Raw genomic sequence first — 72,089 nt, 5'->3', positions numbered from 1 at the left:
GCACACTCTAATGCTTCCTGCTTGTGGGGACAACGGTGAATTGGTTCAATCTTCCTCTTATTATATGCTTTTTGGCTCAGACTTGGGGCTGATTTACTATTATTATAGCAACACATATTCTCTTTGATTAGCAAACATAGTGGCAAGTGTTTCAAATGCAGGCAATGAATAGTGCTATATCTTCAACATAGAGAAGCTAGATGGCAATAACTTCCACTATTGGAAGATCCAAATTTGGCATATATTGGTGCAAAAGAAACAAGTTAGGCCATTGAAAACCAAGGTTATAAAGTCAAAAGATTGAAATAGAGATTATGGGAAGAGCTTGATGAGCTATGCTCTTTTTCTAAGCAGGTGTATTTCAATGTTATTCAGACTGAAGGTGGTGCTTATGATTTATGGGAAAAGATATATGATCTTTATGACAAGTAGAGTCATGATTCATAGTTGTATTGATTGAAGAAGCTTGTGGATCTTTGCATGAATGAGGTCACTCCCATGTCCACTCATTTGTATGAGTTCAACTCCATTTTCAACTAGCTTATCTTGCAAGGCATTCAACTTGAGGATGACATAAAGTCCTTATTCCTAGTTATCATACTATTTGAGTTTGGGATACATTCTTTACTACTCTAAGTGCTAATCCTCCCGAAGATGGCTTTAAATGCTCCGATGTAGAGAGCACATTGCTTATAGAAGAAGTGAATAAGAAGAACATTGATGTTGCCTGTACTTTGCATTCACTTATAGTTAGAGGCAAACATGATGGTAAAGAAAATGATTGTCATGGTAGAGACTCAGAATCGCGTGATGGGGGGATTTGCTTGAGCTGCTGCACCAAACACACACTATACAATGTACACAAAGTATAGATAAGATACAACATAAACAAAAGTGGCCCTCTAAGTCAAACAGTGCATAACCGACTACACTAATCGACTGGTGCTATATCTTTGCCAACTGTAGGTCCGTGTAACAAACTAAATATAATAAGTGATAAGTCAGTGGCTGTATGAGTGTCATAATGACCACCAACGTGCTAAGTGTAGACGTGAGGACCCATCTAGCCAGGCGGTCCATCATCAATGTCCGCACGTGTTGAGCTTGCCATCTCAACACTCCCCCTCAAGCTCAATTCTATCTCTGCAACTCCAAGTAAACTTCGAAACTTTCAAAGCTTCTCTGCACCCAATGCCTTTGTGAAAATGTCAGCTATCTGATCATGTGTGCTGACATATACCAAGTCAATCTCCCCTGCAAGTACCTTCTCTCTCACAAAGTGGTAGTGCACCTCAATGTGTTTTGTCCTAGCATGGAACACTGGATTCCTAGCTAGCTGTATGCTGCTCATGTTGTCACAATGAATGACAACTGAACCATCTCCCTGCACGTCCAAATCACCTAATAACTTTTGCACCCATACCACCTCACATGGTGCCATAGTAGCACCTCTATACTCAGCCTTTGTACTCGATAAAGCAATTGTAGGTTGCTTTTTGCTGCTCCATGTAACTGCTGCACTACCAAGGGAAAACATGAATCCACTTGTAGATCTTCTCTCTGACATGCTACCAGCCCAATCTGCATCTGTGTATCCAAAGACATGTACGTCCTTACTTGCCTCATAAAAAAGTCCATAATGTAAAGTGGACTTCACATACCTCAGTATATGTCTAACTACATCCAAATGAGGCTTTCTAGGCATCTGCATAAACTGACTGACAAGGCCAACATCATAGCTCAAGTCTGGCCTTGTGATAGTCATGTAAATCAAACTCTCTACTATCCTCCTAAACACAGTAGGGTCTTCTATCTCATCCCCAACGTCAGCACTCAACTTCACATTTTGCTCCAATGGTACTGAAAGAGGCTTACATGCTGTCATACCATACTTGGATAACATATCCAAGCCATACTACCTTTGAGATAGCCATATACCATCATCACATCTGATCACCTCAATACCAAGAAAGTATATCAGCTCACCCAAATATTTCATCTCAAACTTCTTCTTCAAGACGTCCTTAACTTCAGCAATCCCATTGTCACTGTCACTTGTAATAATCAAGTCATCCACATAGATGAGTATGCTGACCAAACCTGTATCTCCCTTTCTCACATAAAGTGAGTGATCAGCATCAAAAATACAAAATCCAATATTGACAAGATACTCTCCAATCTTGTCAGACCATGCTCTAGGTGCTTGCTTCAGTGCATAGAGCGCCTTCTTTAACCTGCACACATATGTGGGATGCTCTAAATCCTCATAAGCTGTCGATTGCTCCATATACTTCCTCTTGCAATTCACCATGCAAGAAGTCATTCTTAGCATCCATTGTCTACAAACTCCAACCTTTGGCTGCTACCAAGGCAATCATACATCTAACAGCAAAACTGGGCTGAATGTCTCTTCATAATCTATGTCATATGTTTGAGCATAGCCTTTTGCAACCATCCTAGCTTTATACTTGCTAACTGAACCATCTGCATTATGGTTGACTTTGTAAACCCACTTACAGCCAATAGCTTTCTTACCCTTAGGTAAGGGTACCAAATCCCAAGTCTTATTGGCTTCTAATACAGCCATCTCCTCATCCATTGCTGCATCCCAATGAGCATGACCAACAGCATCCTCAAAACAAGTGGGCTCAACATCCTCAACTAGTTTCACCATATAAGCATAATGGTGAGATGCATAACCTTCAAAACCAAATCTTTTAACAGGGTATCTGACCCTACTAGATCTACGTACCACTGGATCACTCAATGGAGCCTTTACATTACTATGAGTTCTCTATACACCTGGTGTCCTGATTGAAGGAATACCAAGCTCATCATCCAAACTCTCTAAACCACTGGAATCTCCGTCAAAACCCAAATGACTGGTAGATGCATCATTACCATCCAGCACTTTCTTCTTTCCTTTGTCCTTCCCTGCAACACTTATAGATCCACCTGAAGATGTGGGGCTACTCCTTAGTCTCCCAAACCAAGGGCTCACTGTAGATATGAAAGTATATGAGAGATTCGATGGGGATGCACAACGAAAGGTGGTTGAGACAAGGAGAGGCTCAAGCTTTCTTCATTCTCTTCTTCTTCAATATTCTCCCACCATATCTCAAAAATAGTCCACACATTAAAATGGTATCCTCAAAAGATAGATACCCCCAAACTTAAGGACACTTTACATACAACAATATGATAAGGCTTAGACTATGCCTTAGACTTTGGCTTATTTCTCAACACTCCCCCTCAAGCTCAGAATGAGCTTGCACATATAAGACTCCAAGTGCACTCCTGAAGTACTCAAATTTATCTTTACCTAATGCTTTGGTAAAGATTTCAACAACTTGGTCATTGGTCTTCACATGGACCAAGTCAATCTCTCCATCAATGACTTTTTCTCTAATGAAATGATAGTGCACTTCTATGTGTTTTGTCCTTGCATGGTAGACTGGGTTCTTTGCCAACATAATGCTGCTAACATTGTCAAAATACATAATAACTCCACCATCAATCTCTATCCCCATGTCATATAGGATCAATCTCAGCCATGTCTGCTCACATGCTGCCAATGCATTGCCTCTATATTCTGCTTCAGTGCTTGATAAAGCAACTGTAGGTTGCTTCTTACTGCTCCATCTTACCATGGCTGATCCAAATGAGAATGCATAGCCACTAGTAGATCTTCTATCCATAGAGCTACCTGCCTAGTCTGCATCTGAGTATCCAAACACTATAGGCTTGATTCCTTTTTCATAAAACAGCCCAAATCCAGCTGTTTTCTTCACATATCTAAGAACTCTTCTTACTACATCCAAATGTGATTTGCATGGTTTCTACATAAATTGACTTACCAATCCAACAGCGTAACTCAAGTCTGGTCTTGTAATGGTCAAGTAGATAAGACTACCAACCATCTTTCTGAACATAGTAACATTCTCAACATAAGATCCATCATCCATCAACTTAGCATTTTGATCCAATGGTGTATCAACCAGTTTGCATCCTGTCATGCCACATTTTTCCAACATCTCCAATGCATATTGCCTTTGTATCAGCCATATACCATGAGGTGTGTCAATAACCTCAATACCCAACAAGTATCTCAACAAACCAAGATTCTTTATATCAAACTATTTATGTAACCCATGCTTGACTTCAGTAATCTCCTTCTCAAGTGTACTTGTAATAATGAGATCATCAACATAGATGACCACAACAACCATACCATATTCTGTATGCCTCACATAAAGTGAATAATCAGCTTTTCTCTGTTGAAATTCCATACTGCATAAAAATTTGCTGATTCTATCACACCATGCTCTTGGTGCTTGCTTTAGTCCATATAAAGCCTTCTTCAACCCGCATACATAATGTGGGTATTTTGGATCCACATAGCCCTCAGCTTGATCCATGTACACTTCCTCTTCTAAGTTTCCATTCAAAAATGCATTTTTCACATCCATTTGATAAAGCCTCCAACCATAGATAGAAGCCAAAGCAATTACCGATCACTGTGGTCATTTTAGCTACTGGACTGAATGTTTCTTCATAGTCCAAACCATAAGTTTGTGCATATCCTTTTGCAACTAGCCTTGCTTTATACCTTTCAAGAGAACCATCCGACTTAAATTTGACCTTGTAAACCCATTTACATCCAGTGGACTTCTTGCCATGAGGTAGTTTCACCAAATCCCAAGTCTTGTAGCATTTGTATCCCTTCTTCTCATCAGGATATCCAAGGAAAATGCATTTTACAGCCTTAGGTTCCATCTTCTTTCTCAAATCATCCGGAACATGAACATAATAGACACATCCAAAGACTCTAAAGTATGCAACAGTGGGTTTCATGCCATACATTCTCTCATATGGTGACATATTATGAATCAAGGCTGTAGGTGTTCTATTCATAATGTGAACTGCAGTATGCATTGCTTTTGCCCAATATGACAATGGCATGTTCATTTGGTTCATCATTGCCCTTGCAACCTCTGCAATAATCCGATTCTTCCTTTCAACCACACCATTTTGTTGAGATGTATACCTGCACGTCAATTGCCTTTTGATACCATGATCTCTCAAGAAGTCACAAAACTCATATGACATGTACTCTCCACCATTACCTCACCTCAAACATTTTAGGTAGCATCCAAACTGCTTTTTAGCCATAGATTTAAATTCCAAGAACTTTTCGAATTCTTCACTTTTATGCTGCATAAAGTACACCCAAGTCATCCTGCTGAAATCATCAATGAAGGTGATATAGAATCTACATTTTCCACTCATGGAAACATTCTGACATGGGCCCCAAATATCTGAGTGTATTATTTCCAAAGGATAGCTGCTTATTCTCCCTCTCTTTGGAAATGGCAATCTGGACTGCTTGCCAAATTGACAAGCCTCACATACATGATCAAAATTCACATATCCTAAATGTGGTAAACCACGGACTATCTGTTTTGATTGCATTTGCTTCAATCTTTGCAAATTAACATGAACAATCCGTCTATGCCATAATTCCACATCCTTATCTTGCCCATATCCACTCTCAACATACATAGAGTTTTGAATTACTGGAGTACCTGCATCCAAAGCAAACAATCTCCCTTTCTTTCTACCATGAGCAATCACCCTGCCAATTCTCCCATTATGGAACTCTTCAATGAAACATCCAAACTCATTGAATCTCACCTGCAATCCTTGATCTGTCATTTGACCAACCGATGCTAGGTTCTTAGTTATTGTGGGCACATAAAGTACATCACCAAGCTTGTTCTCAATCCCATCTTTAGTAACAAGTGGCACACTACCAATATGAGTAATTTTGTGTAAAATATCATCACTAGTGGCAACATATTCATCATTCTACACTTGCTCCTTGCTATCAAACCACTCAGCATGATGATTCATGTGGTTTGTAGCTCCTGAATCCAAAAACCAATCATTCTCACAAGGAGGATGAGTCATGCTCCCAAGCACATGCTCCATAGCAAATAAATTACCTCTAGGTGATCCACCTCTAGGTCCATAACCTGTACCACCATTAAGTGCCTGCATAGTGGCCATATTGGGTCCTTCCACGACCCCTAGACATAGCATTCTGATTCTGATAACAATCCCTCTCAAAGTGACCAAACTGCCCACAATAATGACAAGTGCCATCTCTTTGTGAAGAAGGACTAGACCATCCTCTACCTCTAGGGAAAGATCTCCCCCTGCCTCTATGCATGAAGTCACCACGACCAAAGTTACCTCTTCCACGAGCAAAACCATAATTACTACAACCAGGTGAAGAGCCTCTAGCTCTAGATGAGCTGCCACGACCTCTCTGGTGATAGAAAACACTATCTCCACCTGCATTTTTGCCACTGCTAGATACATTCAATCCCAACTTGATTTCTTCTGTAAGTAGCAATCCAATAAGCTCCTCAAAGTCATGCATAGAGCCTTCCCTAACGGAAATAGAGGTATCCAAAGATTTAAAAACTGGTCCAAGCCCATTTAGTGTCACTGACACTAAATCATCATCATCAACAAGTGCATTAATGGATGCAAGGTCTTCTACAATTTGCTTGATTTCTGCCACATAGTCACTGATACTGTGATTGCCTCTCCATGCACCATGTAATCTCTGCTTAAGTTGTATCTTACGAGCCTCTGTACATGTTCCATACCTTTTTTCTATGATTTCCCATGCCTCCTTACAAGTACTTGCCTTTTTGATATGAGGAATCAATGTTTCTGAAATACATATAGAGATCCAATGCAAAACCTTCCTGTTCTTCCCAGTCCAATCCTTGTACGCTTTCTTTTGCTCTTCAGTTGAATGTTCTGGAACTTCTGGACATTCATCATCACCTGTTATGAGATCCCATAGACCTCTACCCATCAAAAAATTCTCCATCCAGTAGGACCAAACACTATAGTTGTCTTTGGTCAATTTGTCCTCCACGATCTGAGTGATCTGTGCCGTGTCAGACATTATGACTGCTACAAATTCAGAAGAAAACAATAATACAATCTGTCCAAAAATGGTATTCAGCAATATGACTATCATACATGTGTCCAAAAACTATCATATACATCCATCAATGATGCCAACATGTCATACATTCAGTTCCCAGCAAGAACCATCCAAATCGGATTCCACACGATGTTTGTATGACCCAAAATGCATTAAAACATGGGTCTAAAGTTGACCACTTTTCCTGCAATTTTTAAATTTCTTTTGGCTCAAAAGGAAGAGAGAGAAGTCTTCTCCCTAATTTGTGTTCTCCCAGCTCGACTAACATGAAGGAAGGATGGCGAATGCCGCTACTCTTGCTGGACATGTCTATCTCTCAGCTGCCCCAGCCTCTTAGAATCAACTCTCACAGGAACAGAGCACACCACAATCCTGCAAACGCTATGCCCAAACCACTGCTGTAAAGGCCTCTGTATCAGCCTGCACTCCTCTCAAACAGTGGCAATCAATTTCCAAGGCATCCTTGTTTGGTTCTTTTCCACGTGCTTGGTCTGGAGAAACATGGTGCTCCTTAAAGTGCCATTCACATGCCTACAAGCTGGTCATTTGTGAAGCTATAGTTGCTGAGAAGGAAGAAGTGGAAACTCCTTGGTAGGATGATGATGACGACAATGACTGTACTGGCCGCAAGAAGAAGGAGGCACTCTTGTCGTTTGAATCGGTGGCCTAAGAAGCTCTCGCAGCAGCAGGCAGCAACTCCTCTAACGCACGGAGCAGGGTCGATGGCGCAGTGAAGTTCCTGGATCAATGGCTTACACTTAGGAAGACTAGGATTTAGGAGCATCTCGCCTAAATAACCAGCCATAGTTCTTGTTTTAGCTCTCGGTGATCTGCACATCCCTCACAGGGCAGGTGATTTTCCGATCAAATTCAAGTTAATGCTTGTACCGGGCAAAATACAACATATCATGAGCCCTGGCAATCTTTGCGTCAAGGAAGTCCATGATTATTTGAAGAGTCTGTGCCCCGATGTTCATGTTGCAAGGGGTGAATATGATGAAGACTCAAGGGATCCTCGCCTCCGAGCTCGAGCAGCAGAAGCTCCAGGATGATCCACTGGTTGAGGACCATGATGACGATGATGACGATGCCCCTGAACTAGATGGGGAAGATGGTGGCCTTGCCAATAGGAAAGGGAACAGAGTCACAGTGAGAAGAAAAGCAGAAAAGCAATGCAAAAGCTTGGCATGAAACCTGTGTATTGTGTTTGGAGAAGCAAAAATTGAAGACCTCAGCACTCAATTACAGACACAAGCTGCTGAATAGTTTAAAGCCCCCATGCTTCTGGCATCCATACATGGACCAATTTTTTGCTACTATACATCATTTCCAGCCTCCTTTGGCTTCCCGAAAACCCTCAATGCGAGCTCAATAGCCCACAAATTTGGGCCCCAATAGCTCTTCCAATTGATGCACCTGCTTTGAGTGGTTTAGATAGGGATTTGTACCTCATTTAATGACGGACAGCAAGCTTTCAATCTAATGTAGACCTCGATTCGACGCGCTTCTCACGTCAATCCTTCATTCCTGCTCTAATACCAAATGAAAGTATATGAGAGATTCGATGGGGATGCACAACGAAAGGTGGTTGAGACAAGGAGAGGCTCATTCTCTTCTTCTTCAATATTCTCCCACCATATCTCAAAAACAGTCCACACACTAAAATGGTATCCTCAAAAGATAGATACCCCCAAACTTAAGGACACTTTACATACAACAATATGATAAGGCTTAGACTATGCCTTAGACTTTGGCTTATTTCTCAACAAGATATAGTACCAGATGATGTTTCTGGTCCACTAAGACTCTGTGATTCTTGTTTTTCTTTCTCCACATAACTGTCTTGATCATTATCATCATCTAATACATCACTAGCAGGTGCATACCACCTGCCCATCTCATCAAAGATAACATCCCTACTCACTCTAAACTCACCTATGACAGGGTTATAACAGTGATACCCTTTCTACTCTAAAGAGTACCCAATAAAAATACATTTTTCAGCCTTTGGATCAAGCTTCTTCTGGAACTCATCTGGCACATGAACATATGCAACACATCCAAATACCTTCAAGTGCGATACATCGGGCTTCTTGCCAGTAAAGCACTCTTCAGGAGTCATCCCATGAACTGGAGCTGTGGGAGTTCTCTTCATAACGTAGACAACAGTATGGATAGCCTCAGACCAAAAATGTTTGGGTATATTCTTTTCAGCCATTAATGCCCGTGCGACTTCTGCAATATGCCTATTTTTTCTTTCTGCAACCCCATTTTGCTGTGGGATATACGTGCAAGTAAATTGCCTCTTTATCCCATGAGTCCTCAAGAAGCCAGTAAACTCATTAGAGAGGTACTCTCCCCCTCCATCTGATCTCAAGCACTTCACTTTTAAGCATGTTTCTATTTCAATAGCCACCTTAAAATATTTGAAGTGCTCAAACACATCACTCTTTTTCTTCATGAAGTATACCCAAAACTTCATTGAACAGTCATCAATAAATGTGACAAAGTATTTGCTACTACCAAGAGATACATTCTGTGTAGGCCCCCAAACATCTGTATGCACTACATCAAGTATTTTTCTACTCACTTCTTTGTCATGCGAGAAGGGTTGTCTTGCATGCTTACCAAACTAGCATGCTTCACAGACTTTATGCAATTTTGCAACTCTAAAAGAAGGCAACCCTGTAACCAATCCTCTCAACTGCATTAATTTCAGCCTTTGCACATTTGCATGTCCAATATGTTTATGCCATATTTCAATATCCACAACTACTCCTTTTCCTTTAGCACACATAGCAACATCCATTGCAGGAATTCCAACATCTAAAGTAAACCAACTCTACTTCCTTTTGCGACCAACCTGCACTTATCATTAAAGTCTTCTACAAAACAATCTTTTTCATTGAATCAAACCTGCAACCCCTGCTCTACCATTTGGCCAACAGACACTAGATTCTTTGTAATTGATTGCACATGTAATACTTTTGTCAAACTCTTTGTCTGGCCATCATACAAGGACAAGGGAACCTTTCCAATGTGTGAAATTGGGTACTATAAATCATCACCCGTTTGCACATAATCTGAATTTGTAAGTCCTGCATCTCTCCAAACCATTCAACATGACTGGTCATATGATTAGATGCACCTGAATCGACATACCATACATCATCATGTGTCCCCTTTCTTGTAACTGCATTTATCATATGTTGCATAATAAACAGATGCTCATTTTTGTCTTCATTCTGTCGTGAAGACGATGCATAGTTTCCTTGCTGCAATTTACCACTGCGAATATCATCCTTCTTTGCATAGCAATGAGCTGCAATATGGCCTGTTTTGCCACAATAATGGCAAACAATAGTAGAATTTCTAGAACCTCTATTCTGCCATCCACCTCTTCCTCTAGAGCTCCCCCTACCTCTAAATTTTCCTCGACCTCCTGAAACCTGCATTTCACCAAGTTGCTGATTGAACCTGTTTTGCTAGTTATCACCAGCACGTCCCATACCACGGCCTCTCGAAGAGGATCTACCACGTCCCCTTCCTCAACTTGAGTAAAATGCTTGAACCTGTTCACCATTTTTTTCAGATGAGTCACCCTGCATATTGATCTCTTCGATAATCATGAGAGAGATCAACTCATCAAAATCTGGAAATGGCTTTCGTACATATACTGAAGTAACAAATGATTTCCATGCCTTCTCATTGTTAAGGCCACTAAAAGTGGATGAAACCAAATCATCATCATCAAGCATTGCATCAATCACTACTAAAGCATCTGCATTGCTCCTCACCTTCAACACATACTCATTGACAGACATTTTCCCTTTCTTCAAGGCATTCAACTCTTGCTTGAGTTGAATCTTTCATGCCTTTGTATTTACTGAAAACATGGTCTCAAATATTGTCCAAGCTGCATGTGAAGTTTCTGCATTCCTGATATGTTCCAACATCGTATTATCAATGACTGCAGATAACCAGTACATCACATTTTTGTCTTTCGCATTCCATTCTTTCCATGCTTTTAATTCATCTGCAGTTGGAGGGATACCTAGCTTTGGCTCCTTTTCTTCACCTGAAACAAACTCATAAAGGCCCTTTCCAATGAGGAAGTTCATCACACGGAACATCCATGAAGGGTAGTTGTTCTTGTCTAGCTTCTCAATAATGGGATTTCCACTGTTCTCTGCCATTATCACAAACAAGGATACAACACAACAAGCTAGTCTTCTGCAATCTTTCACAACACGTGCACAACACTACACCAAGCAATCTTTTTCACTGATTGCTTAGTAGTACATGTAATCTGCAACCTATTTGCAGATAAACCTTATGTTTACTTCCTGCAAACACCTCAAAAATTACAGATTCGCAATCTATAACCTGTGCACCCACTTTCGGTCAATACAGCTGAAATCACAATGTACCCTGAAACTGTTGTTTGCAACCTTGCGGCTCTAAAACGAGGCCTGAAATGGCCTTAGAGCCCAAAATAACTGGGGGCAAGCCCTAAAGGGCTTATCTACAAAATATACAATGCTCTGCTCGCACACCAAATCTCACAGCAATCTGAGATTTTTGCTCTACCCTGCTTCTGGTGCCTCCACAGGCACTATCCAAGAGCAAGAGTGGAAGAATGGGAGAGCTTCTTGCCCGTTGCTTGCTTGCTCAAACCTTGATTCTTCTCCTTCACTTCAGCCTTCAAAATCAGCCTCTCTCAGTGGCGATGTGGCTCTGATACCATGTCAAGAATCGCGTGATGGGGGGATTTGCTTGAGCTGTTGCGCCAAACACGCTTGTATACACAAGAGGAAGCTCACTCAAGAACACAAGAAGAGAGATGGAGGCCAAAACGTTTTCTTGCTGATTTTTCTTCTTCTTCCACACACTATACAATGTACACAAAGTATAGATAAGATACAACATAAAGGAAAGTGGCCCTCTAAGTCAAACAATGCATAACCGACTACACTAATTGATTGGTGCTATATCTTTGCCAACTGTAGGTCTGTGTAATAAACTAAATATAATAAGTGATAAGTCAGTGGTCGTGTGAGTGTCATAATGACCACCAACATGCTAAGTGTAGACATGCGGACCCATCTAGCCAGGCAGTCCATCATCAATGTCTGCACGTGTTGAGCTTGCCATCTCAACAGACTCATAGCCCAACAAGGGTAAGTCTAAGTCTTGTTGACATTCACATAGTAAGTCTCATGGTCCTAAGTCCTCTTTAATTTGTTATTATCACGAGAAGCAATGTCACATAAGGCCATAGTGCCATAAAGTGTATAATGATAGACATGAAAAATGGAAAGGGAAAGTGCAGGATAATGCCAAGTCTTTTGATGATCCTAGCAATGTCAAGTCCACTATTAAGATTGAGAGATAAATGCCCTTGAGTACATTTTAAATGATTACATACTTGCACCTTCTTTACTTAATGCTACTCAATTGCTTGATGTTTAGTCTAGCTACTCTCAATGTTGGCTTCTTGATTTGAGGGCTTTCTTTCATGTTACTTTGCATCATCATTGGTTTTATACATACCGTACTATTATAGGTTCGGTTAGATTGGGTAATGATCACATATGTGATCTTCTTAGCATAGCTAGTATGAGATTGTAGTTTGGTCCTAGTGCTCCATTTGTAATGTATGATGTGTGTCATGTTCTGGCTTTGTAAAAATCTTTCCCTCAAGTGGGCCATTGGATAATGATAGGTATCTTATATCTTTTGGTGGTTCTTCATGGAAGATTACATGTAGCAACCTCATTTTTGCTAGAGATGTCAAGTGTACAAAGAGAGGAAAAGAGATAGACAAAGGTATGGAGCTATAATAGAGAGTAGTGTACTCTCATTGTTTCCATTATTCTTCCATACTCAATTGAGTAACTCAACTAAGGTATAATTGTCAAGATTGTGGGAGAGAAGGAAGGAGTCTCACTTGTAGCTTTCTCACTTACACAATGGGGGAATACACACAAAGGTGGAGGCTGAAAACAGTTTTCCTCTTCTTAGTTGTGTAAGCCAAAAGAACTCCAGTACAGAGAAATAGAAGAACCCTATATATGGGTCTCAAACCAAACTCAACTAACTAAGGTGGCATACTAACTGAGCCACGAACTAGAGTAGATAGGGATAGCTGTCATCTAGCTATTATTCATGGGCGGTGTACCAACCGCATCTGCAGCTAACAAGTCGGTGACATAAATGCACAACGGTCACCCTAGCATATCACGAGTGGAGCTCGATATCTCAACACTCCCCCTCGAGCTCAATCCCAATTCCTGCACACCAAGCAGGTCTCTGAACTTGCGCAGCTTCTCTGCACCCAATGCCTTCGTGAATATGTCAGCTACCTGATCCTCTGTGCTAACATAAACTAGATCAATAAGACCTAGTAAAACCCTCTCCCACACATAGTAATAATGCACCTCAATGTGCTTTGTTCTAGCATGATAGACTAGGTTATTTGCCAAGTGTATACTACTCATGTTGTCACAATAAATGACAACTGGCCCATCTATAGGCTGATGCATATCATAAAGTAGCTTATGCAACCAAGCTACCACACATGTAGCCATTGCTGCACCCCTGTACTCAACCTCAGTGCTCGACAAGGCAACTGTAGGCTGTTTCTTGCTACTCCAAGTGACTGCAGCACTCCCAAAAGAAAACACATATCCACTGGTAGATCGTCTATCAGAAATACTACCAGCCCAATCAGCATCAGTGTATCCATGCAACTGTATCTGAATCCCAGTCTCATAAAATAGTCCATACTGCAATGTGGACTTCACATACCTGAGTATGCGTCTAGCCGCATCCAAATGCGGTTTCCTTGGAGCCTGCATAAACTAACTTACCAATCCAACAGCATAGCTCAAATTTGGCCTGGTAATAGTCATATAAATCAAACTTCCTACTATGCGTCGGTACATAGTAGGGTCTTCCAGAAGCTCACCTGCATCTGCGCTCAGCTTCACATTCTGCTCCAAAGGAACTGAAATAGGCTTACAGCCTGTCATCCCATATTTGGACAGCATGTCCAATCCATACTGCCTCTGCAAGAGCCATATCCCATTTGGTGATCTAATCACCTCAATGCCCAAGAAATAACGCAGCTCTCCCAAATCCTTCATCTCAAGCTTCTGCTTCAATAGCATTTTCACATGAAGGTTATCTTCATCACTATCACTTGTGATAATCAAATCATCAACATAAATGACGAGCAGCATAATACCTTTCTCTGTTTTTCTCACATAACGTGAGAAATCTCCCTTGGAAATCTGAAAGCCAATAGTGACAAGATACTGTCCTATCTTGTCAGACCATGCTCTAGGTTCTTGCTTCAAGCCATACAAGGCTTTCTTCAACCTGCAAACAAACTCAGGATGAACAGCATGCACATAACCTGGTGGCTGCTCCATATAGACCTCTTCTTGCAAATCACCATACGAGAAGGCATTCTTTACATCCATCTGATGTAAAGACCATCCCTTTGATATAGCCATAGCAAGACTGCTCTTACGGTTGCCATCCTTGCAACCGGACTGAATTTTTCTTCATAATCAATGCCATATGTTTGTGCATACCCCTTGACTACTAATCTTGCCTTGTATATGTTCACAGAACCATCTGCATTGTGCTTCACCTTATAAACCCACTTACAACCAATTGCATTCTTATCTTTAGGCAAAGGTACCAATTCCCATATAGCATTTGCTTCCAAGGCATCCATTTCTTCATCCGTGGCTTTCTCCCATTTTTCTTTTCCCATGGCTTGCTCAAAAGAAGTGGGTTCTGGTTCCTGTATTACTTTGACTATATAGGCATAGTGAATGGCTGTAAATCCATCATATTTCAACCTATCCACAGGATACCTAGCTGTGGTAGACCTACACAAAGTAGGCTCACTTCTAGGTGCTCTCAAAACATCCCTGGTCTTCCTTACTCCAGGTGTAACAACAAAAGGAATACCCAACTCATCATCAATGCTCTGTTCTGAACCACTGGATTCAAGAGTAACCTGCATTCACATCAAACATGGGCTGATCTACCTTCTCTTTTCCTTTTCGTTATATGTGCATACCACTATTTGCATTGCTTTGAAGAGATTCTCCTGATCTCAATCTGCATGTCCATAGCGAAGAATGTGAACCAACACTAGAGGACACTCCAGGTCCACTAATGTCTTGTGACTGCTACTGTGAATTCTGTGCAGCATTACCATTTTGTGCATCTACATTATCAATCACATTTACTGGTTTATCAATCACATTTACTTATGAGTAGAAGGGCTATAGCATCTATACCCTTTCTGTGCAGAGAGTAACCAATAAAGATGCACTTCTCGGCTTTTGGATCCAACTTGGATCTCAACTCATCTGGCACATGAACATAGGCAATGCAACCAAAAATTTTCAAATGAGAAATATCTGGTTTCCTACTAGTATACCTCTCCTCTAGAGTCGTGCCATATATTGCTGCAGTGGGACTCCTGTTCATTATGTAGACTGTTGTAGCAACTGCTTCAGCCCAATAAAAATCTGGCAGGTCTTTTTCATTGAGCATGGCATGAGATACCTCTCCAATATGCCTGTTTTTTCTTTCTGCAATTCCATTTTGCTATGGGGTATGACTACATGAATATTGCTGCTTTATGCCATGCTCCTGCAACCTTGCAAACTCATTTGAGAGGTACTCTCCCCCTCCATCTGACCTTAGGCATCTTATTTGTAGGCCTGTTTCTTTTTCAACCATAGCTTTAAGAGTTTTGAAATGCCCAAAAACTTCACTTTTCTTTTTTATAAAATACATCCAAACTTTTTTGCTATAGTCGTCAATAAAAGTGACAAAATAATGATAGCCTCCAATAGATGCAGCTTTAGTAGTCCACACATCAAAGTGGATTAATTCCAATGGCTTCTTACTCTCTTGAACATGTCTAGGAAATGGTTTTCTTGCCTGTTTTCCAAATTAACAGGCTTCACATACCTTATGCATTTCTGCAACCTTGAATTTAGGCAATCCTGCAACAATATTTTGGGCTTGCATTGATTTAAGTTGATGTATATTAACATGACCAATGCGTTTATGCCAGATATCAATATCTGCAACTACACCAGTCCCATGTGCAAACATTGTTGTACTCAATTCAGGCATGTCTGCATCCAACGTAAACATTCTACCCTTCTTCTTTCCTTTTGCTATCAAGCGACCATTATTTTTCATATCCTCAACAAAGCATCCATGAGGATTAAATCTAACCTGCAAGCCCTGCTCAACCATTTGACCAACAGAAACCAGGTTCTTGGTGATATTTGGGACATGAAATACATCCGACAGGTATTTCTTTTTCCCATCCTGCATAGACAAAGGAATTTTTCCAATCTACACAATAGGATGTGCAGTATCATCACTAGTCTCCACAAATCTTGGTTTTTCCATTTTCCTTGCATCCTGCATCTATTCTGCATGACCTGTCATGTGGTTTGATGCACCTAAGTCAACATACCACACATCGTTGCTTTCTTCTGCACTTGTCACAGAATTGGTCATGTGCTACACCATAAACAAATGCTCATTTATGTCATCACACTGTCTACTAGAAGATGCATAATTTCCTTATTGCAATTTTCCATTCATGATGTCATTCTGCTTTTTATAGCAGTCTTTAGCCATATGACCCATTTTACCACAGTAGTAGCATTCAACATTGCTGTTTGCATTTTGGCCTCTTTGCCATCCACCACGACCTCTTTGGCTCCCCCTGCCTCTAGAGTTACCACGTCCTCCTCCATAGGATTGGTTTTCTTGAGTTTGCTGCTTCCAGCATTTGAGTAGAAGACAGCTTCTTTTGAAGTTCCTCCTGAAGAAGATGCACCACCATTTCTCTACTCCTCAGAAATTAGAAGAGCAATCAACTCCTCAAATTTAGGAAATCTTTCACGGACGGAAATGGATGTTTGGAACTGTGCATAATCCTTTCCTAGACCATTCAAGGTCACAGAAACTAAATCATCATCTTCCACTGGCGACCCAATGGAAGCAAGTGCATCTGCAATTTTCTTCACCTTCATGTGGTAGTCATTGATGCTCATACTTTCTCTTTGCACATTGTGCAACTCTTGCTTGAGCTGCATTTTCTTAGCTTGCGTATTTGTGCTTTACAATTTTGACAAAGCATCCCATGCCTCTTTTGGCGTACTTGCATCCTGAATATGCACAATCATAGAGTCTGAAATATTGATAGACAGCCAGTACATAACTTTTCTGGCTCTCTCATGCCATCCTTTAAATGCTTGCATTTGCTGTTGATTGGGAACATCAGGAAGAACTGGTTCTTCTTCATTTCCTACAACGAATTCCCAATATCCTTTTTCCATAAGAAAATTCATCATTCTAAACTTCCATGCTTGGAAGTTGTTCTTGTCAAGCTTTTTAGTGACAATCTTTGAAAGAGAATCAGACGCCATTACAGAACACTACAAAAAATTCTGTCACTGCAAAAAACACAGCTTTAGCCTCACAAGGGCAAATCTGCAAAACAGACGAAAGTGGTATTTGACCACACAGTCACTTCCTAGTGACGATTTTGCATCAACAAGCAACAAGGATGATTCTGTAACTCCCAATGTCTCTGTGCACATGCATACGATGCAATTTCTACGGTAACTTTTCACCGACCTGTAGAACAATGGTCGCACAGTAAAAAACTGGGCCTTTTCCTGAGTGCATGCGGAAAACTTCCGCCTCCAAAACAGGCCCCGAAATGGCCTCGAATCAAAAAAACAGGGCAACCATGGGCTAAAAGCCCTTTCCCGCAGCATATACTCCCCTCTTGCTACACCGCGAAGGGCGTCTCAATCTGAGACAATGCAGTCTTGCACTTTTTGGCTGTGCTACTTGCAGAGACTTGCTCCCAAAATTTGAAACATGAAAGCAACACTGGTCCTCTTACCAGAACGTCGCGAACTTGGTTTGCTTTCTTGAGCTCCTTACCACGAACCAGGCTCTGATACCATGTCAAGATTGTGGGAGAGAAGGAAGGAGTCTCACTTGTAGCTTTCTCACTTACACAATGGGGGAATACACACAAAGGTGGAGGCTAAAAATAGTTTTCCTCTTCTTAGTTGTGTAAGCCAAAAGAACTCTAGTACAGAGAAATAGAAGAATCCTATATATGGGTCTCAAACCAAACTCAACTAACTAAGGTGGCATACTAACTGAGCCATGAACTAGAGTAGATAGGGATAGCTGTCATCTAGCTATTATTCATGGGCGGTGTACCAACCGCATCTGCAGCTAACAAGTCGGTGACATAAATGCACAACGGTCACCCTGGCATATCACGAGTGGAGCTCGATATCTCAACAATAATCACACATAACTGAATAAACTAGGTCAATAGTTGATCATACCACTAACTACGGTTGATTCTAACCAACTTAGTTATTACAACACACATTGATGGTGATAGCTAAGACTACATCTATCAAGATACAGTCAACATCGATGGCTAACTCAATAGAGCTTGAGTCTCAATACTCCCCCTCAAGCTCAAGCTAACTAATATACTCCATGTAGCTCTCTCAAGTGAACAAACTTATCTCTACCAAGTGATTTGGTACAGATGTCAGCTACTTGGTCTTTTGTCTTCACATGAAGTAAATCAATCTGTCCTACAAGTACCATTTTCTTGATAAAATGATAATGAACTTCTATGTGCTTGGACCTAGTATGATAGATTGGTTTGCTAGCCAATAGCACACTACTCATATCATCACAATGCAATGTGACCTTCCTATCCAATTGCATATCTAAGTCACGTAGTAGTTTCACAAGCCAAACTACTTCATATGCTGCTAAGGCTACACCTCTATATTCTACCTCTGTTCTAGAGAGAGCAATGGTCTATTGCTTTTTACTACTCCAATTGATCCCAAGGAGATCAGTCGTAAATATATGTATATATCAAGTGGGTTCAACATAAGGGATTTTTAAATATCATTTTTACACATTGTTATATACAAAAGGGTCCCATATAAAGGGATTACTTACCAATTGAATAAAAAAGGGTTATATTTTATTAGGAAAAAATTCACAATAAGGATATTTATAAATAGATATTGAATGCACATGATATAAAGGGTATACATATAGTGAATTCCCTAGAAGCTGACCATACTAGTGCCCAGGGTAAAAGCATAACCATTAGTTGACCTTCTGTCATAGTTACAACCAATCCAATTAGCATATGTATAACCTATCAAGTTAAGTGACTTTTCATGCTCATAAAGCAGTCCATAATCAACAATACCCTTCACATGCCGCATACTTTTCCTAAATGCATCCAAATGTAGCTTACAGGGCTTCTACATGAATTGACTAATCAACTCCATTACATAACTGAGGTCAAGACAAGTGATAGTGAGATAAATTAGGCTACCCACCATTTTTATTATACATAGTGATATTCTCTATTTCACTTCCAACATCAACTACAAGTTTGAGATTCTAATCCAATGGTATTTCCATGGGCTTACACTCCATCATCTCATATTTTAGCAACATATCTTGAACGTACTATTTTTGTAGCAGCCATATACCTTGAGGTGTAGACACAACCAAGGAAATATCTTAGCTCTCCTAGATCTTCTACCTTAATCTCAACCTATAACATGGATTTAATTTTAGCAATCCCATGCTCATCATCTCTAGTGGTGATGATCAAGTCATCCACATAAATCACCAAGAAAACATAACCATTCTCTATCTTTTTTGTAAATACACTATAGTTTGCATGTCCCATATTTGAAAACCAAACTACTATAAATACGTACTAATGTGAGCATTCCATGCTCTCGGTGCCTATTTCAATCTATACAAATCCTTTTTTATCCTACACACGAGTCAGGTAAACAGGGTGTACATAACCCTCAGGTTGTTCCATATACACCTCCTCAATAAAATATCCATTTAGAAATGCATTGTTGACATCCATCTTCCAAATCTTCCATCCCTTAGAAGTTGCTAATGCAATGACAGTTCTTATAATTGCCATCTTTGCAAACGGGCTGAAAGTCTCCTCATAGTCCACACCATATTTTTGTGCATATCCCTTAGTAACTAACTGGGATTTGTATCTTTCCAATGAGCCATTTGCCTTGCATTTCACTTTGTAAACCCATTTACAACCAATGGGTGTTTTTCCTTTAGGCAAACTAACCAAATCCCATGTGTCATGTTCAACCAATGTTGCATATTCCTCGTCCATGGCAGCACACCAATTTTTATCTCCAACCGCCTCATTGAACTTCATAGGCTCTTTGTGACCCATCACTTTAGTCATTTATGAAAAATATCTGGCTGAATACCCACTCTATGTCAACCTATCAATAGGTTTCCTAACCCTTTCTAACCTTCTCAATTGCGGTTCAGTATGCAATTGCCTCTCATGAGGCGGACTATATCCATGTTGATCAAAGTCTTGATCAAAGTCTCACAAGTAGATGGATTATAGCACTTATATGCCTTCCTATCTTGTGCATAGCCAAGAAAGACACTCTTTATAGCCTTTGAGTCTAACTTCCTTCTCTTTTCATCAGGCACATGTGCATAAGCAATGTAACCAAATACTTTAAGGTGGTTCATATTGGGCTTATGACCATACAATTTCTCATATGGTGTGAGGTCATGAATCCCAACTATAGGTTTTCTGTTCAATGCATAAACATCAGCGACAACTTCTTCGGCCTAATAATCATTTGGTAAGTTATTTTCATTAAGCATTGCCTTGGCAGCTTCCATGAGCACATGATTTTTTCTCTTTGCCACACCATTCTGCTATGGTATATAACTACATGTTAGCTACCTTTTAATGACATATTTTGCCAAGTACCTCATATTCTCCACCTCCATCAGATCTCAAACATGAGATATAACAACCAAACTCATTTTCAACATGTCTTAAAATGCTTGAAAACATCAAGCACTTCATATTTGTGCTTCAAGATATATAGCCATGTATACTTGCTTGAAAACATCAAGCACTTCATATTTGTGCTTGAAGATATGAAGTGATTGAAAACATCAAACACTTCATATGAAGGTCGAGAACTGTTTCTAACATGTCTCATAAATGGAAACTTTGCTTGTTTCCCAAACTAACAAGTCCTAAATTTGTATACTTAAACTTTGGCAAGCTAAGTACAATCTCCTTTTATTGCATACTTTTCAACCTCTAAATATTTACATGATCAGTGCGTCTCTGTCTAATTTCCACATCCCTAACTACTCCATTATCATGAGCTAAAATGGATGCTTTCAACTAGGGAGAGATGCATCCAAAGTGAACATCTTGCCATCTCTTTTGCCTTTAGCAATCAATTTGCAATCGTTTTCATATTCTTCAATTAAAAAACCATCTTTATTGAATCTAACTTTCAGATTATGCTCTTCCATCTAATCAACAGATAGTAAATTCTTGGTGATACATGGCACATGTAACACATCATACAGCTCTTCTTCCTACCATTATCCATAACCAATGGAACCACACTTGTATGTTGAATATTATGATGTGTGTCATCACCAATGCATACTTATCCATGAGAGCTTGTAGTCAACTCATCAAACCACTCACCATGTGGAGTCGTTTGATTGGATGCACCTAAGTCTATATACCACTTTTCATTAGTTGTCTGATTATCATGAGTGTTACTAAAAGATGCATAGTTGCCATGTTGTCTACCTTTTTTTTTAATGTTAGCCTACCTTTTATAAAAATCATTTGCTATGTGTCCATATCTACCAAAGTAATGACAATCTTTATTCCAATTTGGCTAATCATGTGACTGCCAAGAACCCCCTCTGCATCTAGGTAATCTCCTCCTGCCTTTAGAGGCTCCAGATCCTCTTTGGACTTGTGCATTCAAACTCTGCCATGCATTGTGTTTTGCTGCTATCCATAGGTATTCCAAGTGTCATCACGACCTCAAAAAGTTTCATGAGCTTTGCCACCTCTAACACATTGATTAAAATAAAAGATGGTGTCTCTACTCTAAGAGGTACTCAAACCTGTATTCAAGCCAAGCTTGACTCCCTCATGTAGCAACGATGCAAGTAATTCATCCTAGACAAGGGGGTATCTATTCTCATAGAAATCAATGTGCCAAAGGCTTTGTACTCCTTGCCCAAGACCTTCAATGTGACTACAATCATATCATCCTCTAAAACTTTAGAAAAAATAGTATCAAGCTAATCTACAATGGTTTTAATATCTGTCTTATAATCCTAGATGCTCTTTGCCATTTCTGGTCATATTATTAAACTACCACTTCAATTATATCTTTCATGCATGAGTAAAATTATCATAATTCTTCATGAGAGTGTCCCAAGCATCCTTTGCGAAATGACTACTAGTAATCTGCATAGCCATCGCATCCAAGATGCATAAAGAAAACCAATGTGACACTTTGCTCACTCTTTTCGACCCCACTGTCATTGTTGAGCCTTCCATTGATCGCTTTCAAGTAGTTCGGGTTTAGCTTCAGCTCTTGTACATAGATCCCAATAGCCTCTACCAATCAAGAAGTTTTACATCCTGAACTTCCATAGAGCAAAGTTCTTGTTGTCTAGCTTTTCTTCCACAATTTGAGGGATATTGTTAGTACCTATTTGCTATATTTGCAATTGAAAGTATCCACTGCAATATGAAACATGTCAATGCTTGACTCCCTGTAATCTAATGTGTATTTTCATTGCTTAAAATGCTTGCATAGCATTCAAGCAACTCATGTACATATATAGGTACCCTACATGCAATTCAATCTAGCTCAACTAACATGTAGTAGACATCAATTTTCAAATGAGACTCCCAAAAACTTCATTCAAGTTGCATAGATAGGTTACTAATTAAACATGAAAGTTTCAGTCCAAGAGTTTATGATAGTAAAAACTCTACATTAACAAATGATTTCTCATCTTAAAATCATGTCAAACATCTCCATACATTTGTCCTAACATCTGGGGATAGTAGCATTGCATGTAGATCTCATTGGCTACATACAATTCATGTAGTTATGTCTCAACATTTAGTGGTGGCAGACAATAGTGTAAAATAGCCAACAGTGAATTCTTTGCTAAAACAAAGGTATTCTTAGCTCAAAATACTCTCAAACCATAGTATGCATGTACCATAGTTTCTAGGAGTCAATACATGGCCATAGAAGCCATAAAAGCATCATTGTTTGTCTCATCTTCAAGTAACATTATCAAATATGCTTCTCATAGATTGTAAATAGCCACCACTATGTCATAACGAGCAAAATAAACCAATCCATATCTAAGCATTCAATGATCATTGCAATCCACAAACCATCTCACATTAATGGAACAATATCTAAGCATTTTCGGGTACCAACCAAGCTTCACTAAGAGCATCAAGAAGTCAAGTTTGAGCTATCATTATTTCGTGACAGCACCCCGTTTGAAAATTCATATTCAAATCTAAGTTTTAGCTCCTAATTATGCCCAAATGCATATTATTACAGCCATGCTCATTTTCAAACATCCCATGAAGTTGAGTACTCCAAATCCAAACATTTTATAACTGAAACGCGTTTGTCATTCACTTAAAAAGGTGCATTTTAAGGGTAGATCACACTAATCTAGGGCTAAAGTAAATTCTTTGCTACTTTTGTTATTAAAGCTAATTATTATTATGCTTGATAGACTCCACAACATAGGCCATTTACCCAACAATACAAAGGCTTACATGCTTGCCTTAATCATATTAGTGTTGCCCCTCCATTCTCCAAAAATAGGTGCGATCCTGGGAAACTCACACTAACAGGGTGACTATTGATGTTGGTCTTTATGAGCTCATTTAGAGCTTCAATACAAGCTAATAATCCCTCTTTACAAGCCTCAATAGGCTCTTATCAAATGTAGGCTTCAAAACACTGATACATACCATTTCAAGTTAAAGTTATGGATGTCAATGAACCTCTGCAGGGTTCCTTCTTCAAGCTCAGGTCAAGGTCACTCTTTAGCTTCCAGCTCCTTCAAGACCAAGCTCCTATGCACCACCAAGTTAAGCTCTCCAGCTCTGATACAATGTGAAAAGAGAGGAAATCCTCAAAGTGAAGTAGTGGTAGTAGGTGTTGGCCAATCTTTAACACGCTACACCTTCTTGGTGTCAGCCTAGATCCCTTTTTCACTAACAATATGTCCCAAGTATTCCACTTCAGTCGTTTGCATGAAAGAGCATTTCTTCTCCTTAGCAAAGAGTCTGTGATGCCTTTTTGTGATGCCTCAATACATCAAAAACCTTCCTCGTGTGATAAATTGTCCTGAAGGGTCTTACTATAAATCAAAATGTCATCAAAGAAGACCAAGATAAACTAAAAGAGAAAAGGCTGCAAAATCTTATTCATCAAACTCTGGAAGGTAGCTAGTGCATTTGTAAGCCCAAATGGCATCACTAGGAAATGATAGAGCCCTCAATCAGTCCTAAAAGAGGTCTTGATTTCATCACCCTCTCACATATGAATCTGATGATACATTAATGTCAAGTCAATCTTCGTAAATAATCTAGCCCCCTTGAGCTCATCAAGCAAATCATCAATTATGGGTATTGGGTACCTCTTCTTCAATGTGATCTTGTTAAGATCCTTGTAATCAATATACACCACCTTGAAAGGCCCATCTTTCTCTTTAACTAACAAGACTGAAGATGTAGGGTGAAGAACTAGATTCAATGAATCCCATTTCAAGAAGCTCCTTGATTTTCTTAGCTACTTCTTCATGCTTACACTTGGACAATCTGTAGGGTGGTTTATTGATCGGCTTTGAGTTGAGCTCCAAATCTATGGGGTGATCTACTGCTCTCTTGGGAGGCAATGAAGTAAGCACCTCAAACAAATCCATGTACTCCTCAAGAAGAGCTTTCAAGGCTGGATGACTTGCTGAATTTGTGGACTGATCTTCAACCTCTTTATTCAAGTGAAAAACTAATATCTGTGAGTGCCTCTTGTACTCCTTTTTGAGTTGTTGAATGATAATAAGCTGAAAATTTGATTTACTAGGAATTCCTTGTAAATGGACGAGTTGTCCATCAAAGATAAACTCCATATACAGCTATTAGAAATCCATAGTAATTTTTTGCAATGTCATTAACCAATCACAACTGAGTACAATATCTATAGGCCCCATTTCCAAGGTTATGAGGTTTACTTTCGCTTCATAATTTTCAACTAGTTGTAAAGAAACTTTTGAGTATATTTGAGTGTTGATTTCTTCTTCGCCATCGGCCACCTGAACTCTTATGGGCTGTTGTAAGTCAGTTGGGAAGACAATTCAATTTGTCCATAATGGACTTATTCACAAAACTATGTGTGTGGATAATTTTGTATTTACATTGCAAAGCTTGATTCATTAGAGATAGGGGGAGTCTCTTGCTTATGTACATGCTCAGTTGATCTACATATACATTGTTCTTACATATAATGACTCTTGTGGGTTGATTTGCTTTTGAGCACTTGGATACCTTGTATCTCCACCTCTGGGTATATATTTACCTTTGCTAAAGGTGTTATCTCTTGGATGTCCAGGGTGCAGTAATCACAGCTTTACCGCTACTAAGGTTGGATACATTGCAACCACTAAGGCTCGCAAGGAGTCCCTATGCTTAGGCCATCTAATTGCATATCCTGGTATGCCTATAACTCCTACATTGCATTTAGATTCAATAAGTGCTACCTAGTTCACTCATAATCCATTCTTCCATGTGAAGACAAAGGACATTGAGGTGCACAATCACTTGATTAGAGAGGCGGTAGAGGACAAGTCCATTGAGGTTGTCAAGATCCCTACTGATACGAATCCTACAGATCTGCTCACTAAAAGTCTCCCAATGGAATGTTAGGCCTTCCTCAGAAAGATAATGGGCATATGATGAGATGACGACTCTTCATTTATTAGTTATACTCATATATACACTATTACCTTTTTCTTCTTTTCTCTTTACTCAAGCACATTTACCTTTAAGTGGGAGGTTGTTGGAGATTAAAGTTTGTAAGTGCCCAGTTGTCCACATTTATTTGTACACTATACTAGCATACCTATACAGTGTAGGTAGCAAGTGCCCATCATTGTCACTTTATTCTTTATTCTTTTAGAGGTAATAGAATAAGGGAAGGTAGGTTAGAGATTTGATTATTGGAGTTCCCACACACTATTCTCTCTCTTCTTTAGTTGAACCTCCACAACTCTTGCTTCTGCTCATGCTTCCACTTTTTCTCTAACTTTCATAAATGGGAATATTTTAATTATGTTTTGATCATGACCAATCTTCCACATGTATCTCTTTGGCATTGCTATATTGGGCATATGTCCCTCAAAGGACTGAAAGTCTTGACTCATATGTAGTATTTACCACCTCTTAACTACTCTTATTTTGATTCATGTGATCATTGTTTTTATGGTAGGAAAACTCATAACTCGTATAAAAATTTTGGTTCTATATATATAGGTGAGCCATTGGCTCTTGTGAATTTATATGTTTGTGGTCCCATGCCCTATCGGTCTGGTTCTATCTGTGTAGGAGAGCCATTAGCTCTTTTGCATTCAAATGTTTATGGACCCATGCCATGTCAGTCATTAGGTGTTGCAAAGTATTTTGTTACATTAATTGATGTTTATTCACACAATGTCTGTGCCTATCCCATAAAGTATAAGTTAGAAGTTTTGCTTACATTTTAGTGATTTCTTGCTATGGTTTAGGACTAGTCTAGGCATAGATTGAAATGTTTGCAATCTAAGAATTGGGGTGAATATGTTTCTTAAGCATTTGAGCTTAAGCATTAGTGCTCTTCACACCCTATCTTAGAATGGTATTGCAGAGTGTATGATTATGACTATTCAAAAAATAGTATGTAGTATGCTTAATGAAGTAAGCTTATCTGGGCTGAGGTAGTTACTACTATAGTTCATCTAATTAATAGATCCCCATACACTACTCTTGGTGGTAGAGTTATATAGAAGGTATGGTCTAGTAAACCTCCCTCGTATGTACACTTGTAAGCCTTTGGATGTGACTTTTTGCGATATTCTCAAATACAAATGTAATAAGTTAGATCCAAAGTTCATCAAATGCATCTTTCTTGGATATTGTGATGCAGGTGAGATGGTCTATTGTCTTTGGGATCTTGAGGCTCAAAACATTATTTGCACCCATGATATAATATTCCATGAGAAAAAATGCATGAGAACAAATCTCATTGAAGTGCCCAAGGTGATCTTTCAAGAGGAGCCTCCTATTATAGTATAGCCTACCCTAATTAGATAGCATGTAGTAGTTGTTGATGATGTAGTATTCCAAGATCCACCTACTATGCATGATCATGATGCTAGATACAGACAATGGGAAACATAAGCCACACATATTGCTTTAAGATGCTCTACTAGAGCCTCACATCCTCTTGATTATTCTGAATCCTCTATGCCTTATATGATCATGATAGATTTTGGTGAGCCTCTTACTTATGAGAAGGCTATGCATAGAGATGATAGTTACTCTTGGGAGAAGGCCATGTAGTCCGAGCTTTATTCACTACAAAATAATTATAGGTGGGATTTAGTTTCCTTGCCATATTGTAAATATGAATTACCATGCAAGTGCATGTATAAGTTGAAGAGTACCCTAATCGCCCTAAACTAGCCTACAAGTCCCATTTGATCTGCAAAGGATTTTAAATATGAAAATGGAATTGAATTTGATGATATATTCTCTCTTGTGGTCAAGATGAAAACCCTTCACACGGTTTTAACCTTAGTTGCATAGTCTGATCTAGAGCTTTATCAAATGAATGTGAAAACCGCTTTCTTACATGGGGACCGCAATGAGAATATTTATATGCATCAACCTAAAGGATTTGTGAAAAAGGGTAAGGAACACCTAGTGTGCAAGTTACAAAAGAGTCTCTATGGACTTAAGCAAGTACCCAAGGCATGGTATCACAAGTTTGATGCTTTAATGTCTTCACAAGGTTATTCCCACAGTGCTATGGATTCATGTATGTACACAAAGAGAGCACATGATGGTAGTCTTATCATTTTGGTACTATATATTGATGATATATGATTCCTAAGAGCGCTCATGTCTCGCTCATGTAGAACTGGATACTTTGAAGACTCAACTCAAGAAAATATTTGAGATTAAGGGCATGGGGCATGCCTCTAACATACTTGGTATATACAATGCATGCAATCGCTCTACAAAACTTCTCTACTTGTCCCAAAAATAGTATGTACATTGAGTATTGAGTGATTCCATATACAAGACAATTGCATGTTACCTTCTCACATGAAGGTTAATCAGCTCGTTTTCCCTAGTCAGACACAATAAGAAGGTCAAGATGGCCAAGATCCCATATGCATTCGTAGTGGGTAACTTGATGTATGCAATGATAGCCACTAGATCTAACATAACATTTGGAGTGGAAATTGTGGCTTGTTATATGGCAGCACATGCCCATCAACATTGGGACATCGTGAAGGATATCATGAGATATTGTTAAGGAAGCACTAGACTGTGCTCGAGAGACTAGAGTAGATGCAAGATTTGTTACAAGAATTCTGATTACAAGATAATCCCACATAGGTGCACAACTTAACAAGATACAAAAAATTCCACAACCCAAGATCATAGATATAAACAACAAGACTCAATAGGATATGAAGGATCCCACAATCTAGGCTCAACCCGAAACCATAGGCATGGATACAAGATATTAGAATTTCAAGATCTCCCTCAATAGAGATGAAGACAATACTAGACAAGATCTCATACTATAAGATTACAAGAGGACAAGACAGTTGGAGCATAATAGAAGACAAGACAAGACTAGATACCATGACTAGACAAGAACTAGAACTCGAACTCAAAGTTACTTACTTGGAGGTCTTGACTCCTTGAGCTCCCAAGACTGGGATTGGCAAGATTGAGGAGCTCTATAGCGAGCCCCTCCTTTTATAAGTGTTAGAGATGCCTAAAGATGTTCTATAATGTTCCATGATGACATCATCAATGATAAAGGCAATGGCATGGCATATCTTCTAGAAGGTTCTATGATGGTATGGCAAGGGTGGGTTCACATGGTTGACTCAAGGATGTCCTATTAATAAGGGTGCACTCACACAAGGTGTGGATTCATATGGCATGAGCAAGAATTAATCTGTACACTTAATCATGGCATGTCCATGACATCACCCCCTCCTCTAGCGACAAGTTCCATGAGGAGCGGCTTGGTGGTTTGGTCCAAGTTTCATTGGATTCCTCTTGTGAAATTCTTCAACTTTGAGAGGTGCTCTTTCGAGATATTCTACAAGTTCCCAAGTGCAATCATTGATGTCATATACTTCCCAGTGAACAAGGTATTCCAATCAATCTCAGGAGATCCTTGAGTCTTAAATATGCTCAACCTCAAATTCTTCATGATCTTCAATCTAGACATGTGGGTGGGGGGTGGGGGGGGGGGGGGTTATATCTCTCCCCCCTCAATGGTGAGCTATGATATGGCTCGAGCAAGGAAACATGGAAGACTAGGTGGATCTTCATGGTCTGGGGAGTTGGAATCAGTAAGCATCTAGGTTGATCTGGGCTACGATAGTAAAGGGTCCCAATCTTTGGCGGTCTAGCTTGCTAGAGAGCCTTGCTATCTAGAGGTTATGCTTGAGTAACCATACTTTATTCACTGCCTTTGTATGCTGGATGTTAGAGATTATACTGGTCCGCATAGTTCTTGTATTGATTTTGAGCCTTTTGGATTTGTTGCTTGAGTTCTTAGTGTATCTACTAGGTATTGAGCTTTATCTTGGGCAACAAGGTTCTTTACTTAATTCTAGAGATGTACATCCATCCTTGGATGTTGGCCATAGTTTCCAAAGAAAGGAGTTTGCTTGCTAGATGCATGGATACTATTAACATAAGCAAACTCTGCAAAGGGCAAGAGCTCAAACTAACCAATCTAATGGTAATTGATGGTGCAACAGAGATATTGTTTACCCATCATGTTTGACCATCGGTTTGTGGATGATTAGATGTGGATAACTTAACTTGGACTCCAAGAAGGTTGCAAAGGCTCTTCCAGAAACTAGATATGAATTGGAGACCCTGATTGCTCATTGATGATGTCGTCTGGAAGTCCATGTAATCTAAAAATTATGTAAGGAATAATCTAGTGGCAGCTACTCATGTGATGGTCTTGATGGTAGGGATGAAATGCATCATTTTTGTGAACCTATCTACCTCAATAAGAATAGAGTCATATTTGTCTGATTTGGGAAGATTTGTTATGAAATCCATGGGCAAAGAAGACTAGGGTTGTGTTGGAATGGACAAGGGTTGCAAGAGACCATGTGGTTTATGTGGCGAGATACCTTGGCCTTGTTTGTAGGTATCACATGATTTTATATATTCCTTAACTTCTTTCCACATATGGGACCACCAAAAATCTCTTGAAATAAGCTCTAAGGTCTTATTAACTCCAAAATGTCCTGCTCTACTAGGGTGTCATGGCATTGTTGGAGTACCTAGCGTCTCAGCTTTCTTGGAAGGATGTAAAGTAGATCCTCATAGTATAACAATCCATTAGTTTCCTGAAACTCACAAACTTCATTTCCTTTTCCCTCTTGATTTTTTCTCTTGAAATTGTTGTCCAAATCATCATGTGGCAAGGCTTCATGGATAAACTGGATCAAGGTAGGGTCATCTTGGTGACAACTAGACATGGCTGCTAGCTGGAGGTGCTCTGACTTGAGTAGTATTGCTCATTATTGATCAAAAGCTTCTTCTCCCTTCTTAGGTGCTAGGTAGGATATTCTTGATAAAGTATTTGATTGGCATTGTTGGCATCCTAGGCACTAGGTGATGATAAAGTCAAACCTAGATAAGAAGTTAATCCAACGGAATTCTCTTCGATTGAGGATGCAAGTTGTCATAAAGTATTCTAGATTTTTGTGATCTGTATAGACGATAAATTTTTGGGTTGCACCCTCTAGATGATGATGCCAAGTATCAAAGTCATCTACAATGGCAAGGAGTTCTTTATCATGGATCTCATAGTTCATCTATGGAGGGGAGAACTTCCTTGAGTGGAATGCTACTAGATGCATATGACCATCATCTCCATGCTAGGACAAGATGGCTCCTAAGGCATAGTTTAATGCATTGGTCTCCAACAAAAGTGGCTTGGTAGGATCTGGGTGGACTAGAATTGGGGCAATGGTGAAAGCGATCTTTAGGGACTGGAAGGCCCGCTCAGCTTCTGGGTCCATGAGAACTTTGAGTTTCCTATGAATTTGGTGAGTGGTGTGACTATCTTTCAATAATCCTTGATAGATATCATGTAAAAGCCGGCAAAGCCAAGGAAACATTGGACATGGCAGACACATGTGGATGTCTACTAGTCAAGAATAGTCTCGATCTTCTTGGGGTCCATGAAGATTCCTCTCTGGGAGACATTGTACCCCAAGAATTCCACTTCTGTCTTATGGAAAAAATACTTCTCAAGTTTGCATATAGTCTTGTTTCTCTTATCTTTTCCAAAACTAATTTTAAATGGTGCTCATGCTCCTTTTAATTTTTGAGAATATCAAGACATTATCCAATTATATAACTACAAAATCATCTAGATGCTCTCAGAAGATATCATCCATCATATATTGAAACACTACATGAGTATTGGTGAGACCGAATGGCATAACAACATACTCGAAGTGACCATACCTTGTGCAAAAGTTTTGTCTCCTTCTCTGATCCATACAAGATTGTAAGCCCCTCATAGATCAATCTTTTTGAAGATCTTGGCTAAGGCATTCCAAGAGCTCTGGTATCAAGACCAAAGGGTATCAATTCTTGACTATTATCTTATTGAGTCCTCGATAATCCATACACATTCGAAATGACCCATCTTTCTTCTTCACGAATAGAATTGGGGCTCCAACAAGAGACTTCATGTGCCTAATGAACCCCTTGGCTAAGTTCTCATCAATGTTCTTGCATAGTTTAGCTAGTTCATTAGGGGATAGCCTACAGATGGGTCCAAAAGGTGGCTAAGTCCCCCTCATGGAGTTCTATAGCACAATCTTATGGTTTTTGCTCGTGCAAGAGATCTGCATTATTTTTTTCAAAGATATCTTGGAATTCTTGATACTAGCTTGGTAGCTTGACTGCTCATCCTTACTAGATTCTTGAGCTGGTATATGATATACATGTAGGTCATTTCTTGCCTTGCTAAGTGCATAAAGGCTTTTGCTCCTAGATATATCGACTTTCCTTGATTTTCATGACATGTAATATTTTTCTTTGAAAGGGATGCAAGAGATGCAGGAGAGAAGAGCACACACAATGTAGGTGCTGTCAACAATGTTATGATAGCCTTATTGTACTTTCATATATATATGAATAAAGAATATGGGTGGTCAATGTACAGGGGTAGGCCCAAGGGCCTTCTACCCCAACAACCTCCCACTAAAAGGCCAATGGGCCAAGGAGTGAAAAAAAAACAAAAGAAAAGAGAAACGGTGAGGTATTATGACATCTCACCCAATGCCCAATCAGAAAGCGAGCTATGCAATAAGTGTCGGGAATCTTGGAGTCCAAGACATCCAGGAGGCAAGTGTTCCCGCAGCTCCATACAATGGAGCAATCTAGCACAACTCATGAGTACAAGGTTGTACATCATCATCACCAGAGTAGCGCATAGCATCAACGTGGCGCATACAACACACCGGAGAGCATTCAAACTCTCCAGAGTCAATCACTAAAAGAGGGCCAACATCCCGAACACAAGTTAGATGGGGTCTCAAGACAGTGTGTGGCCTCAGCGAAGCGGAAGACTGACATACGGCTGTAGAATCAGCCATAAAGTGCACTGAACGCGCATCAAGAGGCTTGAGAGGTGTCTGTGTCTCATAAAAGATAGCATGACGATTGCATAGAACCTGCTGGACATCCAAATCCCAAAACTTGTAAGCCATAAAGTCACCATCTCCATAACCAAGGAGAAGACATCTGCGTGACATAGGCTCATGTGGCATACTGATAGTGGCCTGGCAGCCAAATATCCTCAAGTGATCATGATCATAGGAGGGTCTCATACCACTCCATGCCTCATGTGGTGTAATACCGTCCAAAGTCAAGCACAGCATCCTGTTAACCAAGTAGACTGCCGTCATAAGGGCCTCAGCCCAAAATCCATAAGACAATCCAGCTGTGGTAAGCATAACAGCAACCTTCGCCTGTAAGGTCAGGCACATGCCATGAGCAATCCCATAATACCGAGGGCATAAGAAATCGATGCCATACTGCTGATAAGAGATCCGCAAGCTAGGAGAGATAGCATAACTCTCATAATCCATTTGCAAGCACCTAGGCCTGCAACCAGCAGAATCCATAAACCTGTCAAGCATAGCTACGGCATCCTCAATCCATACCAAAGGATAAGCCCAAACACGGTTAGTATCATGATCCATGAAGGTCACAAAATACGACACTCCACCATGTGATTGAGAAGGCATAGGTCCATATACTGCAACATGGACTAGATCTAGAGGAGCATGCCTCACACGATCGCCATAAGCCAAAGAAGCTCTACACGGACCATGAGTACAACGAGGGCAAGTAGAATGGGAAAGAGCAGGCAATAAGCCCATATCACATAAAGCATCTATCTCAGTGTGTCATACATGGCCTAGGTGACAATGCCAAACAATGCATGTGGTATCTGCGTAACTACAACCATAGAATCTCCCACATGACAGACATGCACTACATAATCACTGCCATATATAGCACCTCTGGCCAATACTAAGCAACCACGACAGATTTTCCATGAAGTATCCCCAAGAGAAACATAATATCTGACAGAGATCAGGCTCTTACTGAGCGTAGGTATATGCAAGACATCACGGAGCATAAGAGAAGACCCATTTGGCAAAGCCAAGTGTATATCCCCTATACCAATAACATGACAATCCTGCTTAAGCCCCAAGGAAAAACATCCATCAACCTCTCTGTAAGAAGAGAACCAAGCTCTATGCAGAGTAACATGACAAGATGCCATATTGTCTAAAAGCCAATCAAGGTATAGGCCATATCACTGAGCAAGTAATCTGTAGGGTAACATGATACCAGGAGTCTAGGCTCAGCTGCATCATCATGGGTAACTACATACACCATAGCACTATCAACAGTGGTTTCACCTACTGTATCACTGACTTTGCTCTCATGTCTAGTGCGGCGCAATCTTTTTTGCTCCCTAATCCACTTGAAGCATTTACGCTTCACATGCCCTGTCTTTCCACAATGAAAGAAAATAGAACCTGTAAAACCTGTAGAAGAGGACAACTGCTCTATAATAGCATGAGGAGGGCTATCCAATACATCCAAGGAGCTCAAAGAATGAGGGAAACTCTCATCAGAGAGAACATGCTCATCAAAAGGACTGTCTACATGACTGGAAGAGCTGGAAGTCGTCATAGCATACTGCAAAGGAGACTCATCCAAACCAGAAGGGGAGAACACAAAGGCATCAACCACAGATGCAAAAGCTCCCACACGGACAAGCCTAGCAGACAAAAGCATGACATATCCAACCACTGTAGCTCACAGCCATAAAAGCATAAGCATGCCTCAAAGCCATAAATGCATAAGCATCCCCTAAACATAGGAGTATACATAACTTTGCAGTGTCTCATACCATGTACTGACATACATGTCCAGCCAAGAACGCCATGTGGCAAATAAACCTACAAGAATCAAGCTCCAATAAAAGCCCAAATATCTGTGTAAAATTATCCAGGTAAGAGGCTCTATAAAATACATAGCAGTAGACCATGTGCATACACAGGTGGCCATAAAGATCAACTACTCCCTGACATACACGGGCAATAGGCCCAAATAGCATAGATGCCATACAACAGAGAAGCAGGACGGCCATAACTGTAAATCTCAAGCACTATCCAAGTCCACTGATCAGTAATTATCCCGCATATCAAATGCAAACGAGCAATCATAGCCCAATAGGAAACTTCCAAAACAAGGGAGCAGTTCACTGATCAATACATGTAAGTGCATCCAAGTAATAGCCAAGATCCATAATCAGAGCATCAAATCCCATATAGCATCCAAGGTCGTAACAGAAAAAGACAAGTCAATATCCAATTTCTCAAGGGAATACTCAAAGGAATGTTAAGACGATCTCAAACAACTGCCATCCATAGCCAAAGCATAAAGCATTCACCAAGACATCATAACCTGTACTAGGTAGCCTAGGCATAAACCATGTCATAGATGAAATGCCAACTGCAAAGAAGTGACAGTCAAACCCAAATCGAGCTCTAATCTCATCCCAAAAGTATTCCAGATCATAAACAAGACATGTGGCATAGTCCAAATACATCATGACATCATACCGAGTAGCCGAGAGTACCCCGTGACCAATAGGCATAACCCAACTGTAGCATAAATAGTTTCAGCCCTGAAGTTTCCATAGCAAATAACAGTCCAAAATTGAGTAAAATAATGCTCAAACCAAGCTCAAATCAAGTGCCAACTCATAGTCATACATTCCCAGACATGTAGGCACCAACCGAGCATAATCGGGCATCAAATGCCAAGACCTGTAAGCATAAAATTGAAGTAACAAGTGGCTGCTCTGTTTTGGACAGATTTGGGATTGTTCAAAACATTCAATGGCTGAGCTAAATCAGCTCCAAATGCGTCTCACATAAGAGGCATAACATCCACAAGTGATCCAGTATCATTAGACATCAATAGAAGCATCACATAAGCCATAGGCATACAAATGCATGCTGTCTCGGACCTAAAATCTATTGCAGAATATTTTGTCATCAAAACTTGGCAAATCCAACATCACCATCGCATCTGGAGCATGCCAAAACCCCAACTTAGACTCTTACCTTACCTGAATCAGGTTCCAAATGCTCGAGAAATGACAAAAAGAGTGATTTTTGAGCCATTTTTGCAAACAGGGGCAAATAAAATGTGAGCATGCTACTTTACTTGAGGGGCCAAATCAAGGTGGGTAGGGGATAAGCAAGAACCCAATGAAGGCCTACAATAGGCCTACACAAGCCTAGGACAAGTCCAAGCAAGAGGTGAAGAGAACAAGCTGCAATGATGGAAGCTATGGCTGCCTCTTCATAAAACCTTGCTATTCATGTCAAAGAATGGCTTAGAACTGAGTGAGAAGTAAGCTCTCACCTCGTGTAGATGTCAGGGAAGGCTGGGAAGCACTCGCGAAGGAGTGGCTATGATACCAATTGAAAGAGAGTTGAAAAGGATGCATGAGATGCGGGAGAGAAGAGCACACGCAATGTAGGTGCTGTCAACAATGTTATGATAGCCTTATTGCACTTTCATATATATATGAATAAAGAATATGGGCGATCACTATACAGGGGCAGGCCCAAGGGCCTTTTACCCCAACATGCTTAACCCAATCCATTTCTAGGTTGCATTTCTTTAGGTAAGGCATCCCAAGGATAATTGGATTTGTGGGATTGGATATGATATTAAAACATGCACAAGATTTGTAATCGCGAAGAGTCACCATGAGTGGTCGGGTTTCCTTGTTGGTAATATCTCTAGATACTAGAGGTCTTTTGGATTAGTCTTTTGGAGTATTGGAATCTAGTATCTATTCATGAATCCATCATCAATGAAACATGCGAAGACCTCGGACTAGGGCTTTGAGGAAAAGGGCCTTTCTCAGCAAGATCATTTGGACTATAACAATGAAAGTTTTCATGGGGTGGCTAGAATCAAGAGACCCTTTCTTATATCAAGGTCTAGTTGTACGGTCTTATTCCCAATTGAACATCCTCATTTTTCCTCTCGAGTGTGGTTGCAGCAACTCTTGGGGTTCTTGCTCTCTTATTTGGGCAATTTAGGGCGATGTGTCCAAGGTTTCCACAATATATGCATAAATTATTCTCTCTTCATCTTTGCTTTTCTTGTGGGGTCAAGGGCTGGAATTTGATATTTTATCTATTTGCATAAATTTGGGCTTGGTTTCTTCTCTGATTGGGTCTTTGGTTGGGGTTGGGTTCCATTAGCGAGGCATTATTTCTTCTTGCTTTTCTTGCTTTCTCTAAAACAATCTATTATCACACTAGATGGCTTGCAAGATATAATCGTTGATGAGTGTTTTTGTCTCAGGCATAGTGAGTATGAGGTCCTTGATATCATCTCAAAGACCCCATCTAAATTGGCTGATGAAATAGTCCTCATACCAAGTGAGGTCACAGACTATTTGCCTAAATTCGAACGCATAAGCAGAGGCAGGGTAGTTACCTTGTTGTAGCTTCCAAAGCTTTGTTTCTACTACTCGACTAGTGTCTGCATCTCCAAATGTGGAAAAGAGCTCACAAAGAAATGCTTCATAGTTATGAAGTAGTGGCAAATTCTTTTCCAAGATTGGGGCAAACCATGATAAAGCTTGACCACAAAGCAAAGTCCCAATGAATCCCACCTTGGAAGCGTCATCTGAATACCTATTTGGTTGCATGCCAATATAGAGCTTTACTTGTTGCAGGAATCCCCTGAACTTTGAACGGTCACCATTGAACTTCTCTAGTATGCTAATCTTGGATTCTCTTTTTGGGGATTGATAAACATGCAGAATCATCTAATCACTTCCTCTGTTGTCCTACAAGTCTTGAATTTGGTCTTGCATCTCTTGAAGCATGGGGCCTAGATGCATAAAGTGTTCTATTTGAAATTGTGCTTGTCGTTTATTTAAGTCTTGAATTTGTTGTTAAAGGTTTTAAAGGGAGGACACAATTCTTTTAAGGGTTGCCTCCATGGTGCTCAATAGGGCTAGCAAGTAGTCTTGCCAAACTATTATAGGAGCACTCGATTGTGCTCTAGAGACTAGACTAGATGCAAGATTTGTTACAAGAATTCTAATTACAATATAATCCCACGTAGTAGGGGCACAAGGTACAATGATAACTTAACAAGATGCAAAAAATCCCGCGATCCAGGACCATAGGTATAGATAACAAGACTCGATAGGATATGAAGGATCCCACAACCCAGGACTGTAGGTATGAATACAATATATCAGAATTACAACATCTCCCTCGACAATGATGAACAAGATACAAAACAATACTAGACAAGATCTTGCAATCTCGTTACTAGACAAGATCTCGTACTACGAGATTACAAGGTGACAAGACAAAACGAGTATAATGAAAGACAAGACAAGACTAGATACCATGACTAAACAAGAACTAGAACTTGACCTAGTTGGCATCATGGTATGGTGGTTAGAATGCAGTGATTTCTAATGGACCAGCCAGCCCTACTCATGCTAAACATTACCCTTCCGCTAGTACTATAGTGAGTGGACCTATAGGTGATGATTCTTCTACTATTAGTCTCCTTGGACAGGACGACTACAAAGGCATGGTTTTGTATCCCACTGACATAGATATGTCACTGAGGGGGAGATTAGATAAAGGGAGAGAGAAGATGTTTGATGATGTTACTGGCTTACTTACATTTGGATATGAGTTACCTCGCAGTACTTACTTGGAGGTCTTGACTCCTTGTGCTCCCAAGACTAGCATTGGCAAGACTGAGGAGCTCTATGGCGAGCCCCTCCTTTTATAGGTGGAGGGTGGCTAAACATGTTCTAGAATTTTCCATGATGATATCATCAATGATACAAGCAATGACATAGCATATCTTCTAGAAGATTCTGTGATGGTATGACAAGGGTTGGTTCACATGGTTGGCTCGAGGATGTCATATAAAGGGTGCGTCCACATGGGGTGCGGATTCATATGGCATGAGCAAGAATTAATATGTATATTTGATCATAGCATGTCCATGACGGATACTTTAAGGGCACTATAGATATGTGCATTTGCTAGGGTAGCCATGATACTAGCGTTGTGGGCTACACAAACTCTAATTATGCATGACATGTAATAATAATAGAAATTCCATTGTAATTATGTGCATTTGCTATGGTAGCCATGATACTAGCATTGTGAGCTACACAGACTCTAATTATGCATGACATGTAATAATAATAGAAATTCCACCTCTGGTTGTGTCTTTATCTTTGATGAAGATACTATTTCTTGGATATCCAAAGTGTAGAAATGCATGACCTTGTCCACTACTACTAGGGGTAAGTAAATTACAACAATTGAGACTCACAAGAAGACCCTATGGTAGACCATCTGGTTACAAACCTTGGTATGACTATGACTCCTACATTACATTCAGACTCTATATGAATGCCATCCAATTGGTACGTACTCCAGTTTTTTATGCAAAGACCAAGCACATTGAGTTTTGTTATCACTTCATCAGAGATGATTGAGGATAGGCAGATAGAGCTTGTTAAGCTCTCTACAATTGTGAATCCTACATATTTGTTCACTAAAAGTCTCCCAATGGAAGGTTATACTTTCTTTCACGAAAAATGATGTGCGTAAGATGAGATTATGTATATTACTCATCCTATCGTATTAATATGTACACCTTGTACTTAGTCACTTTTTTCTTCTTTTCTCTACACTTAGGCATATTCACCTTTAAATGGGAGGTTGATGAGGGTTAAAGGTTGTCTATGCTTAGCCATCTACAATTACTTATTACATTGTGATTGCGCATCTGGATGCTGTAGGTGACAATTACCCACACACCTGTACCCCGCAGGTGGCAGTAGCCCATCACTATCATTGTAATCTTTATGCTTTTTATGACAATAGAATTAAGGGAAGGTGTGACCGACAGTTACCCACACACCTGTACCCTGCAGGTGGCAATAGCCCATCACTATCATTGTATTCTTTATGCTTTCTATGACAATAGAATAAGGGAAGGCATGTCACACGTTGTGACTATTAAAGTTCCCACAAACGTCTTACTCTCTTTTGTTTGAATCTCCATAACTCTTGCATCCTCTCTTGCTTTCGCTTATGCTCTCACACTCCAACTCCACCTTTCATTTTGAAGTGTCCATTCGCAATATATTTACACTCACCATATAGTAGTAAGTGGCATAATTGTCTCATACCCTCCCTACATTTTTATGAGCAAAGTGAATTGACAACATGCTTAAATGACATAATCAATATAATTTACATATCTCCAAGCACACCCCCTACATTCTTATGTATGAAGGAAAGCAAGTACATGGTGAAGCAGATGAGGTGTAGCCTTGCTACAAGCTTTCAAGGACTATCGACCTTTGTAAGCATGTAACTAGTACAAACCTTAGGGCTATGCATATTTGAGAAATGTAATTCAAAGCACTTGTTTTACACACATATTTACCATTTGAAAGCTTTTTGTGTTTCTTAAGAAGTTATAGACAAAAGCTTCCTTGGTAATCCATTTGAAAGCTACCAGCTCAATAACTAAGGTGTTTACTAAATCTTATAAAAGGGATATTTAAGAATGGAGCTTCAAACGTATTTCTCCAAACACAATATGATGAATGTACATGTAAAATCCCATGTATCACCTTATGCACAAGTGATAAGAGGTGGAAAAGGCTTTCAAAACAATTCCAAATCTAAATCATATTAATAATTATGGGACAAGCTTCATCATGTCCATGTAAAACCCCATTATATCACCTTATACACAAGTGAGCTTGTGAAAGATGTAGGACTAGCTTTCAAAACAATTACAAACAAAATCATATTGATGTGTATGGTGCAAGCTTACAAAACAATTGCAAATCCTTGGGTGTGTTGGCAAGTTCGATCTTAGAGAATTTGGGAGCTATTTATTCAAAATAAAATAACATAATCCTTACGTCATCTAAAAACAATGATAAATCATATATTCGTGGGGCAAATATAGATTTTATGTTAGTACATAGCTACTAAATTTACAAACTCTTTCACATGAGAGAGAAGGAGAGGAGAGAACTAAGAAAGCATATTTGACACAATATATTTATCTCATTGATTATAAGTTGTAACTTACAATCGCCTTTTGAAACTTAAAGGCCCTTACAACCTTCCATGTTTTGGTCATGTATATGCAGGCAAAAAATTTGACATTACCTGCAAATAATGTATTAAAACCCTACAATTAGATGTGCAAATTGTGCAAAGAAAGCTATGCTCAAGTCCATCGATTAGACAATTTGAGAAACCACTTCCAAGGATTGGTCCAATTTGGATTGTGGCACTCCGCATGTACCATATTGTGTTGAGACAACTCCACAAACCCCAGAATTATGATCACTTTGAATTATTTCACTTTCATTAGATGCTTGTTGGGCCATAATCACTGCCTTCAATTTCTCCTCTAGCTCTTGAGCATCCCTCCATGGATAAATGCTTGCTTTAACCTTTGACCTATTGGTCATTATCAACTCTTGCAATGGAAACCTGAATAGACATATTAAAACCACCATAAACATCACATCAATGCAAATGCAGAAGAAGTGTAGTCATGTGTTGAATACAAATGGCATCAAGGAAATCGTTACATACTCTTCCCTTGGAAGAACACAATCCCTTTCGCTTAACCTCAATGTTGGACAAAAATCTCCACAACCATCACCAATGTATATAATTTCCTTGGCATCCATGCCATCTAATCTAAGAGAGTCGATGACTCTTCCCTAATTGATATCCATCAGTAAAACAAGTGAACAAAGGATTATTGAAAAGAAATGAATGAAATTAAAACACCAAGATAAACAAAGACAAGTATGGATCACAAGAACCCTTGATGATGAGGATTGTTCCTTATGTTATCTTAAGTTACCTTGCCTACACAAACAAAAGCATTGACATTTTTAATGAGAAAGACATTCATAGAGAACTGCATTCATTGAGAACCCATAAGACACAAGAACATCTATAACAACATATGTGCCATATTTTCTATGAGTAATGGCAAGCAGATGCACCCGAGAGTGTGCACAACAAGAACATCTATGACAACATACGTGCCATATTTTATATGAGTAATGGCAAACACATGCACCAAGAGAGTCCACAACATATATATGCCATAACAAGATACATGTCCATACTTACCCCGTGACCACCCACTCTATCCACAACATATATGTGCCTTGCATAAAATGAAGCATGCAAATTTTAATTTAAACATGAGGTATATAATCAATAAGTTCATAGACATTTTGTACGCATAGTTGCACATATTGGGAGGACGAATAAATTATTCATGCAAACTTTATTGAAACATAAGTTATAATTGGTAAATTCATGGCCAGTATGAGCGCGTACCTTGCACATATTGGGAGGACAAAGTGGGCATCCATGAGGAGCATGTGACTTTGGATGGAAAGGTCCGATGTGCAATCTTCCATCCTCATCGACACTTGAAGGGTTGGTGTGAATGGCGGTGAAAAGGGGTGTCACCTCGTACTTGTCTAAAATTGTTTTGATGAAGAAAGAGTTTGCATCACTGACAACCCGGAGTTCACAGCTGCACCCAACACAAATGCAAACCTTATATATACTCATTCTAAAGCGATTGCAACAAGTGCTAGCTAACACCTTTGAAAAGAGAGTTAAGGAAAGCATAAAAGGTTGTTATTAAGGCTAAGATGGAGAAGACTTAGATGGTTTATTTACCCTAAGTAGAGTTAAAAGCAAAGGGGGGTAAAAAATTGGTATGAAGACTGAGAACAAATAGGTTAAGATGGAAGATTTACCCTAAGGCGTGGGCCAATTTTATGGCAGTAATTTTCTGAGGTTGAAGAGGGGCAGAGCGCAAAGCGTCCTCGATGTCAGAGATGGTTTTGCCTTGAGAGTGCAGCAGTCCCATCAAGGCATCCTGAGAAGAGGGCGAGGAAGAAGACCTTATATGAGGCAAATTACGAAGGATAATGAGAGAGAGAGAGTGTGTGTGTGTGTGTGTGTTTTGCACAGATAATTAACATGATTTAGGGGATTAATTGACGAGATACCACAACCTTTTGCAGAAGCAATTAGCACGTTTAGGGGGATAATTGACTACCGTAGTGTTAATGATGGGATTAAGGGAGGGATTCTGTGTTAATTACCATCATGTCGTTCCATGGCAATTGATGACGGAGGGAGTCGAAGGCTGGGGTGGCGCCCAATCTCTCGGCGACCCAGGGATCGCTGTCGACGTCGATGATGGTGCAGTCGAAGTCAAATATCACCACAACCTTCTCTCTCCTGCCCTCCATAATGATCCCTTAATCGAGGCTAGTAATCGGGGTTAATGTGTCGCAATTAGCAATGACACAGACCAGCCTCACCCACACACACACACGCAGAGACGCTCCTTCACACCCTGGCCCCTCGCCATGCCTTTCCCCTCCTTATATATCCACCCCTATCACACCCAGCTTTTTGAAAATAATAAATTTCCCTTTTCACAGTCAAAACGTCGGTTTTTTCCTTTTTCTTTTCCCAATTTTTGGTACGCCACCAGAAAACGCATGTTGCGCATCTCTTTGCCATCGCTATTATTTCCACGTGTCATATTTGCTATAGCGTAAAAAATGTACCATTTATATAAGATTGTGACTTGTTTTTTTTCCTGGTTTAAAACCCCCCCCACTGCTTTCTTACCAAAATTACCACCACAGCGCAAGGAAGGCATAAACCGGGACGGTATTCGAATATTCTGCACGCATAATCTATACACTAACTTTTCCTATTATTGTTGACTGTTGTTTTTCTGTATTTACTAGCACTGTTGCTGCTGTTACCATCCATAATTATCCTTTTTCTTTTTCTTTTTTATTGGCGCATAAACCTACAACATTATTCGAACATTCGCCCGGGCAGAATATACGCGAATCTTCCTATCCCGATGCGGGAGGACCCTTTGGGCCTTCACACGCGCGTTTTTCCGTATGCGTCAACCAGTGGCTTAGAATTTCCTACTTTTGTTCTGTCTATTAAAGAAAACATTATTATTATCAAGTGGCACTCTTCCTAGAAAGTTTTGGTGTTGGCATAATGGCATTCCCACTTTGGCCCTAGCATGTTCCCCCCCCCCTCAACAAGTAATCGGATTTCCCACTACGCCATAGACACCTCTCAACATGTCATATATTACCTACCTCTCAATATGTCACATATTTTATGAGGATAATTGTGTTTTAATTTGTTTTGATGGTATGATGAGACGAAATACCTTTGGATATTCATGACATCGCTTGTGGTGATTTGTGCTTGTGTGTGCTTTTTGTGTTTAAGGCACTTAAAGTTATATCCTTTGGAGGGAAAGAAGGCCATGAGTACTTTGAGCCAAAGAATACTTTCACCGTTTGCACATTTGGGGTATTCTGAGATCACTTTGGTGATTTCCTTGAGGATCTAATTAGGAGGTAAAGCAAATGTCTAGTCATAGTGCATAAATGCACAACTACAAAACATCAAAAAAGTCACATGGCTATTAGTCTAAATAGTGGAAATGGCTATAAAGCCCTTTCTTCTCTTTCTCGAAGTAATTGAAATATTTACAAAAGTATCTTTGGCCAACTAAGTAGACTCAAAAACAAGTAAAGAACAACATATGGAACCAAAAGGCTACAAAAAACACAAGGCTAGAATGACAAAAGAATGGAATTATGAAGTGGGCACAACCACAATGGTCTGCATCATATCCATCTATGGGACAACCACCTCTATGAGGATCAAACCAACAAAAACATGTTATCTCATTGCAATAGTGAACCTCAAAATATTCCTAACTACTTTCTCATTCTCAAACATGGTTGTTACACATGGAAAAGGGAAGTTTTTAAAGGAGATCTCTAAATCCTTGCCAAACTTGAAATGTTCATTGTGTGTGTGTGTGTGTGTGTGTGTGTGTGTGTGTGATTGTGCGTGCGTGCGTGCGCGCACATGTGCATGCATGCATTTGTACATGCATTGAAGAGAACTCCAAAAATCCAACAAGATTCATGTTCATTGTGCAAGCAAAAAATGCTACATATCCCCTCCATATATAGCAAGCTACAACAAGTGATATGTAGACTAAGTCCTACATTAGGATAATATTTTAACTAAGTAATTTTAAGTAAAAAAATGTCGTGGTTGTTACTTAGAGGTGAAATCTATATCCAATTTTACAAATAAAGGCATGTGAGATAGTTTACATAAAGTAGTTGTTTAATTTCTTCTTTTTGAATAAATTATAATCTTTAATTCAATTTGTACAACCAAAACAAAGTTTTACTCTTTAGAAGAACTTTTGTAAGCCAAAGTTTAGTTCAATCACTAAACCAAATCTTAAGCATCTAGATAGGGTAATCGAATATGTTGAGGCTTAAATAAGAATCACGAGAATGGTCATTATTCCTACTTGCACATTCTTAGTTTTCACCATAATCAAGTTCCACTAGGGAAAATGCTACGTTTATTTTATCCATGTGATTGTAAAATATGCCGTAACAATAATCTTTCTCGTATAATTCTTGTATCTTATAAGCGTGACCATAAAATTTTTGTCATCTACACCTTCTCAATTATTTTGATTTAATATTATTAAGAAAAGTTGATTTAGTCACTTAATTTATCACTAGTGTTCCACGCGTAGTGCAAAGGGAATGCTAGACCGCTTCGCAGCATCTTTACTGCCTTGAAGTGACTTGCAAAGTTCGCTCAACAATCTATTTCTCATCTTTCTCTCTCCTCTTTTCCCTCTCTGTTTCTAATTTTTTTATTTACCCCCTCTCTCTCTCCCCCCCCCCCAAGTCCCTATGTCTATTTTTTTTTTCTCTCTCTCTCTCTGTGCCTTCTATTTTAGTTTATTTTCTCTCCTCTCCTGGTTCTCTTTGTCTCTCTCCTTTTTTCTCTCCCATATTTTCTTCTCTCTCTCTCTCTTTCTCTCCCCCTCTCTCATCTCTTTTCCCTCTCTCTCCCTCTCATCCTTTTTCCTTTTTTTTCTTCTTCTTCTCTGTCTCTCTCTCTTTTCATTCTCTTTTTAAATTTTTTCTTTTCTCTTTCTCTCCTCTCTTTTCCTTCTCACTCACTCTCCTCTATTTTACATTCTCTCTCTTTTTAAATTTTATCTTTCCTCTCTTTGTAATTCTCACTCCATGTTCTCTCTCTCTCTCTCTCTCTCTCTCTCTCTCTCTCTCTCTCTCTCTCTCTCTCTCTCTCTCTCTCTTCTTCTTCTTCTTCTTCTTTCAATTTCTTTCCCCCCCTTAGTCTCTCTTAAAGTATGTAAATTTTATATTTTTTCTATATATAATTATCTCTCTTTATGTTTATATTCTCTCTCTTTGGTGCACAGATCGAGTGTTGTATGCGCACATAGTGAACGCCGAAAGGTCACCAAGAACAAAGAACTCTACAAAAGCTTCATAAAGAAAAAAAGAGATTTTGCACAACAAGAGACAACAAGACCAATTGGGTGCAATCTTCCCCCATGCCTTGTGTGAGCGCTTCACAAGGCATGTATTTATAAATTTATTAATCTCCAAGTTCAAAAATAGCCCACTTTACAAATAGCACGATTTTGGCTTTTGTGTTTGCTTTTACCCAAATAAAAAGTAAAGCATTTGGGTGTCACAAAAGTTGGGTTGTGTCCAAATACATGTCAAATAATGAAATATTAAATTGAGCATCTATGTGCATACAAAATAATAAATGTTTGTCAAGCGCTTTAATAAATAAGCACGTCTAAATAAATATTGGCGCCACATCTTTAGTGATAAGGCGTGCGCCCATCAAAAATAATAATTATTCTAGGTATTTTCAATTCATGCCATTACCAAGTGCTTCCCAACACCACTGCTACCTACTCTACACATCAACTGAAGCATTCGCAATTGTTAGAAAATAATAAGATAAAACCCACAAAAGTGAATACCTAGCAGTCTTCAGCTATAAAATAATTAAATAGGTTGAAACTCTGTCCTAACCTTAATTTAATTCGAGTGCACTCTAATCTCATAAATATCCATTAATTTAATATATATTTTATAGAATCACCCATGTGCACATTAAATTAATCTGACGCCCAAAAAGAACAGGCGTCCCCATCAACTTCTCGCATAAGGAATCCACCTTGTGTACGAGCCCTGACAAATAAATATAGTTTTACAGAATCCACCGTGGAATATGCCTCCCAGCATCATATCCCCAAGGTGGGATAGCACTTGTCATCAATTGCTATCAGCTCAATGTGGAGTGAGCAGTGAGGGGTAAGCACTTAGGTCGCGGGTGTGCATCCATTGGGCTTCTTTAACATGATGATTTTTAAACTTAACCAAATATCTAGAATATCTACGGCCAGTTCTAGTGTTCATAAAGTCAATGTCTAGAATAATTTCAGGTTTAAGGATTTTAGTTTCTTCTTCTAACAAAGAAGGGTCTTCATAGACAAGATGAACAGATAATTGGCCTCTAAAAGGTCATAATCAATTGATATGAAAAGTATTATGCATCTTCCATTGTTGGGGTAGTTCAAATTTAAATGCATTGTCATTGATCTTGTGAATTATTTTGAAAGGTCCATAAAACCTAGCTACTAACTTAACACCAAGGTGTTTCTCAAAACTTTGCAATCTTCTATTTTCAATGCGTAACCAAACATAATCATCAACATTGAAACTCGTGGCTTTTCTTTTCTTATTAGCTTGTTTAGTGTATGATTACTGGGCTTTCGTAATCATATCTTTAACTCGAGCAAAAATAGTAGCTTGCATATTCGCAATATCATTAGCAGCTTTAACTTTGTTCAACAATGATGTAACATATGTAGAAAATTTATATCCATAAATGATTTCAAAATGTACTTTTTGTGTAGTTGTGTGTGGTGTGTTATTGTATGCAAATTAAAGTAGATGTAAGTGTGTATCCCATGTTTGTGGTTTTGAAATTGTGTATACATGCAAAGAGATCTAGAATTGTACTGTTAGTAGCTTCAGTTTGCCCATTGGTTTCAGGATGGAATGTAAATGAGAAATCAATCTTAGTACCCAAATTAGCAAATGAAGTAGTCCAAAAATTGTTATAGAATCTAGAATCACGATCTGAAATAATAACTTTTGGCAAACCATGGTTAGTAAAAACAATCTTCAAAAACAATTGTGCAACTTGAGATACACTTAGTGTTTTCTTGTATGGTAGAAAATATGCTTGTTTACTAAATCGATCGACTATAGTCTAAATCATATCATGATTAGCTTCTGTATTAGGAAAACCGATTATAAAATCCATTGAAATATGTTCCCATGGACCTTTAGGAATTGGTAAAGGTAGCAACAAACCATATTACTTACCATGGTGTTGCTTGACTCTTTGACAAATTAAACACTTAGAAATAAAGTTAGAAATATCAAATTCCATTTGTGGCCAGTAAAAATCTTCAACCAATGTTCTTAAAGTGGAAATAATACCTCTATGGCCTTGATATGGAGGACAATGAATTTCGTGCAAAACAAATGATCTAAATTGAATAGTGATATACAATCTTTTCTCATAAAACATAAATCCATCAGAATAAGACAAAGAATCAATTGAAATCCAGTTATTAGCAACCAATTTGTTCCAAACAACTTGAAAATTGGGGTCATGGTCATAGGTATCCTTCATAAGAATAAGGGAATCAAAAGATAGAATGGAAATATTATGGATACTTGGTCTTCTACTCAATGCATCAACAACAACAATCTCTCTTCCTAGTTGATATTAGATAAGTGGATGAAAACTTTGAATGAAAGCAGCCCATTTAATATGAAGGTCAGATATTTGTGGCTAACTAAGGAGATGTTTGATACTTTGTTGGTTAGTTTTGATCATAAATTCAGATCCCATTAGATAGTGTTTCCATTGATGTAAGACTTGAACTACAACTAACAATTCTTTATCACATATGTGGAATACTTCAATTCAAAGGGTTTAAGTTTGCAATTAGAATAAGCTATGGGATGTGAATCTTGCATGAGAACAGCTCCTATTCCTAATCCGCTAGCATCAGTGACTACTAGAAAGAATGGTCGATTAAAATCATGTAATTGCAAGACAGGTGCATACGTTAAAGCAAGTTTCAATAAATCAAAAGACTTTTGCTGATTGTCAAACCAATGATACACGACACCTTTCTTTAGCAATTTTGTCAAAGGCAATGTAAGCAATGAAAATTTTCTTGCAAATTTTCTATAAAAACTGGCAAGACCTAAGAAAGAACGTAACTCATGTACATTTTTAGGGATTGGCCAATTCAAATTTTCCTCTGTCTTTTTAGGATCAACACAAATACCATTAGAAGAAACAATGTGACCTAAGTATTCAATTTGGGTTTGAAAAAATTCACTCTTGTCAAGGTTAGAATATAATTGATTCTCTTTCAACTATTTGAAAACCAAAGATAGATGTTGACAATGCTCATACTCATTCTTATTAAAAACCAATATATCATCAAAGAAACAATCACACAATTCTAATACTTCAAAAATATACGATTCATCATAGGACTGAATGTAGCTGGTGCATTGATCAAACCGAAAGGCATAACAAGAAATTCATAAAGACCAAACTGAGTTCTAAATGTAGTCTTGAAAATGTCAGGTGTATCCAATTGTACTTGATGATATCCAGATTTGAGATCTATCTTGTTAAAAATAGTGGCCCCTTATAGTTTATCCATGAGATCATCTACCCTAAGAATCAAATATATGTTCTTAACAGCGATTTTTGAAAGGGATGCAGGAGGCGTAGAGAAAAGAGTACACACAATGTAGGTGCTGTCAACAATGTTATGACAGTCTTATTGCACTTTCATATATATGAATAAAGAATATGGGCAGTCACTGTACACGGGCAGGCCCAAGGGCCTTTTACCCCAACAACAAAGGGATGTAGGAGATGCAGAAGAGAAAAGCACACACAATGTAGGTGTTGTCAACATTGTTATGACAGTCTTATTGCACTTTCATATATATATGAATAAAGAATATGGGCGGTCACTGTACACGGGTAGGCCCAAGGGCCTTTTACCCCAACAACCTCCCACTAAAAGGCCAATGGGCCAAGGAGTGAAAAAATAAAACAAAAGAAAAGAGACAGAGTGAGGAATCATGACATCTCACCTAACGCCCAATCGAAAAGTGAGCTGTGCAATAAGTGTCGGAAATCTCCGAGTCCAAGACATCAAGGAGGCAAGTGATCCCGCAACTCCATACAACGGAGCAATCCAACACAACTCATGAGTGCAAGGTTGTATATCATCATCATCAGAGTAGCACATAACATCAGCATGGCGCATACAAGACAACGGAGAGCATCCAAACTCTCCAAAGTCAATCATTGAAACAGGGCCAGTATCCCAGATACAAGTCAGATGGGGTGGCCTCAGCGAAGCGGAAGACTGACATACGGCTGTAGAACCAGCCATAAAGCTCACTAAACGTGAATCAAGAGGCTTGAGAGGTGTCTGCATCTCATAAAAGACAGTATGACGGCTGCATAGAACCTGTTGGGCATCTAGATCCCAAAACTTGTAAGTCGTAAAGTCACCATCTCCATAACCAAGGAGTATGCATCTGCGTGACATAGGCTCATGTGGTATATTGACAGATGCCTAGCAGCCAAATATCCTCAAGTGATCATAAGAGGGTCTCATGTCACTCCATGCCTCATGCGGAGTAATAACATCCAAAGAGAAACACAACGTCAGATTAACCAATTAGACTGCCATCATAAGGGCCCAAAAGCCATAAGACAACCTAGCTGTGGTAAGCATAGAAGCAACCTTTGCCTGTAAAGTCAGGCACATGCCATGAGCAATCCCATAATACTGTGGGCATAAGAAATCAATGTCATATTGCTGACAAGAGATCCGTGAGCTAGGAGAGATAGCATGACTCTCATAATCCATTTGCAAGCATCTAGGCCTGCTACAACAGAATCCATAAACCTGTCAAGCATAGTAACAGCATCCTCAATCCGTACCAAAGGGTAAGCCCAAACACGGTGGGTAGCATGATCCATGAATGTCACAAAATACGACACTCCACCAAGTGATTGGGAATGCATATGTCCATATACTATAACATGGACTAGATCTAGAGGAGCATGCCTCACACAATCGCCATAAGCCAAAGAGCCTCTGCACTGACCATGAGTACAATGATGGCAAGTAGCATGGGGAAGAGCCGGCAATAAGCCCATATCACATAAAGCATCCATCTCAGTGTCTCATACATGGCCGAAGCGACAATGCCATAACAATGCATGTGGTATCTGCGTAACTGCAACCATAGAATCTCCCACATGAGAGACATGCACTACATAATCACTGCCATATCTAGCACCTCTGGCCAATACCAAGCAACCATGATGGATTTTTCATGAAGCATCCCCAAGAGAGACAAAATATCTTGCACCATGCAACTGACTGACAGAGATCACGCTCTTACTAAGCGTAGGTATATGCAAGACATCACGGAGCATAAGAGAAGACCCATTTGGCAGAGCCAAGTGTATATCCCGTGTACCAATAACATGACAATCCTACTCAAGGCCCAAACAAATACATCCGTCAACCTCCCTATAAGAAGAGAACCAAGCTCTATGCAGAGTAACATGACAAGATGCCATACTGTCTAAAAACCAATCAAAGGTATAGGCTATATCACTGAGCAAGTAATCTGCAAGGTAACACGATGCCATGAGTCTAGGCTCAGCTACATCATCATGGGTAACTACATGCACCATACCACTATCAACAGTGGTCTCACCTACTATATCACCTGACTCTGCTCTCATGTCTAGTCCGGCGCAATCATTTCTGCTCTCTAATCCACTTGAAGCATTTACGCTTCACATGCCCTATCTTTCCACAATGAAAGCAAGCAGAACTTGTAAAACCTGTAGAAGAGGACAACTGCTCTGTAATAGCATGAGTAGGGCTATCCAATACATCCAAGGAGCTCAAAGAATCAAGGGAACTCTCATAAAAGAGAATAGGCTCATCAAGGGGATTGTCTGCATGATTAGAAGAGCTAGAAGTTGTCATAGCATACTGCAAAGGAGACTCATCCAAACTAGAAGGGGAGAACACAAAGGCATCAACCACAGATGTAAAAGCTCCCACACGGACAAGCCTAGCAGATAAAAGCATGACATATCCAACCACTGTAGCTCACAGCCATAAAAGCATAAGCATGCCTCGATGCCATAAATGCATAAGCATCCCCGAAACATAGGAGTATACATAACTTTGCAGTGTCTCATACCATATACTGACATACATGTCCAGCTAAGAACAGAAGGTGGCAAATAAACCTGCAAGAATCAAGCTCCAATAAAGGCCCAAATATCTGTGTAGAAGCATCCAGGTGTAAGAGGCTCTGTAAAATACATAGCAGTAGACCATGTGCATACACATGTGGCCATAAAGATCAATTTCTCCCTGACATACACTTGCAATAACAGCCAAAATAGCATAGATGCCATACAACAGAGAAGTAGGATAGCCATAACTGTAAATCCCAAGCATTATCCAAGTCCACTAATCAATAAATATCCCGCATATCAAATGCAAATGAGCAATCATAGCTCAATAGGCAACTGCCAAAACAAGGGAGCAGTTCACTGCTCAATACATGCAAGTGCATCCAAGTAATAGCCAAGATCCATAATCAAAGCATAAAATCCCATATAGCATCCAAGGTCATAATAGAAGAATCCAAGTCGTAATGGAAAAAGCCAAGTCAATGTCCAACTGCTCAAGGGAATACTCAAATGAATGTCGAGACGAGCTCAAACAACTGCCATCCATAGCCAAAGCATAAAGCATTCACCAAGCCATCATAACACGTACTGGGTAGCCTAGGCATAAACCATGTCATAGATAAAATTCCAGCTACAAAGAAGTGACAGTTAAACCCAAATCAAGCTCTAATCTCAGCTCAAAAGCTTTTCGGAGCATAAACAAGACATGTGGCATAGTCCAAATACATCATGACATCATACCGAGTAGTCGGGAGCACCCTGTGACCAATAGGCATAACCCAACCGTAGCATAAATAGCTTCAGCCCTGAAGTTTCCAGCAGGAAATAACAATCCAAAATTGAGTAAAATAATGCTCAAACCAAGCTCAAATCAAGTGCCAACTCATAGGCATACATTCCCAGATATGTAGGCACCAATAGGGCATAATCGGATATCAAATGCCAAGACCTGTAAGCATAAAATTGAAGTAACAGGTGGCTTCCCTATTTTGGACAGATCTAGCACTGTTCAAAATGGTCAATGGTGGCTGAGCTAAATCAGCTCCAAATGTGTTTCATATAAGAGGCATAACATCAACAAGGGATCCGGTATCAATAGACATCAGTAGAAGCATCACATAAGCCATAGGCATACAAATACATGTTGTCTCAAACCTGAAATCTATTGCAGAATATTTTTTCATCAGAATTTGGAAAATCCAACATCACCATCGCGTCCAAAGCATGCCAAAACCCCAACTTAGACTCTTACCTTGCCTGAATCGGGTTTCGAATGCTCGAGATATGACAAAAAGAGTGATTTTTGAGCCATTATTGCAAACATGTGCAAATAAAACGTGAGTATGCTGCTGTACTTGAGGAGCCAAATCAGGGTGGGTAAAGGATAAGCAAGAACCCAATGAAGTCCTACAACAGGCCTACACAAGCCTAGGACAAGTCCAAGCAAGAGGTGAAGAGAACAAGCTTCAATGATAAAATCTATGGTTGCCTCTTCATGAAACCCTACTGTTCATGTCAAAGAATGGCTGAGAACTAAGTGAGAAGCAAGCTCTCATACGTCACATAGATGCTGGGGAAGGCCGAAAAGCGCTCACAAAGGACATGCTCTGATACCAGCTGAAAGGGATGCAAGAGACGCGGGAGAGAAGAGCACACACAATGTAGGTGCTGTCAACAATGTTATGACAGCCTTATTGCACTTTCATATATATATATGAATAAAGAATATGGTTGGTTACTGTACGTGGGCAGGCCCAAGGGCCTTTTACCCCAACAATTTTGTTTAGAGCACAATAGTCAATGCACATCCTATATGTATTATTTTTCTTCTTAACTAATAGGGCAGGTGCACCAAAAGAAGAACTATTGGGCCTAATGAGTCCTCAATTCATCAACTTGTATTTGGATTTTTTTAAATTCAATGATTGTGTCTGTAACGTGCTTTACATGGTGGTTGAGAACCTGGGATTAAGTCTATTTTATGGTCTTCGGGATGTGTAGATGGTAAACCACGGGGTAAATCAGCAGCAAAATAATCTTTAATTGTGAAAGAAATTGTGCATGCCTAGGCTGCATCTGATTTTTCTTAGCTTCAATTTCATTCACCTATACTAAGTATGATTTGCTACCTTTTCTCAATGCACGTTTAGCCTATATGTGACTGAGCAGGGGAAAATTATCAAAGGTGTGCAATCCATGTAATGTGATTTGTTTTCCATTAGAATGAATTTTCATGGAATGTGTGGAATAATCTATGTCGGGATTATATTTGTGACGCCAAGGAATTCCTAAAATAATATCACTAGCTTGTAAAGGCACAACCAGAAAATTTATGTGCACGATATAATCACCAATTTTAATTTCTAGATCATGAACTTCTTGTGTACCATTATATCTAGGGCCTAAGAATGCAGCCTTTATGTGATAATGAGTTGGGATAGTAGGTAAATTCAATTCTTTTATCAACTTTGTGGAATAAAATCATGTGTGCTTCCATCATCATGGAAAACAATCTTTTCTTGACCATGCACAAAACATCTCATCGTTAATAATGAATGAGGATTTGGCATGCCTGGTAAAGTATCTGAAGCATCGCCAATATCATCATCATCTTTAGTGAAGTCTGGCATATCTTCATGGTCTTCGTCTTCAGTCGCTCCCAAGTGATTGATTTGAACAGCTTGCTTCTTGGATTGACAGTTCACTGGTTGATGACACTTATAGTAAACTATAGACTTTGCTTTGGAGACATTATTGGTAAGGGCTGGAAATATGGATATGTTGAGATTTGACTGAAGAGAAGGCTTAGGGTTTGAATGTGTGTTTGATATGGTAAAGTAGGAGGTCGAGTCTAGGGTTTACCGAAAGAAGAAGAAACAAAACAATTTTGATTAAATCTTTGAAAGTTAGAATTGAATTGCTTTGGACCAAAGTTACCATTAATTGAAAATTGTTGCAGTCGCTTTTCTCGTCCACGAATTTTATCTTCCGCATCATGCGCTAAAGAAATCGCATCCTCCAAAGTCTTTGGCTTGAACATATTCACTTCCACATAGAAGTGTTCAAGCAAACCGGACATATACTTGCGCTTGTGGATAGCCTCATGAACATCTTCAAACATTCGAAGTTGTAGTAAGGCGCTCCAAAAACGTTTAGTGTATTGTGGGACAGATTCACAATCTCTTTGTTGTAGAAAATCCCACTATTTGATAGCTTTTTCATGGAATTGAGGTGGAAGGAAATTCTGCAAAAATTTCTTTTAAAAGGTCTCCCAAGTAGAGGGACAATCAAGAGTCTTGCAGACAACAGTCCACTATAAAAAAGCTCTATCTACTAGATGGTTAGTGACACATATAAGTTTATCTTTTTCAACATATTTCTCTTCATGAAAATAGTCATCAAACTGATTGATGAAAGCTATGACAATTTTGCCGTCACATTGCCCATTAAAAGTACGGAATTTGATTTTTTTTTTCCTTATCTTGGCTTCTTTTCTAAGAGACTATGTATCAAGTGTCACGTCAATCGTACATCAAATAACATCTTCAGGTTGCGCTCCGTCTTGATCGACAATGGATTGTTGAAGTGTAGCCAGTTGTGCTTGCAAATTTTGACGTGCTCTTCGCTCTTTTTGAAGTTGCATCATAATTAGATTCAATTTTTGCTCCATAGTCGACTCTGGCAAATCACCTTCACCTATAAAATCTTCCATGTTTTGATCGGGCATCCTACAAAAATCTCAAACAACCTCACACACTTGAAATCTCGTTAGAAGGATGAGCATAGCTTAAACTTGGGTTTACAAGGCTTGCTTTTCTTTTAAATGGCTTTTGCTTTTATGATCTTGCTTTTTCGCAGGTACGGCAATTGATGACGGTCTTCTTTCAAGCAAAAAATTATTCCATATGTTAGATATGATCAATGCCCCACCCTCATTAGGTGCTACCAATGATCCATGGTGCTCAAAGTTGTAAGGCCCCCACTATGAGGAGAAGCCAAATGTGAGCCCGGACATTGGTTGAGTCCTGACTTGTATATCAGATGAGGTCTATGTGATCGGATGGCTAAAAGGTGACAATTGAGAGCGGAATTTAGGTGACGGGAAGTGCTTAAAAATAGCTAAAAATTATGAAGATCAAGGGAAAAATATTCACTGTCAAAGGCGGCGGCTCGATCTAGGACGATTTTAAGCGCCAAAGTGCTTTAAAGGCGCCCGAGCGACACTTGGTGATTTTTCATAATTTTTCAGACAGTCGTGCGGGTTGACACAAGCTACTGGCCAATGCGGGATGCTAAGCCGGACGCCCAGGATTTTTCAGAGCTCGATTCCGAGTCCGGACGGGGAAATGGCCAAGAAACCGGTCAAGATGCGAAGAGGTGGACAAAATTTGGCCAAAATGGGCAAGTGACCCTTGGGAGCCCAAATTTTAATGTAGCATGAAACTTTTCATGCATTGGGAGATGAAGAAATCGTGGAGAGGAGCACGCAGCCTGCGCCCGAAAAATGCGCCTCATGGATGATGATGCCTCTCCCAGCCTGCAAACAACCCACCCAAATGATCACTGCCCCTCATTCCCCCCTGGATACTGATCATTTCGCCGCCCTTCACTCGCGCATTGATGCCCTCTTTGGAAATTTCTGATTTCAGTCTTTCTCTCTCCTCCCTCTCTCTCTTCTAAGAGGCAGTTCATGTGTGGGAAGGAGGAATGAAGAAAGAATGATGGAGACTTGTCCGGCATGGACCGGATTGCTACACGGGCTGAGAATGGTGATTTGTGATGATGCTGAACATGAAGTGTTGCTGTTTTCCAAATCTACAGCCATGGAAAAGAAACCCGAAACACACGTTTAAGCGGTAAACCAAAAAATTACAAAGAAAATTTAGTGTTTTATGCTTTTGATTGATGGAATGCCGTTCATATGGACTAAGATTTGATTATGCTGCTGATTCTTCTGAGTTCTTACTGTTTATAACCAGAAATTATGAAAAACATGCATTTCATGGCTCGAAATAATGTCAAGAAACCCGAAAACGTATGAAAAAGGGGGAAAAACAAGGGTTTTGGGCATATAAATGGGAAAAACCGTCGATACACATCAACTAATCTTTCAATTTTGTTGCAAATGAACTAAGGGCCACAGCCCACAAACTGGTTTTCATTTTCAGCAATTTAAAAAATACAAGAAAATGAAGAAAATGGCGGGAGAATGATAAAAATACCATGAAAAATAGGGAAAAATACATTTGGGGCTACGAAAAATATAGAAAAATAGGATTTATGTTTGTTGATGTATAGCAAGGCTGGGGCATGAAGTTATGCTTCAGTTCAGCCTTGTTTATATGTTTTAGTGCGTGTTTCCTTCCTTTCTCCACATAAAATGACAAGGAAACCCTAAAAGAAATGAATATAATGATGCACTATCAATGAGGAAGGGTAGAGTTGTGGAAAAAATGGTCAAATGCCGTTGAGCATGAGGGATAATTTGCTGATTTTATATGCATTGCATCTAGGACGGAATAATAATGATAAAAATTAAAACCTAGTAGCACGAAGATCACTTCGGTGCTAGGTGTTGCAGCGAAGCACAAAGCGGTTAGAAAGAAAAGCATGAAAGAGATGTTTTGCACTTGCACGCTGCTGGTTTTTAAAATGTTTGAGCACTAGGTATCCACCTCTTTGCATGATCATTTAGAGGAAATTAAAAGTATCAGAGTTAGCTCCTGGATATGCATAGCAATTGTTTTCAGTAGGCCTGTGACCCACCGTTGAGAGTGTGAGGTTCCTATGCTGTAGGCTAGTCGTGGGATCATAAAGGGGAAGTCAAGTAAGGACAATGGTACATTCCTGGATACGTTTATTTGGTACCTTGAGCGACGTTTGTGCGAAATGTCTAAATGTTGAGCGACGCATCGAGGGGCCAATCCCCAAGGTGTAGGAGAGTCGCAGAGGGTTGACGGCATTCAGCCGTAGGAGGAACCCCATGTGTATGTGATTCGAGCCTTTTGGCTATGTGAAAGGGACTCCCTCTGAGGAGCAATATTGGGTTAGGATCAGTTGGACTACAACGTATTACAAACGCAATGTTTAGGAAGGCAGAGATTTTGATAGACGCTCCTGGCCGCGAGGCCGAGGGGTTGTCTTGTGCGTAGTGACGAGGTCCGGCTAGTGCATGAGCCAGTGCCGGCCCGTTTTTTGGTCCATCAGTGGTGCGTCTGCCGGGAGCCGCTTAAAAGTGGCGGTTCTCGAATCCTGGTTGTTTAAGGACCAACTAGCAGTTTATGCCAGAGGATACTGAGCTTGATCCGTTGTTTATTGATAAGCATCGTCTAGCAGAAATCCAAAAGCAAGAAAGAGACGAAAGAGCTAGGCGACGTGCTGAAATTTTTAGGAGATATTCCCCTAAGTGTAGCGGTGCTGAACCCTTACGAGGGAGTGGATCTAGTGGTCTTAGGACCACAAGCAGTAAGTTAGGAGAAGGTGGAAGCTCTAGTGCTCCCCTTCCTTCGATAAGTCAGTCCACGTCAAGTACGGGAGGTGTAGCCCCACCGTCCCCTATTCCTAGTGCAAATCCAATCCTCGTCATGGCGCAGCCTATTGCAATTCCAGCAGGAACGACGGATTTGCCGGCTCTAGGTTACCCGCTACCCATTTTTAATGGGCTAGTTGAGGAAGATGCGGAACTCCACATTAGGGAGTTTCAAAAGTTGATGTTCAACTGTCGCATTCAAGAAGAAGGGCATTTAATGATGTTCTTCAATATGACTCTCAAAGGAAGAGCCGCTATATGGTATCATGGTTTAGAAGCCGGAACCATATTGAACATTGATGCATTTTATGGAGCTTTTCGAAGGGAGTTTGCCCCTGAAAGGGGTGGGCAATATTGGTTGCGTGTACTCAACGTGACCCACCAAGATCCACACGAGGATATTCGTGCTTATGCGAAGAAGATAAAAGAGGTCTTCCGTAAGTTGGACACCTCTATCCCTATTCCCGCAGCTGCCCAATTACAATATTTCCTACATGGGTTGGACTTTAATATCCAATTGCAGTTGAGTAGTGTTCCCTTGGGGGATATAGATACTGCCATTACACGAGCACAAGAGGTGGAATCCCGACTACAAGCAGCCTATGCTTCTCGCGGCAATTCGAATATGGGTTTAGTATTGGGAAACAATGTGGCAATAGCCAATGGCAGTAGTGGCCAAGGGATAGCGATGGCTAACCCTAATGGGAGAGGGAACATGATACAGAATGTCCCTTTATTACCAGCTCCCCCTAGCATGTCGATGCCGATGGGCAGTCAAATGGCTCCAAATAGTGGAGGCCAGGCGGTCAATTCTAACACCATGCCTGCAGCTCAACAGCCTGTGCCTAATCGAATTGTTAGGCCGATTGAACGACATGGTAATGACCAAGGCTATGAGTCGAGTTCTTCCAATGTTCTTGGCGAGGTTAAGGACATGATGAAGCATTATACCGACATGATTACGGAGCAGTATCGACAAATAGCGGTTGATGTCAACTTCCTTAAAAAACAACAAAATTTGATAGGAAGTAGATACCCGGAGGAGGGTGCACCGTCGAGGTTTAGTTGCAAATGGTGTGGCGGGCAGCACTATCCAAGAAATTGCCCAAATGTTAAGTGCGATATTTGTGGAAAATCCGGCCATCTAGCGGCTACTTGCTGGAGTAAGATCAGTTCTCTCCAGCGGGGTAGTCGGCAACCAGGGCCTGTTAATCATCGTGCTCAAGGAAATGATTCCCAGCCAGAAAATGGGCCTAAACAAATACTTCAACGACCAAAGACTACAGTGGAAGAGCTACCAAGTGGTAGTGGGGTTAGTTTGATTGAGGTTGTACGCGTTAATGATACTGAAACCTCTAATCTACGAGCTGTCCTTACGAGAGGTAAAAAGGGTAGAGAAGCCGACATGGATAAGCCTGTCGACGGAAACCCTAAACAAGGCGACAAAGGGACGCAAGTTTTGGATCCTGCCCTAGAAGGGGGACCTTTGAAGCCCGTAGAGAGTAAAGCCGATAAGGAAGCACCAAAGAAGAAGGTGAAAGTTAAGAAAGAGGCAATAAAGCCAGTTCAGCGACCTAAAGAGCGGATGGTTTGGCGTAAAAAGCGAGCTCTATCGAACTATCATGAATTCAATTTGGCGGGCTCTCTTTGCGAAGTCAAACCGGATGTGAACCTTTTGCAGCTTATTAAGCTTTCCCTAGGAGTACGCAAGGAATTTAGAAAGATCCTACGTACCGGGTACATCGTAGAACCTTTGGGTATTGCGCGAGTTGGTGATGACTGGTTTGAGCATGCTGAGAAGCATTGCCCAAGGGTTGCAGCCTATGTCGATGGGATATTAGTAGATTATGCCATTGTCGACACAGGATCATCGGTCAACATTATGAGTTCTGAACTGATGGAAAGGTTGGGTCTTGCAATCCAGAAAGATACCTCCACAATTCTCAGAATGGCAGATGACAGTTTGAGACAGCCGGAAGGCTGCATTACTAAGGTCCATGTCACTGTTGCAAATGTAGAATGCCTGTTGGACTTTAGGGTGATTCGTTTTGCAGGGCGGCCAAGTTACCAAGTATTACTTGGACGACCTTGGATCTTGCAAGCGGATTGCCAAGTGGATATACCTGCCGGTCGATTAATATTCGGCAGAGGTGCCCAGCGTGTGGTGGTTGACGCTTATCCTGAGTCCCCGCAGAGTGAGAGAGCTCCTCTATCTTCTACAGAATTGGAGACATTAGAAGATTTATCTGCTAGTGAGACATCATCGAGTGATGAGTCCAAAGAGGGATCCACCACGGAGGACATCTATCAGATCACTTTGAACGAGCCGATAGAGGGCCAAGATCGTATAAGAGATGCAGATGTTATCGAGCTAGACCTTGGTACGCTTGGTGATTCGCGGCCAATCAAATTAGGCTCTATGCTCAGCTCAGCAGAAAGGGAGGACTATGTGGCCTTGATCCAGGAATTCCGTGATATCTTTGCCTGGAGTTATGATGAGTTGAGAGGCATCCCTCCCAGTCTTGCTGTTCATACAATTCCGTTGAAAGAGGGCAGTCGTCCTGTACGGCAGAAAGTAAGGCGTATGCCTTTCGAATTGAGGGACGGGCTGTTTGAAGAGTTACAGAAGCTTCGAAAAGCGGGTTTGATTTTTCCTGTGCAACACACGGAATGGTGTTCGCCAGTTGTGATTAGAAAGAAGAAGAATAATCAGATCCGTTTATGTGTAGACTTTAGGGAGTTGAATAAGCAGACAGTTAAGGACTACTACCCATTACCATTTATTGACCAGATTTTGGATCAATTAGCGGGTAGGGAGATATATTCATTTATGGATTGCTTTGCAGGATACAACCAAATGGCAATTGCAGAAGAGGACAAGTTGAAAACAACTTTTATCACTGTATTTGGCACTTTTGCTTACCACGTGATGGCTTTTGGTTTATGCAATGCGCCTGGTTCGTGGCAACGAACAGCCGATAAGACATTCGGTGACATATCCCCTGAAGAGTTGAGGGTGTTTATTGATGACTTAGGGGCCGCCACCGTGAGAGAAAGGCAGTTGATCATTTTGAGAAAATGCTTTGAGCGCTGTAGACAATTTTGCATTGCCCTAAACCCACGGAAGTGTGCTTTTGGAGTACCTTATGGGCTATTGCTGGGCCATGTGGTCAGTTCGGTAGGAATTGCGACAGACCCTGAGAAGGTCAAAGTTATAGTTGCCATGGGTCCACCACGTACTCCGAAAGAGGTTCATAGCTTTCTGTCTTCGGTTGGTTACTACCGTAGATTCATTAACGCCTTAGCAGAAAGAACGTTGCCACTTACAAATTTATTGTCCTTTAGCTGTTCGTTTGTATGGGGTGACCCTTGTAAGGTAGCATTTGAGGATGTGAAACAAGAGCTAGCAAGAGCGCCCGTTTTAAAAGCACCTAAAAGAGGTGAGGTGTTCTATATATTTTCGGCCGCCACTATGTATAGTATCAGCTGCTGTTTAGCCCAAATTTGGGAAGAGAAGTGGTACCACCCGATTGCTTTTGCTAGTCGGAAGCTGGGGGTATCCGAAATCAATTACACCTACATGGAGAAGCTGTGTCTAGCGATGGTCTTTGGGACCAAGAAGTTCAGGCATTACATTCTCTATGAGAAAGTCGTGCTTTATACGAAGGCGGAGGGACTTCGACTATTGATGAACAAGTTACAGCCGCCTGATCGTTTAGCGAAGTGGTTGATCACTTTGCAGGAATTTGATTATGACATCAAGAGCAAGCCACCAAGGTTGCAAGGCATCGTGGAATGTCTAGTGGACTTTGGGGAGCCGAAAGAATCTGTGGCTGAAGGTAGTGACATGGAGATGATATTTAAAATAGATACGGCATCTATTCCCTCCTGGTATGCTGCAATAACGCATTATTTATCAACAGGAGAGGCGGGATCCGAATTATCTAAGGCTGAGAAAAGGAAAATTAAGCAGCAAGCGTTAAAGTTTGCCTTGATCGCAGGTACATTATATCGGCAAGGGGTTGATGATATCTATCGCCGATGTGTGACGCCTGACGAGGTGCCATTCATTTTGGAAGAGTGCCATGATTCTGCTTGCGGTGGCCATTTTGCTGGACGGCTTACAGCACAAAAGGCTTTAAGAGCGGGTTATTGGTGGCCTGCCATCTTCCAGGATGCGTTTGCGTATGTTAAGCGATGCGATATTTGCCAACGACATGATAGTCGAGAGAATAGGAAACGACCACTCACCCCTATTATGGCGATACTTCCATTTGAGAAGTGGGGAATAGACTTTGTGGGTCCTATTACTCCGTCATCGACTACGCAAAAGCGGTACATCATTGTAGCAACTGACTACTTCACAAAGTGGTCAGAAGCACGTGCAACAAGGAAAGATGATGCTAAAGAAACTGCTAGTTTCCTTTTAGAGCAGATAATATGCCGGTTTGGTCCTCCGAAAGAATTAGTGTCGGACCGCGGAACTCATTTCCTGAATAAGGTGATCAAAGGTTTGACAGAGTTGTGGAACATCAAGCATAACAAAACAACTCCATATAACCCGCAAGCCAATGGGCAAGTCGAAAGCACCAACAAGCAGCTTGTAGGCATCCTGTCCAAAATTGTGTCAGAAAAGAAACGGGATTGGGATAAAAAGTTATACGTGGCAGTGTGGGCTTATAATACGACTTTCAAACGAGCCACTGGCCATACCCCGTTTAAGTTAGTATATGGGGAGGAGTGTGTCTTGCCTTTAGAAATTGAGCTGCCGACTATTCGATTTGCTATCAATCATTCTTTGAGCGATGAAGACGCTCTTTTTGAGCGCTTGACGACACTGGCACATTTAGATGAGCTTAAGTTGCAGAGCTTATTGCACCAAGAAGTGGCGAAGCGCCGAATGAAGAAGCTACACGACCTAAAAGCCAAGAAATACACCTTCAAGAAAGGACAGCTTGTTCTGTATTATGACGCACGACGTGAATTATTCCCAGGCAAGCTAGAACCCAAATGGGATGGGCCTTACAGGATCGTTAGGATAGGAAAGAATAAATCTATAGTGTTGTTAGCTGACCTTGAGGGGATAGAATTTAAAAATAAGGTTAATCTTAATAAGATTAAACCTTATTACTTCTGATTGCACTAATGCTATGACTGCCTTACAGGTCTAGGCAAGATTGATCAAACATCTGCAAGGAAATCGTGATAGAGGTTGATGGGTCGTCTGATCCCTTATTTAGAACACGCATATTTGGAACAGAGATATCATCAGGGGAAGCTCATTTGGTGGAGCAAAGGATACAAGGTGATTGAGCAAGAAGGCGGGACATTTATTTGGGAAATCAAGGTCTTCTGCCATCACTGCCTACAACTTTTGACGAGCATCCCTGTTGAATTCAATGATGATGGAGGGATGGAGCCTACAGTCCACCCGTTGAATATGCTGAATTTCGATTACCCTAATTACGAGTAGAGTTCAGGATGGCAGAATATGTAAACCCTTTATGGACGTACACCTTGTACTTTGATGGGGCGTCCAGGGGTGCATGCAAAAAAGGAAGTGTAGGAGTTGTCATCCGAGACCCCCGCCGGCGCATTGTCATGAAGTTAGCTGCTTATCTCGAGGCGAATTTTACCAATAATATGGCCGAATACAAAGCCCTGATCATGGGTTTGAATATTGCAAAAAAGGGTGGTATCCGCCAGTTGTTGATAAAAGGGGACTCTCAGTTGGTTTTAAATCAACTCAATGGGACGTACATGGTGCGGAACCCGATCCTTTGTATGTACCATCACACTGCCATAGCCCTACTAGACGAATTTGATAGAGTGTCTTTTCAGCTGATTCCACGGAATTGGAATCAGTTTGCCGATTCTTTGGCTAATCTTGCGTATGAAGAGAACCTCTTCTTTAATTGTGGCCCTTGTCCCGATATATCTATTGATGGTGAGACAGGACCTGGTCGTTTGTGGGGTATGCTTTCTGAACATGCCCTCTTTGGCAGACGATGGTTGATTTGGGTGATGCAGAGGGTAAGCGAGACTCATCTACCTTTATTATCTCAGACCCATAGACTGATTCGACGCCATGTGATGCGAACACCTCTTGCGATATACGCAGGAGGGATAGGTCATAATCTACTGCACCTAGTTTAGGGCTACAAGCCCTGTTCCCCTGGGAATAGTATGCTTTGATGTCTATCATGGTTGTTTCCAGGTGGATGTTCTGCATAGTATTGTTTGATTTCATTAGGCCAAGAGGGCCGATTTAGTTTTGTAGCAAAGTCATGTCTGAATTCATTAGGCCAAGAGGGCCATTTCCCTGTCTAGTGCAGGTGCGTTTAATTGGGTTTTGGTTTAGTGTTGTGCTGGACAGGTTTTGCGGGTTGTGGAATTTTGTGGAGCCTGGAGAAGCCTTTGCTGCGATGGAAGCTTCTTGTGGCCACTCCAGGTGATATTTCTCCTTTACGAGTACCTTTCTTTCCTGTTATATGTGTATTTGTACTTGTTGAGGGGATACTTTTTGTTTGGGACCGGCAACCAAGGCATGAAGTCCCAGGTTTGGGCTAAGTATGTTTGAGGGAAGTCGGAGTAGTCATTGCCTCCTGTAAAGACATTGTTCGACATTGAAAGACCTGTTTTAGAAGGAAGCCCTAGTGGCTCAGTTCTGCTAGCCTGCTAGGCAGCCGTTCTAGGAGTTCTTGTTAGTAGTGAGGCAGTTAGAGAAGCCTGCTAGAAGATCATAATGCTGATGCCAAGACATCCTGAATATCCTAAAAGATGAATATAAATGTGAAGGTGTGTAAAAAGGGGTTCTAACCCCTATCAATGAAAAGAAATGAAATGAAAATATATAAGCAGTTGATCATCGCCTTGCGAAGGCCTGGTAGGTTCCTGGGGACGAGTCAGACCCGGGGCCGATACCTTGTCTTCCTCGGGGTGGCTTCTTGCTGGAAAAATAATATCAAAACAAGGAAGGTTGGAGCGAAAATAAAAGTGAGCGTTAGAAAAGGATTAAGTGTCGCCTTGCGAGGGCTTGGTAGGTTCTTGGGTGCCGAGACAGGTCCTGAGACCGATGCCCTGTTCTCCTTGGGTCACTACGTTCAGCTCCCTCCTTTTTACATGCCCAAGTATGTTCATCCAATAAAAACCCTAAAAGAAGACATGTACTGAATGAAAATATTCCTTTGCTCAGGCTATAGGAGTCCTCGCCTTGTAGGAGTTCCTAGTTGTGTTGTCTTTAGTTGGTCAGTAGTTCAGACTACCACTTAGGGCAACCTCTTTGACAGTTCTTTTTCGTTTGGCTGTGTTGGAACAGCTGGTTAGTGACTTGCTTCGGATCTTCTCTTAGATGATGCTAGGCCTCCTCCTTGTGGATGTTATGCCTTGGTTCTGTCTAGGGGTAGGGGGAGCATTGTGCTGAGGTTTATGATGATAATTATTTTGTATCAGTTTGATGCTTCTTTGGTTGTTTATGTGCAGATATGTTCGTGGATTCGACGGGCTGAGTCGCCCTATCCCGTGGTCTCCAATGAGAGCGGAATTTAGGTGACGGAAAATGCTTAAAAATAGCTAAAAATTATGAAGATCAAGGGAAAAATATTCACTGTCAAAGGCGGCGGCTCGATCTAGGACGATTTTAAGCGCCAAAGTGCTTTAAAGGCGCCCGAGCGACACTTGGTGATTTTTCATAATTTTTCAGACAGTCGTGCGGGTTGACACAAGCTACTGGCCAATGCGGGATGCTAAGCCGGACGCCCAGGATTTTTCAGAGCTCGATTTCGAGTCCGGACGGGGAAATGGCCAAGAAACCGGTCAAGATGCGAAGAGGTGGACAAAATTTGGCCAAAATGGGCAAGTGACCCTTGGGAGCCCAAATTTTAATGTAGCATGAAACTTTTCATGCATTGGGAGATGAAGAAATCGTGGAGAGGAGCACGCAGCCTGCGCCCGAAAAATGCGCCTCATGGATGATGATGCCTCTCCCAGCCTGCAAACAACCCACCCAAATGATCACTGCCCCTCATTCCCCCCTGGATACTGATCATTTCGCCGCCCTTCACTCGCCCATTGATGCCCTCTTTGGAAATTTCTGATTTCAGTCTTTCTCTCTCCTCCCTCTCTCTCTTCTAAGAGGCAGTTCATGTGTGGGAAGGAGGAATGAAGAAAGAATGATGGAGACTTGTCCGGCATGGACCGGATTGCTACACGGGCTGAGAATGGTGATTTGTGATGATGCTGAACATGAAGTGTTGCTGTTTTCCAAATCTACAGCCATGGAAAAGAAACCCGAAACACGCGTTTAAGCGGTAAACCAAAAAATTACAAAGAAAATTTAGTGTTTTATGCTTTTGATTGATGGAATGCCGTTCATATGGACTAAGATTTGATTATGCTGCTGATTCTTCTGAGTTCTTACTGTTTATAACCAGAAATTATGAAAAACATGCATTTCATGGCTCGAAATAATGTCAAGAAACCCGAAAACGTATGAAAAAGGGGGAAAAACAAGGGTTTTGGGCATATAAATGGGGAAAACCGTCGATACACATCAACTAATCTTTCAATTTTGTTGCAAATGAACTAAGGGCCACAGCCCACAAACTGGTTTTCATTTTCAGCAATTTAAAAAATACAAGAAAATGAAGAAAATGGCGGGAAAATGATAAAAATACCATGAAAAATAGGGAAAAATACATTTGGGGCTACGAAAAATATAGAAAAATAGGATTTATGTTTGTTGATGTATAGCAAGGCTGGGGCATGAAGTTATGCTTCAGTTCAGCCTTGTTTATATGTTTTAGTGCGTGTTTCCTTCCTTTCTCCACATAAAATGACAAGGAAACCCTAAAAGAAATGAATATAATGATGCACTATCAACGAGGAAGGGTAGAGTTGTGGAAAAAATGGTCAAATGCCGTTGAGCATGAGGGATAATTTGCTGATTTTATATGCATTGCATCTAGGACGGAATAATAATGATAAAAATTAAAACCTAGTAGCACGAAGATCACTTCGGTGCTAGGTGTTGCAGCGAAGCACAAAGCGGTTAGAAAGAAAAGCATGAAAGAGATGTTTTGCACTTGCACGCTGCTGGTTTTTAAAATGTTTGAGCACTAGGCATCCACCTCTTTGCATGATCATTTAGAGGAAATTAAAAGTATCAGAGTTAGCTCCTGGATATGCATAGCAATTGTTTTCAGTAGGCCTGTGACCCACCGTTGAGAGTGTGAGGTTCCTATGCTGTAGGCTAGTCGTGGGATCATAAAGGGGAAGTCAAGTAAGGACAATGGTACATTCCTGGATACGTTTATTTGGTACCTTGAGCGACGTTTGTGCGAAATGTCTAAATGTTGAGCGACGCATCGAGGGGCCAATCCCCAAGGTGTAGGAGAGTCGCAGAGGGTTGACGGCATTCAGCCGTAGGAGGAACCCCATGTGTATGTGATTCGAGCCTTTTGGCTATGTGAAAGGGACTCCCTCTGAGGAGCAATATTGGGTTAGGATCAGTTGGACTACAACGTATTACAAACGCAATGTTTAGGAAGGCAGAGATTTTGATAGACGCTCCTGGCCGCGAGGCCGAGGGGTTGTCTTGTGCGTAGTGACGAGGTCCGGCTAGTGCATGAGCCAGTGCCGGCCCGTTTTTTGGTCCATCAGTGGTGCGTCTGCCGGGAGCCGCTTAAAAGTGGCGGTTCTCGAATCCTGGTTGTTTAAGGACCAACTAGCAGTTTATGCCAGAGGATACTGAGCTTGATCCGTTGTTTATTGATAAGCATCGTCTAGCAGAAATCCAAAAGCAAGAAAGAGACGAAAGAGCTAGGCGACGTGCTGAAATTTTTAGGAGATATCATAACACGTACTGGGTAGCCTAGGCATAAACCATGTCATAGATAAAATTCCAGCTACAAAGAAGTGACAGTTAAACCCAAATCAAGCTCTAATCTCAGCTCAAAAGCTTTTCGGAGCATAAACAAGACATGTGGCATAGTCCAAATACATCATGACATCATACCGAGTAGTCGGGAGCACCCTGTGACCAATAGGCATAACCCAACCGTAGCATAAATAGCTTCAGCCCTGAAGTTTCCAGCAGGAAATAACAATCCAAAATTGAGTAAAATAATGCTCAAACCAAGCTCAAATCAAGTGCCAACTCATAGGCATACATTCCCAGATATGTAGGCACCAACAGGGCATAATCGGATATCAAATGCCAAGACCTGTAAGCATAAAATTGAAGTAACAGGTGGCTTCCCTATTTTGGACAGATCTAGCACTGTTCAAAATGGTCAATGGTGGCTGAGCTAAATCAGCTCCAAATGTGTTTCATATAAGAGGCATAACATCAACAAGGGATCCGGTATCAATAGACATCAGTAGAAGCATCACATAAGCCATAGGCATACAAATACATGTTGTCTCAAACCTGAAATCTATTGCAGAATATTTTTTCATCAGAATTTGGCAAATCCAACATCACCATCGCGTCCAAAGCATGCCAAAACCCCAACTTAGACTCTTACTTTGCCTGAATCGGGTTTCGAATGCTCGAGATATGACAAAAAGAGTGATTTTTGAGCCATTATTGCAAACATGTGCAAATAAAACGTGAGTATGCTGCTGTACTTGAGGAGCCAAATCAGGGTGGGTAAAGGATAAGCAAGAACCCAATGAAGTCCTACAACAGGCCTACACAAGCCTAGGACAAGTCCAAGCAAGAGGTGAAGAGAACAAGCTTCAATGATAAAATCTATGGTTGCCTCTTCATGAAACCCTACTGTTCATGTCAAAGAATGGCTGAGAACTAAGTGAGAAGCAAGCTCTCATACGTCACATAGATGCTGGGGAAGGCCGAAAAGCGCTCACAAAGGACATGCTCTGATACCAGCTGAAAGGGATGCAAGAGACGCGGGAGAGAAGAGCACACACAATGTAGGTGCTGTCAACAATGTTATGACAGCCTTATTGCACTTTCATATATATATATGAATAAAGAATATGGTTGGTTACTGTACGTGGGCAGGCCCAAGGGCCTTTTACCCCAACAATTTTGTTTAGAGCACAATAGTCAATGCACATCCTATATGTATTATTTTTCTTCTTAACTAATAGGGCAGGTGCACCAAAAGAAGAACTATTGGGCCTAATGAGTCCTCAATTCATCAACTTGTATTTGGATTTTTTTAAATTCAATGATTGTGTCTGTAACGTGCTTTACATGGTGGTTGAGAACCTGGGATTAAGTCTATTTTATGGTCTTCGGGATGTGTAGATGGTAAACCACGGGGTAAATCAGCAGCAAAATAATCTTTAATTGTGAAAGAAATTGTGCATGCCTAGGCTGCATCTGATTTTTCTTAGCTTCAATTTCATTCACCTATACTAAGTATGATTTGCTACCTTTTCTCAATGCACGTTTAGCCTATATGTGACTGAGCAGGGGAAAATTATCAAAGGTGTGCAATCCATGTAATGTGATTTGTTTTCCATTAGAATGAATTTTCATGGAATGTGTGGAATAATCTATGTCGGGATTATATTTGTGACGCCAAGGAATTCCTAAAATAATATCACTAGCTTGTAAAGGCACAACCAGAAAATTTATGTGCACGATATAATCACCAATTTTAATTTCTAGATCATGAACTTCTTGTGTACCATTATATCTAGGGCCTAAGAATGCAGCCTTTATGTGATAATGAGTTGGGATAGTAGGTAAATTCAATTCTTTTATCAACTTTGTGGAATAAAATCATGTGTGCTTCCATCATCATGGAAAACAATCTTTTCTTGACCATGCACAAAACATCTCATCGTTAATAATGAATGAGGATTTGGCATGCCTGGTAAAGTATCTGAAGCATCGCCAATATCATCATCATCTTTAGTGAAGTCTGGCATATCTTCATGGTCTTCGTCTTCAGTCGCTCCCAAGTGATTGATTTGAACAGCTTGCTTCTTGGATTGACAGTTCATTGGTTGATGACACTTATAGTAAACTATAGACTTTGCTTTGGAGACATTATTGGTAAGGGCTGGAAATATGGATATGTTGAGATTTGACTGAAGAGAAGGCTTAGGGTTTGAATGTGTGTTTGATATGGTAAAGTAGGAGGTCGAGTCTAGGGTTTACCGAAAGAAGAAGAAACAAAACAATTTTGATTAAATCTTTGAAAGTTAGAATTGAATTGCTTTGGACCAAAGTTACCATTAATTGAAAATTGTTGCAGTCGCTTTTCTCGTCCACGAATTTTATCTTCCGCATCATGCGCTAAAGAAATCGCATCCTCCAAAGTCTTTGGCTTGAACATATTCACTTCCACATAGAAGTGTTCAAGCAAACCGGACATATACTTGCGCTTGTGGATAGCCTCATGAACATCTTCAAACATTCGAAGTTGTAGTAAGGCGCTCCAAAAACGTTTAGTGTATTGTGGGACAGATTCACAATCTCTTTGTTGTAGAAAATCCCACTATTTGATAGCTTTTTCATGGAATTGAGGTGGAAGGAAATTCTGCAAAAATTTCTTTTAAAAGGTCTCCCAAGTAGAGGGACAATCAAGAGTCTTGCAGACAACAGTCCACTATAAAAAAGCTCTATCTACTAGATGGTTAGTGACACATATAAGTTTATCTTTTTCAACATATTTCTCTTCATGAAAATAGTCATCAAACTGATTGATGAAAGCTATGACAATTTTGCCGTCACATTGCCCATTAAAAGTACGGAATTTGATTTTTTTTTTCCTTATCTTGGCTTCTTTTCTAAGAGACTATGTATCAAGTGTCACGTCAATCGTACATCAAATAACATCTTCAGGTTGCGCTCCGTCTTGATCGACAATGGATTGTTGAAGTGTAGCCAGTTGTGCTTGCAAATTTTGACGTGCTCTTCGCTCTTTTTGAAGTTGCATCATAATTAGATTCAATTTTTGCTCCATAGTCGACTCTGGCAAATCACCTTCACCTATAAAATCTTCCATGTTTTGATCGGGCATCCTACAAAAATCTCAAACAACCTCACACACTTGAAATCTCGTTAGAAGGATGAGCATAGCTTAAACTTGGGTTTACAAGGCTTGCTTTTCTTTTAAATGGCTTTTGCTTTTATGATCTTGCTTTTTCGCAGGTACGGCAATTGATGACGGTCTTCTTTCAAGCAAAAAATTATTCCATATGTTAGATATGATCAATGCCCCACCCTCATTAGGTGCTACCAATGATCCATGGTGCTCAAAGTTGTAAGGC

At 40.3% G+C, this 72,089-nt stretch overlaps 1 protein-coding gene across 1 annotated transcript; it reads right to left on the bottom strand.

Annotated features, from left to right (window-relative positions):
* Positions 1–41,039: 41,039 nt before the first annotated feature.
* Positions 41,040–43,419, bottom strand: LOC148039914 (thiamine phosphate phosphatase-like protein). The gene is made up of 5 exons (XM_087695140.1): positions 43,147–43,419; positions 42,796–42,917; positions 42,365–42,566; positions 41,600–41,730; positions 41,040–41,494 (listed from the first exon to the last, which is right to left on the bottom strand). Exons 1-5 carry the CDS (start codon positions 43,294–43,296, stop codon positions 41,239–41,241), a joined length of 861 nt encoding a protein of 286 aa, XP_087551266.1. The 5' UTR covers positions 43,297–43,419; the 3' UTR covers positions 41,040–41,238.
* Positions 43,420–72,089: the final 28,670 nt, after the last annotated feature.

This window comes from Lygodium microphyllum, chromosome 2 (genome assembly GCF_053477565.2).
Source record: "Lygodium microphyllum isolate KBCC chromosome 2, Lygodium_microphyllum_v1.1.10, whole genome shotgun sequence".
NCBI lineage: Eukaryota > Viridiplantae > Streptophyta > Polypodiopsida > Schizaeales > Lygodiaceae > Lygodium > Lygodium microphyllum.
Note: the sequence above shows the minus strand (reverse complement) of the source record. Positions and strands in the feature narration are given on the sequence as shown.

Bases quoted from the DNA above. Each gene is read 5' to 3' on its own strand.
- LOC148039914 (XM_087695140.1), bottom strand. From the start codon at position 43,296: ATGGAGGGCAGGAGAGAGAAGGTTGTGGTGATATTTGACTTCGACTGC. The intron at 42,918-43,146 runs GTAATTAACACA...CCCTCTTCTCAG, and splicing joins TGCCATGGAACGACATGATG to GATGCCTTGATGGGACTGCT. The intron at 42,567-42,795 runs GTAAATCTTCCA...TGTTGGGTGCAG, and splicing joins AAATTGGCCCACGCCTTAGG to CTGTGAACTCCGGGTTGTCA.